We start from the raw sequence: 72,089 nt of genomic DNA, 5'->3' as shown, positions 1-72,089 counted from the left end.
AATACAGTTTTATTGCATTTGGGACATTTTTGATGGAATTCTATGCAGTCAAAAAATTTCACAGCCAGCATCAAGGGCCATTAAGGGTAGTGCATCTTCGTCTGCAGCCATGGTGGTGGCTGTATAAGCAAACCATGTTCTTCCCATGACATGAAGAACATTTTCATACACACAATGTACCATTGAGGGAAATGACACCAAATGCATAAAAATATGATGATAAAATCACATCCACTTTTTAACCTCCCTTAAATTCATGTTAATGTACTCACTATCTGTGTATGCACATATCTGTCTGATCCTACTGTCCACATTACTAAGTGAAGCTCTAGGCTAGTTTGAATGCAGCAAAAGCAAAGACTATCATCACTAACATGTGCTTAAAACGCTTCTAAGAGCTACAAAACTGTCTACGTTTAAAAAGAAAACCAAGACATGGAACAAAAAAGGCATGCTATGTTGCAAAAATATATTACAATTTATATGGTGTTGATGCATACCACTATTTGCTTCACAGGATGATGCTTATTGACACATTTAGTTTTTTATGTAACTTCCTGTGTTAAGATGCACAAGCTGCTAGTGCTCTGTACTTGAACGTTGCTCACAGTATTTCCCCTGCAACCATTACATTAACTGTACTGATTGCCTTTTGGAAATAAAGATCACTGAATAAAGTGCTGTTTCCGAGTGTGGAGAAGTACATTTGCAGGTCTCAAAGGTGGCTCTGAGTCTCATGTGCCTCTTTCACAGCAACTATCAGGGGCTTTCATCAGGGCAGTAAGAGGAGGATAGATCACTTTCACAGACTGGGACCTCTGGTCACTGACATTATCCCTGGATTTCCTGATATTATTTTCTATGCCTCTAAATACTCATGGGAAGATGTGTACAACCTTGCCTACAGACACACTATTTGATTATGTGTGGTATTCAAATTCCCCATTGGCTGAAGAGAGTCAACACAACATAAGCTGAGCATTGTGTTCCATGGGGAAAACACAATTTTATTTCTACGAGGTTTATGCTACTGTAGTTCTTCTACATGCACCATAATAATACATTTGGGGAATATTGACGTGGAGCAATTTTATTTGTCCAGCCCATATTCACAAATAACAATTTGTGTCATAGGGCTTTAACAAGGTGTGACATCCTCTGCCCTTAACCCTCAACAAGAGTAAAGGAAAAACTACAAACTCAGAGAGAGCCACATGTGAGGGATCCCTCTCCCAGGACAGACAGAAGGGCAATAGATGTCACGTGTAATGGAGAACATCAGAAAGATAAGGGTATTTGTAGCATTGATTAGAATAGACACTCTGTATCATAATGGAAGGTAAATGAATTGATGGATTATTGTCAGTAATAGGAGAGTATTTGAGTAGACATATTGTATATCAAGCAGTCTTGTTGTAATCATAGTCCATGGTCAGCAGCCACCACGATCATGATCCACCATCAAGATCGGATCCCAACACGATACAGGATCTGCCACAAGTCACACTAATTTCCTCTGCACGTCTCGTAACTCACAGGCATTAACATTATATTTTAACAACTAAAAAGTGTGCATTCATTTTGTTTCCGGAATCATTGTGAATCTGGTTGGGTATTTTATAATCCTGTTTCCCAGTAGAAACATCAGGCCGAAAAATGAACTTAGTATCTGCAAGAGTTTATATTTCCACTCCTCTCAGAATGTGTAATGTAAATCGTAATGTCTGTGTACAGCCACAGCTTGGATGACTCCTCTGATCCTTTTATTTCCAGTAGTCTGAAACTGAAGTAAGTTTACATTCCTGATATGTAAACAGTGGTGTGGGAATCACATTAGGTCATACAAGGTCTTCTTCTCACCAAATCCTTTAACTGAGCCTGAGAAAAGATCAGATAAAATACAAACAGATGTTGCGAGGTCATGATGACAATTCTGCTGGTTTCTTTAACATTTCCTCATTGTGCTGTTCCTCATCATAATGTCGCAGACACAGGGACTGAGAACAGCTTGTGCTAAAGGAGCCTGAATGACAAAACTGTGAACAACTATTTTTGGTGAATTTGTGACTTTACTGGAGTAGAACAGCTGGATGAGCAGCAGTGGTAAAGTGGTGGTACTTTGCAGCTTCAGCTTCTGTTGGATCAGTGTGTGAGGTTGCAAATGAGGAAGCATCAGCAGTTAGTTTTGCTAGAAAAGAAACAACTGATTAGAAAATACGTTTGTTGCTAATTTGACACCACTGAAGATCTTGAAGACATAGGAACTTGTCTCCTGTAGAGCCCAGAGCTGTAAATATGATCAATATGTTGTCATGTTCTTCTGTCTGCTGAATATGTAAATAGGCAACTGGGTGAACAGGATAACATCAACAATGTTACAGCATCAGCAGTTACCAGGGGTGGAGTTGTGCCTGGAGAGGTGGGTGTATTCTGCATATGTATGCCTTTCCTGCAAAGGATAAACATGTTTTATGAATAGTGAAATCTAAGTCTACTCTTTCAATATTAGTTCATCCAATACTGGGCCAATAGTATTAACACATTTTCATTTAATTTGTGATGCAGATGGAGATTTTGTATCAATACTGGCCCACATACATAGGGTGAGACAACTATTCCAGTTTATCCACTCTCATCTGACATGTAGTGTGTTACTTTTGTAAACTGTCACTTTGAACAGTTGATAGTGTAGACCAGCATGTGCCATCATAATAAAATTAATATTAATTTGCAAATAATAATGATCCTGAACAGGCCTAATGCATGAATTGCATATTCAAACATTTTGGTTCGTAATGACATAGCCTTTTCTCTAACTATTATGGTGCCATCTCATTACAGCAATGTAAAAAAAAAAAGGAATAAATATTGAACAATGGCAAGAAAGTCATATTGAACAATGCCACAGAGCATCTAAGAGGCTTATATTTACTACTGTCTGTAGCGGCCACTTGGCATGAAGAAGTAAGATGCAGCTTTTGGATTATTTCAATTGTCTTGCTATGAAAGCCCATTTCCACCACTATGCTGAAATTTTTTTTTTTTTAATCAGAAACTATCTCATCATTATAACTTTATAACATAATTATGAGATGCTTACTCATAATAACGACATAGTTCATTGCGAGATGCTTAGTCATAATTATGAGTAATTATCTCATAGTTATGAGATAGTTAGTCATTATTATGAAATGCTTAGTCATAATTATGAGATGCTTTGTCATAATTATGAGATTCTAAGTCATAAATATGAGATAGTTCCCCATTATAATGACTTATAGGATTTAAAATTTTTCCATCACAGTGGAAGAAATAGGCTTCCATGTCTTTCCGATGAGCACCGCAAAAACTATTGAGGACAAGAGGTGACTGATATGCTCTGCTTGTGCTCTGTAGGTCATATTGCCTACAGGAAGGGAATGAAACAAAAACACTCACGCTTGGGAGAAAAATGCAAAACGACTTCAAATCCACTGTGCAGCTTACAGTAAGCTAAAGAGAAAAGTAGTTAGCATAAATCTGCATCCTCACATCCATGTTACATTACAGCCATGTGTGATGACTAAAAATGCTTCTACGCTGTAAAACTCTGCCGCTGTGATTGAATCATTAAAGAAACCCAGGTCTAACCATCATCACATATGATTTACTAGGAGTAGAGAACAAAACTTTTATTTGGATGATTTTGTTACCACTGGGGACCTTGAATTATGATATTTAACCGTTACATGGTCCAGAGCAGCTACTTTATCTCAAAAAAGCTAACCTAGGGCAATTGTTCTTGAAGAAGGCCTTGCCAAAATAAGTGTCACCATATATTTGTTCAAAATGTAGCTAGCTTGGAGGTAATTGTATTTAAATTGAACTCACTCCAGTTCTCTGTATTGTTAAAAGTTTCTTAATAAATGTTCAGAATTCTTGGTCTCTGTGGTTCTTAAATTTCACATTGGCAAGCCCCCAAACCCAGTTTTTATGTGTCATACTATTTTTTGCCAATTTCTTCTAATACAAATGACCAGTTAAAGGCCTTCAATAAATTGTTCTTCTCGACACTGGACATTGTTGTTCCTGTGTAAAGGAGATTCATAGCCTGCACATATTAGAAAGCTGAACACAGACGAACATCCCGCAACTTGTAGGTCCATTTTTCACTGTTGAAAGAAATACTTACTTTAAACCACTGCAAGGTAAAGGAAAAAAAGGACCTGTATTTATCAGGCTAATCTCCACAGTTTAAAACAGATTGTAAACTTCCCTTAATTAACTGCCGCCAATGGTCATTTTTATCTCACCTTCTTCATAGAAAAGATTGAACCTATCAGCTGGTTTCGGCGTCAGGGGGTAACCCACATAGAGACACTTAAATATTAACACAGACACTTCACATTTCATCTCACTTGCAACCTCCACCTTGCCTGTGTGATCCTTTCTGCAGAAAGCTTTTACGAATAAACCTACAAAGAAAACTTGTCTCAGAACCTCGTTTGTTGACCAAATTTCCACCACACACCTCTGGAGTGGTAGATCCTTTTTGGAACTGCTTGTGTTAGGCTGCTGCTGAAGGAACTGGGTCCCTTCCGTCCACCAAAAAACTGTCCTTCATATGAGAAATATTACATACAAACACACCAAAACACTTCAATTGACTCTGCACTCTCCGAAGTCCTCAGAAACACATGGTCCTTAGGGTGGATGGGATGAGTTGTTCAGAAAATCAGAGAGTCAGACACACAGATAAACAGAGATTTCTGTATTTATTAGCAACAAAACCTGTGCGTAATGACCCAACTAGATAAACAGAAGAGACACTCCAAATAGCTGCCTAAGTAACATGACCTCACACTCCAACATCATCTAGAGAGCTTCCTGGTGTCTGCTGTCTGAGATGTGGCAACATCGGCTCTGTTTGGTTTTTCGCCTTTCTTCAGTTCACTTCACCCACCCTTAGACAGAGAATATGCTACAGGCCTAAGAACCCTTGTGCAACTCGTCCATGTCCACTATTGTCCTCATTTTCCTGTTTCTGGAGCTGTAATGCATGGCCTCCTCCCACGTGTTTCGACTTATGTGGTTTCTGCAGCTTCTTCCAAATAATTTTCAGAGCAGATGGGCGGAGGATGATGAAAACCCATGGGTTAATGATGGAGTGGAATGAGAGCAAACGGAGAGCTCCCAAATCACCTGTGCGAGGCTCATCCGGGTTGCCTATTAGGTACACTCTGAGCTGGGGAGGTGTGTGTGTGTGTGTGTGTGTGTGTGTGTGTGTGTGTGTGTGTGTGTGTGTGTGTGTGTGTGTGTGTGTGTGTGTGTGTGTGTGTGTGTGTGTGTGTGTGTGTGTGTGTGTGTGTGTGTGTGAGTGAGTGTTGGGAATGGGAAAGAAAAGTAAATACATAATTACAACATAATATAATCATTAGGCCTAACACTGCATCACGATAGCAGCCATGTACAAGTGTAGACTGTGCAACAATGCATAACAACAAGGCTTTACCGTAAGGACAGTATACTGTGTACTCAGAGCCTATAATGTTTAAAATGCAGTTCCCCTCAGCTGTTATAGAAATGTATCTCTGCAATCCAGCAAACAGAGCAAACAGAGCAACGCAGTATACGCAGTATACTGTATACGCAGTATACGCAGTATACAGTATACTGTGTACTCAGAGCCTATAATGTTTAAAATGCAGTTCCCCTCAGCTGTTATAGAAATGTATCTCTGCAATCCAGCAAACAGAGCAACGCACATTCGTGCAGAGTGCAGTGTTAAATTCTGAAGGATACTGTATTATAATATAATTTCAATTTTATGTGCAGTATTAGGCAGTATTGTCATGTTGTAGCTGGTAGAGGTGGAGGGGCACTTTTGATATTGTGACGTAGGTTCATCTCATTTGTTAAAGTGAATGAATCAGTTTGCCAAACGATTTGCCCAATCGGCAAAAAACAATAATTATATCAGCAAAATATTTGTTTTAGCTAAGAGCACAACATTTATCTGTGAGCTAGATTGATGAAGCATAAATGGCTAATACAGCCACATATCAACCTGGAAAAGATTGAAACAGAGATGTCTGTGTTTCTTTTGTTTTGTTTCCTATAGCAATATACTCTGATACTCTATACCAGAAAAAACAGTCTGTGTTTTAATGATTTCTTGTTGATACCTCAGTATGAACCACACTGTTGTAAAATTGTAACCATTAGAGCTCTTACCACTAAAGGGAAGGTGCAGCAGATGAAGACAACAGTGATGAAAGCTAGTGGCAGGAGATGAGCCACCTCCTCCGTCATGGACCTGTGGTGCCGGAAGAGCCGGCGGACCTTACCCCTCCTGTGCATCATTACCAAGTGATAAATGACAGATATGTTGCACACTACTGTCATAGAGCTCATGATGAGGATGAGAGAAGCGTAAAAAACGGGGTAAACTCGATCGTTTCTCTCCATCTGCAGAAAGCACCAGGTCCCCGGGCAGTACTGCACGTAGTCACCAAAACCCATGAAAGGAGTGACACAGAAAAAGAAGCTCCCCATGTAGACGAGCGTAATGATAATGTAAGCACAGCGTGTGCTTGAGTGCTTCTCGTACACGTAAGGATGGCCAATGGAGAGGTATCGCTCGAGCGCTATTACGCATAGGATGCCCAGTGTTGATAGGCTCAGGAAGGTCATACTGAAGCCAAAGTAGGAACACACCTCTTTGTTCGAACTCATCGCCACCAGTGTTTTGTTGTGAAAATAAGCGGCCAGCACAACAGGGCTGACAGACAGGGAGCCAAGCAGGTCCGTCAGGAGAAGCACAGTGACCAGGACTTGGTAAAGGGACCGGTTGGCTGGGTTGGTCCTCCCGCGGCGGACTTTTAACAGGAGCAGTGCCACGATATTGCCCAACACACCGGCCGAGAACATCACCGCCGAAGTATAGGGCTGTCCAGACGTCACGAAGTCATCATCATGGCACAGGTTTTGCCCCGTAGAGATATTTCCCACAGACATTTAGAGTAAAGCGAGTGTTCAGTGGTAGTGTGCTGAAAGTCAGCGCAAATGTAGCAACTAAGTTTGCGCCCCGCCCCTCATCCGATCTCACACACGCGCATCACTCACAGACATAATCTGAACCAAAAGCAATGGGACTTTAAACTGTATTAGTTTCTCTTATTGTTCATGGTTTCCTCTTTTAATTTTGTCAAATTGATAGCGTTGAAAGCACACTGAAGAGCCTTTACTGTAACTGAACTGTGTATTCTAGGCTGCTACTAGGGGACAATATAGTCAGAAGTATATTTTATTGGTCAACAGGCAGTTTTGTTTCATCTATCTGCACATTTGAATGCAATGGACATTGCCTTGAAAGGAGAAATTATCAATGCAGGGTAAGAACTGACTGGAATGGAAAACGCAGAGGAAAGCTGTCAGGCTCCTCTCCTTTGGAACCAGTTTCCAGTTTGGCTTCAGGTGATAGACTCACTCTCTTAGGTTAGGCTTAAAACATGAATCTCCCAATCAAGGTAATGGTGGAGGCTGGCTCAGTTGATTCCAGAAGCATCCCTTAGATATGTTGCAATAGGCCAAGATTGTTGGGGGAAACTCCCATCATGCCCTGAGCACTTCTTTGCAGACCTGACCCTGCAGCTGTAACTGCACGAGCTGGGTCATTTCCAATCTCACATTAGTGAAACAGTGTGTCTTGGCTTCAACAACTCTGCTAGTTCGATACCTTCGATAAGTTGCTAAAAAACCTCTGCAAAAAATCCTGTGTGCTGATATCCAAGTATATGGAAAAGGCTACTATTCACTGTGATGTCTGACGATGTCAGTTCTGTCTGTTCGTGTCAGTTTTGTATATGAGCTGCATTTTAATTTGCAGGGGGGAAATGTGATTGCTTGGTTTGTTTGTTGCAGACTATGTCCTTTGGATGGCGCCATTGACCAAGAATTTTGCATCACCCAATGCAGTATAAATACGTTTGTGTTGCAAGCTAAAAAGTTGAACTAAGTCTGGTAGTTAATGACGCATATGTAAATCACATACAGTGCTGCTGAATGACTTTCACTGATGATAATTAAAGGCTCCTGAGGATACTGACACAAGCATGATACAATAAATAAAGTTTTATTTTTTGTGCATTAAAAATAAAATGTTTAATCAAAAAAGGGGAAAGATTTTCTTTCTAAAATGGAAAGTTTTGTCACCCAGTAAATCAAAACCGGAATCTATGACAGATGTATACCACTACAGATAAATCATATTTGGACTGAATCGAATTTTTGCAAATTATATTTTTTTGCTGGAATTTAATGATATTGGTTTTGTAATTGCAAAAAATATAACCCTATAGACACCATTATTGTTTTTTATACTTGCTCCTCTTGTTTCCTTTCATTTCATCATGCTATTTGTGCAATCAATTTAATTATTTTAAAAGATTTTCCCTTTGGGCATGTCATGGAGTTCTAACAGGTGTATCTATAATTTTCAGCTTTGCGCAAAAAATTACACAAGACACAAAAATGTATATATTTCACCAAACACTGGCTTGCAGCAAATTGTGCACCAGAGCTCGTTCTGATCTGATGATTCTGTTTTCTAAACAGCCCTCAAGTGTCAGTGCTGAAGGCTTCGGGACGTGACCTCTTTCAGCCTTTACTCTCAGTGTATAATCTCCATCACTGACAAGACATTCCCCTTTAATGCAGCAACTTACTACATACACCACTGTGTTTATTTTCTTCTGTTCTGCCATCCAGAAAACAGAAGCCATGTTATTTCACAGCAATGAAAGAGCCACAGCATTCAGAGAGGGGAGGGAGGAATTTTGTTAATGGGACAACACACTCAGGCATTCAAAACTTCTGACTCTGTCTCTCAGCAGCCAGTGAACAGTCACTAAAAGACTAAGCTGTGAAATAGATTGTGAAAAGGTGAACACACGCCCTGTGCAGATGACACTAGAATTATATCAGCTGCTGTTATTATATTGAGTATGCATGATGATCAGGTGGGGGCTGTGGTTGCCGGCTTTATATTCCTTACATGGCTATAAAAAAACAGATGCACATACAAATACACATTTTGTTGTATCTACAGAAGTTGAACAAGTAAAGTATATATAGGCAACTGCTCCTGCTTGTCTTTCTTGAAGACATTTCACCTCTCATCCAAGAGGCTTCTTCATATGGGAGGTTTCAGGTATTTAACCTGTGTGGGTTTGTACCGATGTTGGGGTCCTCTGAGTCAAGGTGTGAATGTCTGTTGATACCTGTAAGTTGTAGACCCAGCCTTGCCATTGTGTGATTCATTAGTGTCATTGGGGTTGGGGTATGGTTGGGTGTTGAGCTGTCTGGAGAGAGAACTTAGGACAGCATTGAAGGTGGCTGAAAGTTGGTGTCTTAAACCACCTACTCTGTTGATTGGTGGGAGTTTTTCTGCTCAAAACATGCTTACATCAGCCTGTGCCTCATTTCCTGTATCGTGCTGGCTGATCGTGATGGGGATGGCGGATCCTGTATCATGTTGTCAGCTGATCGTGGATAGTGGTGGTGGACCATGATCGAATTTTGATTTACTTGTATAGTAACTCATTCAGAACATTTACTTTTTAACTAACTAACTATACATTTAACTAACGCACTGGACATTTTAGTCTGGTCTTAGTGAAAGGAAATAATAAAAAAAAATGTTTAAGTCCAGAGCAGTCAACAAATGAGCATTTGAGTCAAACTTCTGCAAACTGCTTTCAAATTAGATGGAACTTGAGAAGATGCAACAACATTACCAGTTCCAAGAAAGTAACCAGAAAAAGTGAGTCTCCACAAACAAACTCAACTTTGTACAACAACACTAGTATATAACTTGAAGTAATGCTCAGTTCTGTCAGTACTGTAGCAGAAAGCTGTTGATTCTATTAAGTAATTCTGTAGCTTGTAGCGGTTGACTATCATTCAAATACATTTTTAAATAATGTATGCACTGGTCTATGCTCTATGTTATTGAATTGAAATGAAAAAACTTAATAGTTGTGATGTTTGTTATTGTGATAAACTCTCCCAGATGCTCTGTAAATCAGTGGGTTGGTTTGGTGGATACTTTGTTTTGACTCACACCGTCACTTGCATGGCCAAGTACTGTATCAGTCACATGTAGTTTGTTGTTCTGGTCATACACCTCATAGTATTTTGGGACCAATAAAGACTAATCTTCTTATCTTATCTTATCTAAGTTGTGCGCCATATCAACCTCATAATGCCACAGGTGGGAGTCTGTCACCTGTGTGCTTCATCTACCAATGTGTTGCACTTTTTTAATACGGCCTATGATTGCACTTTGTTAGCATCATATAGCACAATACGTAAGGTGTGTATCTTTATGCAAGGAGAAGGAAGATGTTTTTATTTGAAAGTGTATTTCTGAAATGTTCCTCTGAAGCCCTGATCAGACTCTGCACCAGGTGCGTCCAGCAGGGGCGCTGTGTGCCACAGGCTGCACAGTTGGCCCGCCCACACCGCAGCCATGGCCGCTGCCTGCTGAAAACGAAGTGCGCAGCAGAACGACGCGGCAGAAGGGGGCTCTTCACGGAGCAGTAAACAACAACTACCGAAGTGAAACAGCAGCTCTTATCCTTCACAAGCCAACATGACAGCAACTGTTATATCTCCTTTCCTGGAATACGGAGAAGTCGCCAATAAGGTAAATGACGCCTCCGCAGGAGTCGGCCGACTGACGGTCTTTTCTGCTCAAAACATGCTAACATTAGCCTAGACACTTTTCATGCTGCAATTTGAAGTTTGACTTGAAGTTTTCCAGGCTCGTAACTCGCGTCACCTGCTCGGTTGTCGACTCCCCATGGTATACGCCATTCATCTACTCAGAGGTTTTATAGTATGCCTTTGGAATGTAATCTTTGCACTGGTGGTTAACAGGCGAGTGTTTGTTAGCGTCATATGGGAGGTGATGTGAGCGTGGCGCACACTGAGAAGTCACCGATTAAAAAGTTAGACGGGTCTCCATGACTTGTAACGTGATTCGAACTTTGTACCTAACAGTGTCAAATAAGTTTGTAACTACAGATCCCCTTAGCTGTTTCTAGTTAACTTGTGTTGGCTCCTCTGTGTCTGGCTGGATGTACACTCAGTTAAAACTGTGTCACCGGAGGTAAAAAGTTGCAGCACATGGCTTTGTTTGTCCCAAGTTTGTTCAAAGCGAATTAGCTGCGAATCCTCTGCAGCGGTGAGACTTTTCCCATGAGCTGTTGCAACTTTTATGTGATAGTGTAAAACGGACAGGGAGGACCAGCTATCTGTGTTATCAGCCAAAACAACAGCAGAGGGAAGTTTAGCTGCTGCTCAGAGACGGTGCCATGACGGAGGTGCATGGAATGAGAGCAGATGACACGGCAGAACCCATCTCTGCATAATAATGAGGGATGCACGATATGGATTTTTCTGGCCGATATGATAACCTATAATTGGCTGATACCATTACATTACCAATACATATTTCATGTTTCTTAATAAGAAGTTCATAGCCTTTAACTTATGTTCACCTGATGGTGAAATTGCAAAATACATTAAGGAAATATGGATGAATTAATATGCCATTGTTAACACGACACAAACAATTCTGAGTTAGTTCTGAGAGTCCGTTTCCTTTGAACAACTTCAGGTGGAGGAGGAAAATTTCTCCCTCAAAAGAATTTCAATTAAATATTTTGACATCTCAAATAAGACATGTCAATGTATTAAAATAGTTATTGAGATAAAATAATGAGCTGCAAAGCTAGTCGCCAGCAGCTTTAAGTTTAAGAGTTTGTAAATTCACCTGGTTACTTTAATAAAGATGCTGAAAAGCACCAGTAGGGCATAGTATATTGCCACACTGCCAAACTGCAGGCAGCGGAGAGCAGACTGTGGCACGCTCCTGCCGCACAGCGCTAAAGCCGGCAACTAGCCATCAGTGTAACATTAATCTAATAGTGACACAATGGTCACGCTAGTGTTACCTACAAGTAATATTATTAGATTATAACTAGATGGCTACAAGTCAAAGTGTGGGTCAGATTGAATACTGATATAAATATTTGGACCACAACATCGATTGTGCAATACCATCCACCGTGATAAATCAATAGCCTCATTTTATTAAAAAGTAAGACATAATAGCAGTATTGAAGCAAAATCCAATACAAATTAAGTAATTGGTGACCAAAAAAACACATAAAATGCCTCCATACTGTTCCAGAGGTGTCATCCAAGTGACTGAATGCCATTCAAATTCGACTTGAAGACGTAATTTAAACCATGTTTTTAGCCTAAATGTCTGCAGTTGTCTATCTCGTAATTACCCCTGCAGTCATTGCAGCTATCGCGAGTTCTCGCAATACTCACCAGTGTTCTCGCAAGAACTTGCAGTAGCTGCAGTTACCCCTCCATCGGCAGAGGGGTTAGTAGATAATGGGTGAATTCTAATTTATGAGTGAACTATCCCTTTAAAAAGATGAGGAGTGTTTGAACCAAACGGGTACACAGGGGCAGTCACACGAGAGGAAACTTTGTCAACTAGGCTCTAAATCACAGGCGGGGCTACTGCTGCAAATTTAATACGGCCGGTTTCAGGATCAGGGCAGAAGCACCCGGTCCCGGTCGCAATTTACCATGCCAGAGTATCCTGTTGAATTGTCCTAACTCCGCCCTGGCCTACACTACCTTTTTTTCGAAGTAAAGACCAACACTTATCAGATGTTATTAAGACCTGTACAGTACTGGAAGTCATTACTTTGTGTCTGTTTGATTCAATCTTGAGGAACGCATTTTAAACACATTAGAGAAGAAGAATGATGCACACACCTTCACCTCCACATGCAACACGAGACACAAACAGCCAGGACATCAGTGTTAAAGTGACCGAAACGATTCTTGATTTGGCCCCATCGATTAATAACTAAATAAATGTGTCATCTGTTTGAATAGAGTGACAGAGACAAACACACACACACAACCCCAGGCTGTAGACAGGAGGGAAGTTTTTCTGGCAGATTATGTTATAAAGTGTTCCTTTTAACTTAAATGTGGCAGAAGTAGCGTTTAAACTAACAATAATATTGATTCACAAGATTATTTTAAAGATCAGCTCTACGTGTGAATTGAAAAGATATGGACCTATGCTCTGAACAACAGAAAAATGGGCCACTTTGAGATTGACTGTTACTGTGTATCCATTATAGGGCTTTACCCAACCAAAAACTTTGCCAGTCAAATCAGAGTTGGCTGTTCATTAAGACTATTCAAGTCACACTAAAATAGGGGCGGGAATTGGCAAAAAATGTGACGATTCGATAGTATTGCGATATTTGGGCCACGATTCAATATTATAGCGATTCTTAACATATTGCGATACAGCAAGTATTGCATTTCGATTCTGCGCTTCATGTCCCCCAAATTATTCAAAGGCATTACAAAAAATGAGGAAAATAAGACTGCTTAACTCACTTCAAATGTCACATTTAATTCTGTGAACAACATTGTCTTCTACACATTAACTGAAGTGCAAAAACTAAGAAAGGGTCGTGCAAAAACTTCACGGACACAAAACCTTAAAGGAATCATGATGTTAATGTGTTTCTTTTAATGATTTTGAACTGTACATTGGATTTCTGACCGGCGCTGACAGGCTATTCTGTGATGCTCAGACGTCATGTGTTTGTCCAGTTTGTCCCTTCTGTAGGACTGGCAGGGAGACTCTATAAATGGCCGGGTCTGGTTTCCTCTCACAACTGCCTGTCTATGCTGTCTACATGTTCGACAGAACATTCCTAAGACCAAAAAGAAAACTGAAATAATCCCCTATTCATTCTCTATGAACTGTCTTTTATCTATCTATCTATCTATCTGGCTATTTATTTACTTATTTATTTATGCATGTATGCATGTATGAATGTAATGTATGCATTTACTGACTTCCATACGTAACCTGGATTGCCGGAATCCAGAATTTTTTTTGGATCCGGTACTTATGTTTATCGCGTCTACACAAAGCCCTGTCACGAAAACACGGAAGCGCTGGAGCGGAGTGGAACTCTAGAGCGACTCAAACAAACCCACAGTAAACATCAGTACTGTTTGTGTCCTAATTAGGGCTGCAACTAACGACTATTCTGATAGTCGATTAGTCACCGATTATTGAAACGATTAATCGACTCATCGGATTATGAATGACAGAAATTCTCAATTGCTATTATTTAGCAAGCAGCTTTTAAATTTAGCTTGAGGTTGTTCGAGGCATGTGATGACTGAAAATAAAGACAATAAAGTTTGATACTTCATTAAAAAAAAGTATTTTATTAAACTTTGCTGCATATAAGGGTACTGTTGACACAACAGCAAAGAAAAATCAAGTTTTTGTCCGTTTAAAACCAAGGACAGGCAAAGTGCTAATAAAAAAAAATAATTTAAATTTAAGTTTCCCTTTTTACTGTGAACCAAGAACAGGCCAAGTGCTGTTACTAAAAATGAATTAAAAATCAAGTATCCATTTTTCGTGTTAACAAAAAAGGACAGGGAAAATAACATTAATAAAAACATCAACAAACGAAACTACAGTCTTCTTCGGACTAAATAATTGTGATTTAAAAAAAGACGTTTGTCAGGCATAATATAACATTTCGCTTTTAAACTCGTTAAAAAAAAGTTTAAACCATATTGTTGTAATGGATTCTAGAATCCTGTGCACAGGTATATAGCAAGCTAGCTAACAGGCTATCTGACAGAGGCGAGTCCGCATCGTCTCCGTTCCGATGTTACACGTGCCTCCTCACACGCGCGTGTCCTGCTTCCATGGAGAGCAGGTCCGCTGTACAGATACTGCAGGTAGTTTTTCTCGGGCCATGTCAAGAGAGAAGATCTCCCGAACTTTTTACTTCCTGGTGCGCGAGGCAGCGACGCTGCCATTGGTCCATGTTTCGTCGCTATTGCACATGCACGACTTTCAGAGATACGAAGGGAGCGAGATGGCTCACTCCACCTACGGTAAAACGACCTTTAGTTCCGCTGCGGGGCTCGAAAAACACGCGCTATGACGTCACCAACGATTCTTCGACGAGTAAATTCGTCGGCAACTATTTGTCATCGATTTTTGTCGACGACGTCGACTAATCGTTGCACCCCTAGTCCTAATAACTTGTGATCAGCAAAGGTGTTTATTGTTCGTGTAAAGTGAACACAGGTTAGACGGGGAGTGAAGCAGACTTTGACCCATAAAGGACCACCAGACCTTTTAATGTGCGACTGTCCTGATTTTGAAGCAGTGCTGGTTAAGATAATATTTCAGCGGTATGTTTGTCATAACATGGATGGGTTGAGTTCTATAGACCATATCTTATATTTCTATCAAGGATAATTATCTTTGGTGTTTCATCACCCTTTTCATTCTGGGCGAGGCAAAATACATAATTTTGGGAAAAAAAGATTGTATTATGTTCACGTGAAGTGTAAAACGGGTTCCCAGTATCTCAAAGAGATAAAACACCTACTAAACATGAAAGAGTTATACATTTTTGTAGAAACATCAACCTATAAGTCTCACAACTGTAACTTGAAGTGCTTAAAACTCTGATATTAACTCTGAAACTGCCAGATTCTCTATAAGAAGTTAGCCTCATGTATAATATACATTTTCTGTGTATTTTTGGAGTAATAATCATATAATAATAAGTATCTACTAGAGGACAAATTTCAGTTTATTCATCTGATTTTATTGTGGTATTAAATCTTAAATCATGTAACATGACCCGTCTAACTTTTTTAATCTGTGACTGCTCAGTGTGCGTCACGCTCACATCAGCTCCCAGATGACATCTATTCAAATTTCTTCCATGAGTAGTTTATTAAGGCCGGAGCATGCTTCTGCGTTGTCAGGGGCCCGCAAGCACGCAGCTGTAACGCAGGACTCGCTGTCATTCATGGTTTTCCAACCGTTGAGCGTGTTGCCATGCAATTCCCCGCCAGAACACTAGGCGGAGTAATGTTTTTTGTCGAAGTCGGCTCTTCTTCGTGTGTGGCACACAGAAGAGCGATTTATTTATATCGCCACGGTGGCTCCTCAGAGCCTTTTTTTGGCTGGTAAATCCGCCGGTCAGTGACGGGTTATACTAGTGGTCATAGTTTCGGATCTCTTCTGCCAAGTGCTCTTCTATTTGGTCCATATTCGTTCTTCTAAATCTTCCGTGGTTTCCGGGCATGAACCGGAAATGCGACTCCGGAAATGATGTAGTTAGCAGACCAATCATAGCCCTTGCGGGCGGGTGACGCTTGCGGGGCTTTGCCGTCTAGTTAGAAAAATTGTCCGACGCACGTAAGAAGGGCTATGATAGCACGTAGGGAGCCCGGCAGGGCTCTTGCGCTTCCGGGCCCGTGAAAATGCAGAAGCATGCCTTTAGTCTAATACTATTCCACTTATGGCTTCTTTACCTACTTGTACAAATACTTAATGAATTAGTTTAATTTATATTATTTTTAACAGTCTTTTTTTAATAAAATATCGATTGTGTATCGCCAATCAGCATAACTAGATAGGATTTTTGGTGCTTGTTGCCAAGCTATTATCAGTATTTAAAATGTAAAGCTCTATGGTCCCAAACCTGCTTGTGAGAACGTTGACTACTTTCTGATTGCTTTACCCAGAGGGTCTGTTCAAAATGGATGCACTTATCAGAAAGGTTTCATAAACGCATCACACACTACTTATACACGACTATATTACCATGGTGGAAACTATTAATATTACCATGCACTTACTTAACTTTCTTCTCTTTACAGGACAATGAGATGTTCAAATACAGCAACAACAATAGTCTTGGTGGAACTCGGCTGACGCCTGCCACATGCTCCAGTGCCAACCATTCCTGCAACCCCATTGAGTCTCCGCTGGACAGGAAGGTGGTGGAGGCCCCCTCTCCAGTAGACCTTTTCCAGCGCCGTCACTCAGTCAGCCTCCCCAGTACGAAGTTCATTCAGGATCAGTTTGTCAACAGCCTTAAAATGGATCCCTCAGTGTTGCCCGGTAACAGCTGCAGTGGCAACAACAAGGAGAACTATTTTCGTGAGCGCTCTTACTCAGAGCTAGGGGACAGGCTACGGCCAGGTAATCAAGTGTGTGTGGGGGTAAGTAGCCAAGTCAACCCTAGCCGTTATAAAACCGAGTTGTGCAGACCCTTTGAGGAGAACGGCTCCTGCAAGTACGGAGATAAGTGCCAATTTGCCCATGGCTTGCATGAGCTGCGCAGCCTCAGCCGTCACCCAAAGTATAAGACTGAGCTGTGCCGCACCTTCCACACAATTGGTTTCTGCCCATACGGCCCTCGCTGCCATTTTATTCACAATGCAGAGGAGCGACGTGGGCCCCCTCCCCTCTCTGTCTTTAACAAGATGGTGCGCCCTCGGCTGCAACACAGCTTCAGCTTCGCTGGCTTCCCCAGCTCAGGCGGCCTGGATGATAACCCCACCTCAGTCACTCCTCCAACAGTGTTCTCCACTGAAGACCTGACGGTGTTGCAGAGCAACCCCTTCACCTACTCAAGCCAGGAGCTTACCAGCCTCTTTGGCCAAAGCTTGGATCACCCACTTCCATGCAAGCCTCAAGGTCTGGTCCCCTCTTCCCCAACCACTCCTTGCTGTTTTCAACCCACATCAGAGAGCCCCCCCATTCCCCCAGACTCTCTGTCTGACCAAGAGGGGTACCAGAGCAGCATGGGCAGCCAGAGTGGCTCTGAGTCCCCCCTCCTGGATGCCTCTCGTCGTCTCCCCATCTTCAGCAGGCTTTCAATCTCTGATGATTGAGGTGGACCCCGGCATTGTTTGACCTGAGGGAGAGCAGGAGGGAAAGAGACGATTGAGACCACCAACTTCAATAACTCCCTCCTCCTCCTCTCTGTGTTGTTTACAGGAGTAGGAGAACACCGGATGCCTTCTCATTTGAGGATTGTCTCGCCCTTAAGGACCCCACCAAACACCGATCAAGTCTCCTCACCGTGATGAACAGTTGGTACACCAGAAACATCTTAACGTACAGGCCCTGCATTGGAGGCCATGATGAAGTAAATGTAAATGATTTTGAGAAGAAGCTCAGATGTCACACTATAAAGAAGTTTAATGACTTGTTGGTGCAGACAGAGTGGCATTGGGGTCAGTTTGTGTGTTCATTGTCCAGTGGAGGGTAATGACCTGTGCTGGAATCTTTACACCTCCGGGCTTATCATAGCTCAGTGTTCAACTTTTAAATGATAGTTACCACAAAGTGAACCGGAGAACGTTTCTAAATTAGACTTCTCTTCTAGTCGTGTCCAGCTTCCTGTTCCTTGCCATGTAATTGTTTATTTTGTGAGGATGACTTGGATTATTATGTGCCTTGTTTCACTGAGCTGGTGGTCAGTTATCTTTCTCTAGGGGTTTGGAGTGCAGAAAGTTTTTGAACAGGATTCAATAGAAATTCTGAAGTCAAAGCTTGAATTAAAGGGGAGTTTCACTCAAATTACAAGAAATATTCTTACACTTCCCTTTTATTAACTTGTATAGTCAAGCTTTTCCTTTTCCAGTCTCTTAAGATTTCAGCCTCCGTCCCAAAACATTGACCGTGGGTGGAATTTAGTTTATGTTCAAAGAGTCAAAATAGATTTGCTTTAGATCAACATCAGCATCTCTGAACTAGTATCTCTGGATCACCCACAGAAAACACTCGGTGCTGTTTTCTAAGTCTTTTTGTAAAAGAAAAAATGTCTATTGACTGCAGTTGTCACTGAAGTCTGTCTTGAAAAAGACAACACTTTAGCAAGAGAGGATGTAAGAAAGATAATGTCTTTTCTTTGGTAGTTTGGGTGACCTCTTAGCCATTGTTAGGTTCCTGCTATTAATTTGCCACCTCAGAGTCTTTAAAGTTAAAACTCTGCTGCAAAGTTAATATCATTAAACCCTAAATAGTTCAGCTGTTTAGCCTTTTCAATCCCATCCCTTTCCAACCCCCCTCAGATCAATTCTGTCTCTGAGGTGATATGTTAGACAGCTGTCTGAAATCAGTTGAACCTGAACTCTTCTGTTGATTCCACCATATTCAATTATTATTATTATGGTCATGTTATTTTCTAGTTTGTTTCTCAGAGTCTTTAGTGTTGGGGCTCTGGTCATCACTGCTTATTTATCAAAATGTATTTATTGCTGATCTTAAGCATTTTTTTTATTTTGTATTTATCTGGTTAATTAAACTATAGAATATATATTTTTTCTTTTATGTTAAATTATGATCTTCCGTATTAATCACAGAATGACTGTTTATTTTTACTCGCAGTTAATATATTATTCTGCAATGACGTTTTTTGTAACACTTGATTTATTTTGAAAGTGAATTTTTATTTTGAACACAAAGGTTTAGTATTTGTATTTATTTTGAGTTCCTTCCACGTGCACCATCAGTTCAAGGTTCTTTGTGGCAATCTGAAGGCCCGGATGCATTGGAAGTGGCAAAGTTAATGCCCCGCTGCAAGCTGTATGCCTAACTACAAACTTTATCTATTCATTATAGGGATAGAAATCTTTTGCTGCCATTATCAGTTTTAAAGTGAAGAGAGAAGCCAACACAGTAATTACCAACTAATTGGATAACAAGGGTAGAGTCATAGTTTCTGATGGTCTGGACTAAGTATGAATGCACTTAGGGTGCGGTTGGTGTTGGTTTTACAGGGTTTTTCCAGCCAACATTTACAATATGTGCCTCTATCACAGCTGCCAGATACCGTGTGTGTAAAAGATGGGGCAAAAAAAATGAAGACCTTACTTTCTGACACGCTGTTAATAGGTTGTGTGAGAGTTAATACCTTAGGTGTAGTTATAGGGGCTGGAGAATGCATTATCTCAGTGAGCGTCTGAACAGCTAATGTGAGTGTGTGTGTTGTTCCACTCGCTCTTAGTCTGATACCTGCACTCTGGATTAGGATTTGTGTTCAGTGAGGTAACTTCAGGTTTGACCCTTGGTAAATCGTCGAACAGCTACTTTGAGATAACAGATCAGAATTTATATAAGCGTAGCATGACCAATCAGTTCTCTTGGAAAATTGAGTCACTACACATAGTGTATTCCAATAAATTATTTATTTATTTGACACGTGGGACTGCAGCTGAAAGTATAAGACTAAAAACCGTGAAACACATCCTGTGAATAGATCTAAGCAAACACATTAACTTAATGGAATACAAAAATGTACTAAGACAGATCTGCTGGTGCTGTAGTGATGAACAATATTAACGTACACAGTGACAGTCTTTTTTTCTTCTTGCTACTGCTGTTTTCCCCCTTCACTGTCTTAACACACAGGGTATATATTTGTCAGTAACTAATGGCTCTGAGGTATTAAATTCACTGTGACTGTATATACATTTATATTTATTAAAATGATTTTAAGGGCTTTCAGCCTCATTTGGAAATTGCACCAAGAAGTATGGGGATATAAGTTGTAAACAACATATTAAGTGGTTTTACCTCCCTCCTAAGATAAGTATACCATTGGAAAACGATTTTCTAAGAATCGGCACAACCAATTTGAACATTAGGATATTCAGAAATTAAGGTATTCGTATTGATCTACTGAGATTGATTGAATTCACAGTGAGTCATACACTTGGAATGTTGGAACAGAACTAGTGTGTACATATCCCTTTACCATCTTCTCTCTGCACTCAGCAAATTTCCTAATGTCAAGATGGGAGTGTTGACCACAGTTTACAATTAATCCAGGCCTCTTATCGCTCACCCTGCAGCAGTCCTGGGTAGAACTAGCATATCTACCCTTTAGACTGGTTCTGGAATAGTCTCGTCTTCATACTATGGTGAATTCTCATTTGATTATCAGCCACTTATACTGACAAAACATTTTTAGGTTGTTTTGAAAGGCTGAGCAAGCACGTCTGTTCCACGGTATCACACATAGGTCATGATGATCAGGATTATGTAAAGCTTATTTTTGACCACTTTTTCAATGAAGTGCCTATAAACACATTCCAGGTTCCCCAAATCTTGTGCCTTCATATGTTTCTCTATAAGATGTATTATTGTCATTAAACAGGACTTACACGTGAAATGCAACTGTTGAATGTATTCTACAGCAGATTTTGCTGTCACCATAGTAATTGCTCAGTTTATGGTTTATTTTGTAATGACAGATTGCAGTTACGACCAATAAAGTCTTTATACTGAATATGTGAGTTGATTTTTGAAGCTGTTGAAATGATACATTTTACCATTATACCACACTATATTATCTCACACACACTTAGCTATAAACTTCACACACACACATCTCTTCACTGCATCTGCATAGAAAGTTCACGCCTGCAACTGTTTCTTTGTCATTCCCTCTCCAGAATGCTCTTCGCATGCTGTATGATTGTCTGACCTTCCTTGCAAGGAATAAAGTTTACTTAAAAGACTATGATTCTCGTATCTCTTTATTTCAGAAGTCTCACCTGGTCAAATTTCCATCACTGTCATTCATTTTTTTTTTTATTCCGCTTGCTGTTGTGCATTGTCTCTTGTCACATACAGACACTTGGTCAGGATCCTTTGGCTTCCGTTTTTACACTGGCTACCCTACATATAAGGTAGTCTGATAGACTTCTATTGTTCTCTGCAGTGTTCAAAGTCGATACAGGATTCATTATATACTTGTTGTATACTGACATACCAATGGTGAGTAGGTATTCTGGTTTTGAAGTCGGTATACGTTTCAGTATCAAACCATACCACACTCTAATTTAGTGTTATGAGAGTCAAAACATACAAAACCTTCTGTTGCTTAAACCTAACCACAGACAGGAGTTCTGGATTGGAACCCAGGTCTTTGGTATGAAGGTAAGGGTCCTAAACAAGAGTCTGTGTGGTCAGGTTGGAGTGAGTGTTCTCTGACCCACTAATCGTTGGGTTGGGTTGAGAACAGTTCTACAGTTCATAGTGTAAGTGTAATAACTTCTCTGCCTTGCACATACAGGTTCATCTCAAAATATTAGAATATCATGGAATAGTTCATTTATTTCAACATTTCAATTCAAAAAGTGAAAGTCATTACATAGATTAATTACACGCAGAGTGAAATATTTAAATTGTTTATTTCTTTTTAATTTTGATGATTATGGCTTACGGCTAATGAAACCTTCAAATTCAGTATTTCAGAAAATTTGAATATTAAATAAGACCAATAAAACAAGATTTTAATACAGAAATGTTAGCCCACTGAAAAGTATATTCATATATATAAGCACTCAATACTGCATCAATGTGGCGTGGCATGGGGGCGATCAGACTGTTGCCCTGCTGAGGTGTTATGGAAGCCCAGGTTGCTTTGATAGTGGCCTTCAGCTTGTCTGCATTGTTGGGTCTGGTGTAGCTCATCTTCCTCTTGACAATACCCCATAGATTATGTATTCAGGTCAGGCGAGTTTGCTGGCCAATCAAGCACAGTGCTATATACCATGGTCATTAAACCAGGTATTGGTACTTTTGGAAGCTCGGGCAGGTGCCAAGTCCTGCTGGAAAATGAAATCAGCACCTGCATGCTCTAAAATGTCCTAGTAGACGGCTGCGTTGACTTTGGACTTGATAAAATATATAAAACTATAAAAATACAAATCCATTTAAAACAGTGGCTCTTGATGCACTGACTCCAGCCTCAGTCCACTCCTTGTGAATCTCCCCCAAATTCTTGAATGGCCGTGGTTTCACAATTCTCAAGGCCGCAGTTATCCCAGCCTTAGAGACCTCCACACGACCTTAGAGAGTTAATTACCTTATTAGAGTGGGACATCGTGAGTCTACAATATTGAACTTTTTCACAATATTCAATTTTTCTGAGATTCTGAATTTTGGGTTTTCATTTGCTGTAAGCCATTATCATCAAAATTAAAATAAATAAACGCTTGAAATATTTCAGTCTGTGTGTAATGAATCAATATAATATATGAGTTTCACTTTTTGAATTTAATTATCAAAATAAAAAAACCTTTCCATGATATTATAATTTATTGAGATGAACCTGTATATTCTTTTTATGTTTGACAATGCTACACTCCCTCCATTTATGTAGTGTTGATCTAAATGAATCAGCAACATATAAATCAGTCTGCAAAGTGCAGTTTGCTCATTTTCATCTGAGCAAACTTCTGCTCAATACCAGGGGCGTTTCTAGGTTTCTGAAAGATCAAAACGTAACTGCGCATGCAATTTTTGAAAATAAGAACAAATAACAAAATAAACAATGTATGCAGTTTATTAATACCAATGGTAAAAATATAGATTTTCACAAACTTCCCTTTGTCTTAACAAAAAAGTGCCTCATTCATAAGCACCAACATTAAACATTTCGATAATAAATGAGTCACATAGTCATATATGTATTCTTCACATATTTGTATTAGTTTCACAATAGTAAACAATGTCTGAAAAAGTATACAATGCAGAAATGCAGAAAGATAAGATGTTTAAAAGGCAAGAGCCTTTTTTAAACATCTTATCTTTCTGTAGTCATGCGTTTGTCTTTGTTCATTTATTTTCTTCTACAGTATATCTGTCTTTACTTTACACTTTCCATATTGTGTATACTTGTACATTTGTCTGTGTATTATTAACTGTTACTCTACATGTATTGTCTTTCTTTGTTCATTTCTTGTTTGTAGTGAACTTTTTATTTTCACTCGTTTCTTGCTCCTTTCTTTGGACCTTTGTCCTTTGAGCACAAGTGGGTATCTCCTCGGTTTGACTTGGGCAAACCGGTCAATGACTTCACCATGGTCTAAGCCACAAAGCGCATCCTTCTCCACTGCCATAATAGCCAAATGATGTAGCCTCTCCTGGCCCATGGTTCTCCTCAGCCAGGTGTGGACAGTCTGGTCCATCACACTACTAGTCATTAACGTTAGCTAGCTAGAGCATTCTAGCTGCAGACAAAGTACATGATATACATTTGCATTCAATTATAACATTATATACATTTACCATAAGTAAGGTTTTCAAAACGTTTACAGACATTTTAATTACTGACATATAATAAAAACATTGTGAAATCTAGGGCTTGTGCTCACTACTCACCTGTTGTAAACAGTGAGAGACTGGCTGCTGAAGTGTACTGACGCACTTGTTGCTCTGTTCTCGTGCGGTAAATGAGGGGCGTTCAAGGACCGTCGGAAAGTCGATTTTTTTTCGATTTTTTTTTTTTTTTTTTTTTTTTACCAAAAAATTAGATTCGGGGCTAATCAAATTAGATCCGGGGCTTTAGCCCCGAATAAAACAGCCTAGTGACGCCACTGCTCAATACTATAAACTCAGTTTCAAGTCGTTACACTTCACCTAATCTGTAGCCATCAGTGACTGAGTGAGGACGGCACTAATATGGGATTTGTCCGTAAAGGCAGACAAAAACAAGTCAATATGTTAGTATAAAGGCTACTTTCTTTAACATTGAATTTTTTGATGTTTTTGCCAGTTTCACAGGGAATAAGTCATGAATCTTGATGAAACAAAATGTCACATTTAGGAGACATGACAGGTAATTTCATATCATCTTTTCACAGCTTAAATACAGCAGCTGCAACATACATCAGTGAATAAAGCCTCCACAATGAATCCTACTCTTATTTCCTCAGAGGAATGTAGAAAATTGGGTGCTTAGCCCCCATGTATACATTAAGTCAGAAGGGAGTTTCTGTTTCCCCTTCCTCTTCTGGCTGGTCGCATGCTGGTGGGGAAAGGAATAATCTGAAGAAAGACTGGTTAGTGTGATTTACTGTGACAAATATAGATCATTGCTGTCGAATACCATAATGTTTTCTCTTGACCTGTGGTGAGGCTCCGGAGCTACTTCAGAATGATTCCTTGTCATTAGTGAGTCTTTCTCAAACAGTTATATACTATTGGTCACTTTTTTATTTATTTTTGAGTGCTAGACGTTGGGTGTAGAGCTTTTTGTTGCAGACTGAAGTTATAAAACGTTTTTCCTACTCATCCTAGTCAATGTTTTTCATTTTTACAATTACTTTGTACAACAAATTTTTATTAATATTGAATGTATTACATATCCAAATTGCACCAAACTCAACGCTGCACTTTCTCAGACAATGCACAATTTACATGCCAAGTTTGAAGTCGATTAAATGAACAGTTCCACTAACAGAATTACAGACAGACGTTGGTGGATTTATTAGGGAGATTATGTGATTGTAATTGTAACTGTCAGCAAAACCGGCCAGTTTATGCAGACTGTTTTATTCTTTTATTTTAGGGTTGGGCTATATATTGTTCTTATGTTCAACTACGGTTTGGGTTATTTTCGTTGTCTTTTACACGTAGCGACTCCCCTCGCATAGTTACCTGCAGCAAAGGAGCGGACGGTTTTATTCGACACACCTGATCCCTCGTTTCCGCCCCAGTGCAATAAAATACCTGCCGTCAGCCCGGCACAGATAGGAAACCAAACCGGACGCCAGCTTTGCGGCATTTCTCGGACCGAAAGAACCATCCAAACAACTTTAGCTTAACACCCCTCGCCAAGCGGAACGAGGTAAGGAAGCTGGTCCCATTTACTTTGCTGCGGGTAGTGCGGAAGGGAGTCGCTGTCACGTTAACGAGTCAGATGTCTCACGTGGCGATTTGTTTGTTCATTGTATTTTAACGTTCGTGTTTGGTTTTAATGATTAAAATCTTTGTAACTTGTAACTGTCATTACAGTTTTACGGTGTCACTACGGCAAACCAGATGTGAGAATAAAGAGCCGTGTAACATCAGTTCAAGAGACTCAGCGTTTGTGTGGAGAAGCGGGGGGCCATTACAGTAAAACTCGAGGCTACAACGAAACGTCTTCCTGACTCGTGTCGTCACCTGAAGACACAAAACTTACAAATCGACCGTCAGACAAGACCGGACAACGCATCAAAGGCGCACGCACGAGAGACTATATGCAAATTTAATGAAGCATTTACAAAAATGTATATATGCATATGTAAATACAAAAATGTTGTGAACTTTCCTGCTTTCTTGAAGTCAAACCTGATCACTAAATAATGATGATGATTTTAACGACCAATGGTAATTGTGTGTGTCATGTTGCAACTAACATTATTTATTGTTGTCTATGAGCGTAAACACTGTTTAAATTGCCTAGTATAATTTTCTAAGCATACTTACAGCGCATCCTCTTTTGTTTGTGCCCATCTTACTTAGGATATTTAGGTTGCATCTGTTTTTGTGCTAAAACTCTGAGTATTCAACTGTTTTGCAAATGTCTGGTATAAGAAATAGCAGTTACTAAATTAAAGCGACTACTTGCAGAGGTTCTATTCAGGCACACTGCATATCACACCTAAAGATTAAGGTCCGAAGGTCAAATTAACAACACAAGTAAAATAAAATGTCACTTAAAGCAGCAGCAACAAGTAAATCAGTTCCCATGCATCAAGACAGACCAGGCTCGCGGCAAAGAATAATTCCTGAGAACATCCGAGAGCTGCATAAAAATACTTTCTATTCGGCCTATGAGTCCTGGAAATTGTCAGCAAGAGAAGTTCGGACTGAAATGAAAAACTACTGCTCTCCAGATGACCTCGATAAAATCCAACGAAAAATTTGCACAAACCATGATGTGGTGAGCCATCATTATGAGGCACTTGTATGCAGCCAAACCACCACCCCAGATATCGTTGGTAAAATGGACACCTGCTCTGCTCTGACTGAAGAAATTCTTGCTCTTGTGAGTAAACGCAGAGACATCATCGATGGCAACTATAATGAACGAGTCGAGAAGGAGAGAGTGAGAATAGTGCTGAGTAAGGAAGATCATGGCTCCATATTTGGAATTACAAATACTGAAACCGCATTTTCAGAAACATCACGGAACTCAGACCAATCAAATGCAATTTCAACAAGCTCTAGTAAACGACAAGACGCAGAAGCAGAGCTCGCAGCCAAGCAAGCGGAGGAAAAGGCAACAAAAGACATTCTATCCCAGGAATCCAAGCTCAGAAGACTGGAAGATGAATGGAAACTTGAAGAGGCCATGTTGACCGAATTGGAGCGGAAAAGGACAGAGAGACAATCAAAGCTAGAAGAGGAAAGGAGGAACCTGCAGCAGCTTAAGGCAGAGAAGGAAGTCCAGGTAGCAGCTGCTAGAGTAGGAGCATATAACAGTTTCGAAGATGTCCGCCAAGATGGGATGAACCATGAATCAGTCGCTGCTCACCAGGAGACCAGATATGAAGCTCGGCTAAATTCAAATGGTTCACCATCTCAACCTCGACTAGCACCTTTGCGAGCAACAACATCTGAAGATACAGTCTCTCTGGCCCAAGCAATAGCAAGTGCACTAAGCATAAATCGCTTGCCTGTACCGGAGCCAGAAACGTTTAATGGCGATCCTTTGAAGTTCACTGATTGGAAGATGTCTTTTACAACCCTTATCGATCAGAAACCTCTCTCACCAAGCGAGAAGATGTATTATCTAAAGATCTACCTCGTCGGAGAAGCCCGCAGAGCAGTGGAAGGGTTCTTCTATAGGAACTCTGAGGACGCATATACAGGTGCCTGGAAAGTCCTACATGAGAGATACGGAAACCCATTCCTTGTTCAAAAGGCCTTCAGAGACAAGCTCGCCAGATGGCCCAAAATCAGTGCGACTGATCCGTTAGCACTGAGAGATTTTACAGACTTTCTCCAAGGTTGCGCAGAGGCAATCCCACACGTTAAAGGTTTGACCATCTTGAATGATTGCGAAGAAAACCACAAGCTACTTCAAAAACTACCTGATTGGATTGTACAAAAGTGGGGCCGAATCATCGACGATAACCTGTATAAAGCGGGGGATTACCCTGATTTCAAAAGTTTCACAGCGTTCCTGAACAAAGAGGCCCGGATATCTTGCAACCCTATCACCTCCCCACATTGGATGAACTTTAATCCCACAGTCGAGAAGGAAGCCAGATCCCTCAATACAACTGCCCAATTAAAGTACGCCACCCGAGATGCACCTGAAACGGCCAATTATAGGGGAAGACCCCCATGTGTGCTCTGCCAAGATGAAACGCATGGCATCGTCAGGTGCCCTTCTTTCGCTGCGAAATCTTTGGAAGATAAAAGGGCATTCATCCACGAAAACCGCCTCTGTTTTGGTTGCCTAAGGAAGGGACACATCAATAAAGACTGTAGAGGGCGACATACATGTAATACCTGTGGTCGTAGGCATCCCACTTGCCTGCATGAGGAGTAGTTAAAAGGACATAACACTCCTAGATATTTAGCTGAAAGGGCCATTAAATGCTCTAGAAATCCTGTATAGCACAGTCGGTTAAAATGTTTATATCAGGATTTGGTGGGAGTGTAACTGTCAGCAAAACCGGCCAGTTTATGCACACTGTTTTATTCTTTTATTTTAGGGTTGGGCTATATATTGTTCTTATGTTCAACTACGGTTTGGGTTATTTTCATTGTCTTTTACACGTAGCGACTCCCCTCGCATAGTTACCTGCAGCAAAGGAGCGGACGGTTTTATTCGACACACCTGATCCCTCGTTTCCGCCCCAGTGCAATAAAATACCTGCCGTCAGCCCGGCACAGATAGGAAACCAAACCGGACGCCAGCTTTGCGGCAGCTTTGCGACAGAACCATCCAAACAACTTTAGCTTAACACCCCTCGCCAAGCGGAACGAGGTAAGGAAGCTGGTCCCATTTACTTTGCTGCGGGTAGTGCGGAAGGGAGTCGCTGTCACGTTAACGAGTCAGATGTCTCACGTGGCGATTTGTTTGTTCATTGTATTTTAACGTTCGTGTTTGGTTTTAATGATTAAAATCTTTGTAACTTGTAACTGTCATTACAGTTTTACGGTGTCACTACGGCAAACCAGATGTGAGAATAAAGAGCCGTGTAACATCAGTTCAAGAGACTCAGCGTTTGTGTGGAGAAGCGGGGGGCCGTTACAGTAATAATCAGTTGTTCTGTTGGTCAACAAAACTATGAAAAGCCATTTTAACCACTTATTACCTGTGCTAATGGACACTTTAAGCGCCTTAAGAGTGCTGGTTCTGTAATTATTATATCCCAATTATAAACCAAACCATGGTTATTGGTGAATTCGAAAAAAACATGAAGTTAGCGACACCAGCAACCACTGTAAAATGTATTCCTGGGGCCAGATACACAAAGTTAAAACTGCTGGCTAATGGTTAGCATAGATACAATATTATTGTTATTCGCACCGGCAGTCACGACATCCGACTACGTCAGTCAGAGGTCACAAGAAATAACATTAGTTCAGTGTGCAAAGACAATGTCGGAAACTGTAGGTTTCTCTGGGCCCCTGCTTATATGACCAGTGATGACATGTACAGCCGCATGTCATGCTTTCACCACTGGCTGTCAAGGTGTTGTTCAGGTGGGCATCGTAGATAATTGGTTATGCTATTGGGGAAAACCTGGTCTGATTAGGAGACAGCATTCATTCCACTTTGGATGAAGCAGCTCTCATATATATGACAACGTTTATTAGACAGGCAAAACCAGCAGTCACCCCCCACTGCCCTAAAGAAACTGTCTGCCCCCCAACCAGCTAAGTTTATAAAATCTGAGAAAATAGGAGAGGAGTAGTACATTCAAATCTAATACAAGTTAATACAACTACTTTATTAGAACCCCAAAACAGAATAATAAAATTGGGTCTATTGAATCTCAGGCATTTTATTTACTGACTGATCATCTATTTAATTTGTCCTGTGTGACTGAAACCCAATCGTACAATTTAAAGTGCCTTGAGATAATGTATGTTATGATTTAGGGCCACAAACGTGAAATATGAATTGAATTATACAGGTTGTTGTAAGATGACTTAGAGAAACAACAACTTTTAAAACCTCCTTTACATTACAATTAAACTTCTCCTTGTGACCACTAGCAGAGCTGTTATGTCCAGAGCAGCATACTCACTACTTAAAGATGACTAAAGCGTGAATGATGAAGATAAACAAATTGTCAATTTAGTATGATTATCAGGCTTCGCCAAACAGGATCTCAATGCAAAAGTTCTGCATTACTTCATCAGCAAATCCACTGACTATGACGATTCCAGTATTTCTGATTGAAGTTTGTTTTTTACTCTAGACTTATGCAAGAATGCTGGTGGTGGTTTTCCCTCAGTTAGAGAAACAACTCATGATGTCCACTGATATATTATTAGACCAAATTTATCTTAACAAAGCAGATCTGTGTGCTGTATTGCACGTTTGTTGAATTTAAACCACAGCCAAACGAGTTCCAGAGCACAGCATGAAGAGCCGTCGCACTGTGTGAAGAAGCCCAACGTCTTTCTGCCTTAGGCCCTGATGCGGCCCAGAGATAATTAAAGGATCTGAGATGAGTAGCTAGGTCCAATCTGGGAGGGAGCAAACAACTGAGACACGCCATCAGGTGACCTGTGGGAACGTGAGCTCAATGGGAGTTTTTGCTGTGTGTGTGTGTGTGTGTGTGTGTGTGTGTGTGTGTGTGTGTGTGTGTGTGTGTGTGTGTGTGTGTGTGTGTGTGTGTGTGTGTGTGTGTGTGTGTGTGTGTGTGTGTGTGTGTGTGTGTGTGTGTGTGTGTGTGTGTGTGTGTGTGTGTGTGACGATGAAGTTTGATTTACAGTGCCTCACTTAACTGTAAGGAGACCAAAGTTCATGTTTGATGAGAAGCTCAAATCTGAGCTTAATAAAAGGGATAAAAACACCTGCGCCAAATTCAAAAGACAAGAGTAACTTCCCATCTCTCTAATGAGCGTATATGACAAGTAGGAAAACAGAAAGTAAATACGTTGTTTTATTAAGACCAAGCTTGCCACACACACACACACACACACACACACACACTCACTCACTCACTCACTCACTCACTCACTCACTCACTCACTCACTCACTCACTCACTCACTCACACACTCACACACTCACACACTCACACACTCACACACTCACACACTCACACACTCACACTCACACACACACACACCAGTGGTTTCATGCTCCTGCAGCTGAACAGGCTGTGTGTGTTGTTTGGTCAGAGTAACCAGCAGGAAACACCAGAAATAACACTATTGTTCTCTTGAGTTGCCAAACTTCCCCCGGAGGCTCTTGGCCATGGGAACAGAAGTCATGGGAACGGGTGCCATGGTAACAGTCTGTCAGAGCTGGTTAATGACCTGCAGAACTGATGGGTCATGTTCCATCCAGAGCATTAGCAGCTTATTAAGGCTGCTGTGTGCTGAAGCAGATGATCTGTAGAGGTGTAAACAGACCCAGCCACCTTCCTCTGGCCTCACTACCCCACCGCCTGGAAACCCCACTGCAGTGTGTACACTAACGTAGGACTGACGGGACCCATCTGTGCAGCACAACAGCCAAATGAAGAAGCTTTCCATTTGATAAAAGTGGAACACAGTCAGCACATGCAGACAGCTGAAGGTCAAGGTGGTTCAATTCTGATCTTTCCACTGATCTTCAATTGATTTAGATTTAATGAAAGGTGTTAGAAAACTATGTGTTTCCACAGAAAGTAAAAATTTACATTGAAGAACCAAGTAAACCTAGTGAAACATAGATAGTGCGTAGGATTCATACTAAAAGTGTACGTACGCACAAAAGCCGGAAATGGCGTACACCAAAGAAAACTCAGATTTATAAAACTGTGTGCATGCACCCCTGAAAGAAATGTTCACTTTATAAATCAAAGTCCACATGGAAATGTTCGTACGTGGATCTGCCTCCAAATCCGCCCTGCACACGCCCACTTTTAACCATTAATGGTCAATGCAAAGCACGGCATGAATATTAAATGATGCTGCTGACCAATGGGTTTCCACCGTAAGTCCTGACGGAGTCACGGCATCAAGCGATGTGAGGGGGAAGCGAAACTTTCTGACACTGACATCGAGGTGTTTGTCATTGAGGTGGAGGTGAAGAGCCACTTTATGGGACAGCAGTGATGTCACTAATAAAGAAAATACACTGATACTCTGCCGCTGCTGCTGTGGATAACACAATGTGTGACAGTGAAGACGTTAGAAACGGAGCCTGAAGTAAAAAAAAGATCAAAGATCATTGTTGAGATATATTCATTATGTACTCAGATGTAATGCTGTATTGTAATATGTATATATGGTTACGCCACAAGATGGCGCCAAGGTACAGGCTATAAGAGCCAACTTGCTATATGTTAGTGCGTCAGTTAAAAGTAGCTCTGACCGTGAGACTGATGTGTCAGCAGCCTGTTAATAAATACGCCAACGACGGCTAAAGATAACGCCATAATTTATTCTTTCCTCCGGATGCAACGGTAGCTGTAGCAATAGTGCAACACAACTCAACAGGTTATGGGCCCAGGAGTCGTTCGAAGACAAGTTTAACAGTTAGAAAGTCGCAAACCGCGTGCTAACGGGCAGCTAGCTACGGAGAAGAGCAAGCTTGCATGATGGAACACCGAGGGACGAGCAGGTTGCCTCGACCGACATTCGACGGAGATGAGACCAAATATGAGATTTGGGAAACCAAAATGCTGGGATATCTCCATTTGAATGGACTAAAGGACACTGTTCTGAGAGAACCGACGTCAGAACGAGACATAGCAGCAGATGCAGGTAAAAATGCTGATGCATATGCAGAGCTAATTTTACTGTTGGATGATAAAAGCCTCTCACTAGTTATGAGGGATGCACCTAATGAAGGAAGAAAAGCTCTGAAAATATTGAGAGAGTATTATGCAGGGAGGGGAAAGCCCCGTATAATCAACTTGTACACCACGTTAACATCGCTTCAGAAGGCAAACCATGAAAGCATAATGGACTATATCATCAGAGCAGAAACCGCCATCACAGCGCTGAGGAACGCGGGTGAAACGTTAGGAGACGGACTGCTAGTGGCTATGGTTTTAAAAGGACTGCCTGAGAGTTTTAAGCCATTTGCAATACATGTGGCCCACACGGACGATAACATCACGTTTGCAGAATTCAAGACTAAACTACGAAGTTTTGAAGAAACAGAGAAGATGAACGCAGCTGAGTCGAGCGACAGCGTGATGAAGACTCAAGGGAAAAGAGGAAGGCGTCCAGCCGAAACAGTCGCCCGCGGCTGGATCAAAGAAGACACAGAAATGTTATGTTTCAAGTGTGGCATCAAAGGCCACAGAGCGAGAGCGTGTCGACAGAAGACATGGTGTAGTTTTTGCAGAAGTGACACCCACAAAGATGCAACGTGCAGGCGTAAGGACAAACAAGATGGTGTGAGTAAAGTCTCAGAAGATGCCGACGAGGACTACGCGTTCACCGTGAGAGACGGAGGAACCAGAACCCAGCAGCAGCCGGCACGCAGCATCCAGGATAGAGGTCTGATGGTGGACACTGGAGCTACCTCTCATGTCATCACTGACATAACAGTTTTCAAGAGTTTCGACAGCGCGTTCAGGCCAGAAACGCACATTGTCGAGCTGGCAGACGGCACCCGGTGCAGCGGGATAGCTCAGCGGAGGGGGAATGCTGAGGTTTCCCTCATCGACAGCACGGGGCAGCGACGAAAGGCGACACTGAGAGACGCTTTGTTCCGTCATATCCCCAGAGCATCTTCTCGGTGAAGGCAGCTACTACGAGTGGAGCTACGGTTGTCTTCAAAGAAGATAAAGATGTCCTTATAACCAGAGGAGGTACCAGATTTAACATTCATGTGTATGGAAAGCTGTATTATTTACATACTGAATCTGAATCTAATGATAAGTGTAATGCCTGTCACGACATACAGACATGGCATGAAATATTAGGCCACTGTAACTATGACGATGTTCTTAAGTTGCAAAATGTTGTTGTAGGTATGCAGATCAAAGGCAAAACGAGTAGGCCGGAACAAGAGTGTGAGGTGTGTATTCAGGGAAAGTTTGCTCAAACCAGAAATAGGGACCCTGATACCAGAGCAAAGGCTCCCTTACAGATGGTACACACAGATCTTGCAGGTCCCGTAGCCACTGAGTCGAGAGATGGTTACAAATATGTGCAATCATTTACTGATGACTACTCAAGTGCAGTATTTGTTTATTTTCTAAAGAAGAAAAGTGACACAGTACAGGCTACAGCAAAGTTCCTAGCAGATATATCCCCTTATGGGAAGGTGAGGTGCATCAGATCCGACAATGGAACAGAGTTTACATGTAGTGATTTCCAAGCACTGTTGATGAAGAATAAGATCAGACATGAAACGTCAGCTCCTTATTCCCCACACCAGAACGGAACAGCAGAGAGGGGTTGGCGTACTCTTTTTGAGATGGGTAGGTGCATGATAGTTGAAAGTGCACTACCAAAGCAGCTATGGCCCTACGCTGTACAAACAGCAGCAATGGTACGGAACAGATGTTTTAACAGACGTACAGGGCAGACTCCTTATGAGCTGCTAACAGACAAAAAGCCCAATGTATCCAAAATGCAAAAGTTTGGGTCTGTATGTTACACGTACAAACAGAGCAAAGGGAAGCTTGATTCCAGATGTGATCAGGGGCATTTTGTAGGTCACGACAAGAACAGCCCAGCGTATTTGGTGTATCATCCAGATACAAACAAAGTACAAAAACACAGACTAGTAAAGTTTGTGAGCAAGTCAGCTGTGGAAAAACAAACACAGACAGGTGAGCCAGATCCAAGTGATAGCTATGATGACACTGTGAGACCCAGGACTAGTGGAACCACGCAGGAGGTCAGTAGGAGTACAGAAAATGCTCCAGAGTCAAGTGTGACAAGTGGTGAACCAGAGAGTAGAAGGTATCCAACTAGAGAAAGAAGGACGCCGAGTCACTTAAATGACTTCATAACTGAAAACTGTGTTAGTGATGCGGTTCATATCACAGTAGACTACTGCTGTAGAGCGGTGTGTGGCATTCCACAGACATTTGGGGAGGCAATGGAGTCAGATAACTCAAAAGAATGGGCAAAAGCCATGGATGAGGAAATCCAATCCTTAGACGAGAACAAGACCTTTACCCCGACAGCACTGCCAATAGGCAAGGAAACAGTGGGGGGTAGATGGGTTTACGCCATCAAGACTGATGTAGATGGGAGAGACAAATACAAAGCAAGGTTTGTGGCCAAGGGTTACAGCCAAAGAATGGGAGTAGACTATGGGGAGACGTTTTCACCCACGGCAGACATGACGAGTATAAGAGTGGTGCTACAAAAAGCTGCACAGGAGAATTTACTCCTCCACCAAATGGACGTGAAAACTGCGTACTTGCACGCGCCCATAGATTATGAGATCTACATCAATCCACCAGAGGGTTATGAAGAAAAAGAGGGTATAGTTTATAAGCTAGAGAAATCCCTTTACGGTCTTAAACAGTCCGGCCGAAATTGGAATAGGATTTTGCACAATTGCCTAACTGAGGATGGATTCACACAAAACCCAGCCGACCACTTATGCCAAAGAGTCAAATGAAGGGAAGGTGATCATAATCACCTGGGTCGATGACTTGATCATTGCAGCAAGCAATGAAGAGAGACTGAAAAAGGTGAAAGAGATGCTCGCAGAAAAGTTTAAGATGAAAGATTTAGGAAAACTCAAACATTTTCTGGGTATTGATTTCAGTCAATCAGATGGATGTGTAAAGATGTCACAGGAAAGATACACTAATAAGATACTACAGCGTTTTAATATGCAAGATTGTAGGACCAGAGAAACACCCTGTGAGCAGAAGCTAGAGTATACTGAAGATGCAGTGAAGATGGAAGTTGTCAGGATGTACAGGGAGGCTGTTGGTAGTCTTATATACTTGACTACTTGTACCAGACCGGATTTAAGTTTTGTGGTGAGCAGATTATCACAGTACTTTGCTGAGCCTACAGAGGAGCAGTGGGTCACTGTGAAGCATGTTTTAAGGTATCTCAAAGGCACTGCAGAGAAAGGGTTAAGCTTTAAGAGAAACGACAGTGAGGAGCTAGGTATACAAGCCTACAGTGATGCTGACTGGGCGGCTGATACCAGTGACAGACGCAGTACCACAGGATACTGTGTCAGTCTTAGTCAGAACAGCTCTCTAGTCTCGTGGAAGACTAGAAAACAACCCACAGTTGCGCTATCAACCTGCGAGGCAGAATACATGGCACTGGCTTCCACTATACAGGAGTGTCTATACCTGGAGCAGTTACTAGGGGGTATAGATAACTACAATTACACACAAACTATTGTACATGAGGACAATCAGGGGACAATAGCTCTTGCCAAAAACCCTGTACACAGACAGAGGTGTAAACACTTTGACATAAAGTACCACTTTATCAGGTCAACTGTGATTGAGGGAAGGGTGATTTTGATGTATTGTTCTACTGATGACATGGTTGCTGATGTAATGACCAAACCTGTAAATAAGTTGAAACTGAAGAAGTTTGCAAATGCTCTTTTTGGAGATTGATATGTGTATGACAGAGGTTCACATTCATTCTGTTTTACTGTGTTTCTTTTGCTTGAAGTATAGCAACCTGTGTACAAGTGGGGGTGTTGAGATATATTCATTATGTACTCAGATGTAATGCTGTATTGTAATATGTATATATGGTTACGCCACAAGATGGCGCCAAGGTACAGGCTATAAGAGCCAACTTGCTATATGTTAGTGCGTCAGTTAAAAGTAGCTCTGACCGTGAGACTGATGTGTCAGCAGCCTGTTAATAAATACGCCAACGACGGCTAAAGATAACGCCATCATTTATTCTTTCCTCCGGATGCAACGGTAGCTGTAGCAATAGTGCAACACAACTCAACAATCATAGATCAATAGAATCTATATCAGCTGATCAGACATTGCTTAACCCTCGTTTCCTCCTCATCCTTCCATTCGCATGCACACATCATGCGAAACCCTGCACCAGTGTCACGGCGGTATTTATTTATTTAGAGCATCGGACCGATTCCCTCACATCAGTAGATCCTCACCTCCACTCTGGGATATTATTTGGTAAGTTTCCTCATGTCTTGTAAGTGATCTCCAGTGCGCTCTGTGCGCTCTGTCCGCCTCATGGCACAGTCACGTTCACTGCAGTGATTTGATGATACACGCACAGTGTTAGAAGATATTATTAAAACCTGTTAATAACTGGACTCCGTAACTCCGCTGTTAAATGGAATCTAAATGTAATTTGCTGTAAGTTGTTTTATACATTTTTAATTCAAAAGGTTTGTGTGGAACAGATTTGTCACGCAAGCAAAACTAAGCTGTTGGTTTTAATGTAAATGATGAATTGGATCAATAATCTGCTTCAGCTCACCACCTCATGTCTGCGTCGCCACTTTCCCGTCTCCAAAACGTTCCCCATTTATAACCGTTGCGTACGCACAAAACGGGGGCCTGTAACGTGCGTAGGCAACTTCTCATGCAAACGTTGGGATTTATAAAAACAAACTTTTATATTTTCACGCAAATTCTGACCCATGCGTACAAACATTTTGGAGACGTTTTTGTTTTTGCTTCCCCTTATCATCGCCTGATGCTGTGACTCCGCCAGGACTCACGTGGAAACCCATTGGTCAGCAGCATAATTTAATATTCATTCCGTGCTTTGCATTGACCATATATGGTTGAAAGTGGGCGTGTGGAGGGTGGATTTGGAGGCAGATCTAAGTACGAATTTTTCAAGGTGGACAGTGATTTATAAAGCGAACATTGCGTTAAGATGTGCGTGCGCACGGTTTTATAAGTCGGCATTTTCTTTTGTGTATGCCATTTCCGGCTTTTGTGCGTACATACACTTTTAGTATGAATCCTATGCACTGTTTTATAGATGAGACCCCAGTTGACTGTGGAGAAAAGAAACTGCCTCATTCACTGAAAGAAACCTCCAACAGGATCGGGTGAGAGAAGAGAGAATTGAATAACTAATATTTAAGCTCCGTCAGACTGGTTGTAATGAAAATAATAAGAGTGAAGTTTATAAATGCAAATATGTTATTAATGATAGAAGCACAACAACAACAACACTTTGAATGCGGAGATGGTGTCTGCCTCCCAGAGACATGAGCTGTAGGATGCAAAGTGAGTTTCTCATCTTAAGTTATGAGCATGCTGATGTGTGGCCATTATAATGTTTACCATGTTCACTATTCATCCTAGTTGATTGTGTTAATTTGCATGTTGATGCTGATGGAGTAAATGGTCAAAATAATAAGGAGAAGCTTATTCTGAAGCTAATAACACACAAATATAATCGTTATCACAATGCTGGTGGAACACGATAGTGAACTTTTTAATCAAACACTTTCAGACACTTCCAACTTCATGGATCATGGGACCTGTTTCAGAAAACAGCATGTTCACAATGAGTGAAAGTGACAGAAAAAAACGAATTCATCATCAATAGAGCTCTAACTGTGATTCAACTCATCACAGAACTAGACTCTGCAGCTCCAGGGGCAGAGAGTGAGTAATAACGCTATAGTGGGCAGATGACAGGTGTATTCACAAAAAGCTTACAGCTGACAATGATGCACCTATATACAATACACTGTTACACAAGTACAGTTCTTTTTTTTAAATCCATTCTCACATTTCGTAATTCATACTTGGCCTCCAGAAAGTTGGTACATGTGCACAAGTGATAGGATTCCGAAGCTTTTTTCAAGACATAGCACACCTACACTTTGACAAGTGCATGTTTTATTAAAACTATTTCAGATAATTAAATGTCTACGGATGCATGTTGAAATGATTTAATTCTGTGCTTTGGGGTTTTAAGCTATATTATGATTAAGGTGTAAACAGAGAAGTTTGAGAAGGAAATTTTCTTCTTCTAATATTAATGGTTTATCTAAATTCTTCTAATAGACCTGTAGTTTATCTACTTGACGGTCACTATGTTCGAGGTAGGTCTTATAACATCTTATTTGTTTTGAATTTACAAGTATCCACCATCGCAACAACTGGGTACCCATCATCCATATGACTATGACATAAGTTTTCTCTATACAAAATGAATTACACTACATGTGTAATTCATTTTAATTTTCACCCTGACACAGTATGCTTGTTGCACACAGAGTACCAAAGGAGATGTGTTGATAGTAACATTTAAACCAGGATGCTGTGCTCTCAACGCATACTGCATGTGACTATATTCTCTCATTAGCAAAGCTCATTCAGGACAACAGCTGGAGTGCAGCTGTTTGGTCACAGCCATGGAAACCTAAGTAATGATTCTGATGTGTTATGCATTCTCGTTTCTCAGGTTACTGCTGCAGAAAGATGGCAATATAGTATGTTGGGCATGGACTGCCTGATATACCCCTGTAGTGTCCATGTTTAATTCATTTTCATGCCAGTGTTTTTTTTTTAAATGTTAAAAGTGTTTTTGGAAATACAGAAGGGACACTTGAATTTCAGGGACGCAGGTTGAGTAAAACTTAGTTTTACGTGGGGAGGACTCATTTATGTGGGTTTTGAATTATCTTGCATTAGCCCCAGTTCTTATATCCCTTTGTGTGTCTAACTGAACAGAGCTTTATTAGTAACTGAAAAGAGATAGAGTAACCTTCATGGTATGAGAGGAAAAATCAAGTAGTATGTCCTGCTGCTAGCGGTGAAAAAAAACTCCCTTCTTTTTTTTCTGTTCATGCTGAAATAAAGTGGATTCACTTGGTCTGACGTTTTTGATCACATCTTTATAAAACACCTCATTAGCTTCACACTACAAACCCTGTTGGGGGGAAATGTTTTTTGAGAGAGGATTCCAGATTTATTCACTAGACTGGCACTCAGTAGAGCTCGACTGAGCCGTACAGGTTCATTTCTGATCCATACAGCTTCCTTCTACCAAGTTTTGTGGTTATTGGTCCAGTAGTTTATTAGATGTTGACTGACAAATCAGAGGTGAAAACATAACCTCCTTAGCAGAGGTAATAAAACCTCCAGACATTTATCAAGGAAATGTCACCAACATTATTAATAATTAGAAACACAACAGCAAATTAAAAGTAGAATGAAATGTTTCTAGAATATCTAAATAGTTGACGGGTAATTTTCTGTTGGTCGACTTATCAATTAATTTATTAAAAGCTCATTTTCCCCTGCTACTTAATCTATAGGGTTTTTATATTGTGTTTTATTTACATTGTATATATTGGTTTATTTTTGTTGTGCACTGGTTGCTGGTTGTACATCAAATTGCCCTTGAAGGATAATAAAGATTTTCTTTTATGGACAGCTTTAGTTAATCAAAAGCTGCACAAACCAAGCAAGAGCAGCAGAGAAACCCAGCAGCCAGCAGGGGGCAGCCTCATGACATCACATTTAAACAAGCAGCAGCAGACTGGGATTCTTGTAAGGCGTCAGAAGACAAGTTTGGAAACTACTGGGTTATTCTCTAACAATAGGTTTTTAAAGCATGTTAAATCCTCCAGTATCTAAAATCCAGAAATATACAAGTAACTTTTAAGTAAGGTAGTAAAGTAGAAAATATTTTTTCTGAAGTGTGTATAAAAAGCAGCATAGAATGACACGGACACAAACACACGATTATTTGTCCATCTTCTTATCGTGCTTAGTTCCTCAAGGGAGTCGGCAGACGGTTTGGCCTGGTGGGTGGAGTGGTCATTCTTCAACACGAAGGCCACGGGTTCGATCCCCAATTTTTTTTATCTTCGTGCCGGCAATATACTGAACTCTTAAAATTGGCAGGATTTCAATCACCTATTAATTGCAAAATATATTACACTATGTAAATTTAAATTAATTAAATATAAAAAAAGAAAAAAAAAAAATTAAACTAAATTAAATGAATAAAAAAATAAAATAAAATAAACTGCGCGCGCAATTCCTACGCAATGGGCTTCTGCGATAGGATGTGCGCAATGGGCTTCTACGCATGATGTGCGCAATGGGCTTCTACGCATGATGTGCGCAATGGGCTTCTGCGCAGGATTTGTGCACGCATTTTTTTTTAAATATTTTTTTAATTTAATTAAATTTTTTTAATTTAATTCAATTTTTTTTTTTATATATTTAATTTGAAATGGTTATGGTTCATTTTTCATTTTTTCATGGGTACATTTATCAGTATTTTTAGTACACATGATGTGAAAATGATCGCTACCTATGTTATTATAGGGCGGTGTTGCCTAGGAGGTAGAGTGGTGCAAGATACTGAACCCATAAATGGCCCCTCATAGATGTTGAATGCACTAATTGTAAGTCGCTTTGGATAAAAGCGTCTGCCAAATGACATGCAATGTAATGTAATTATTGCATATTTTCCATTCACATAGGCCAGCTATATATGCAGAAACTATGGTTAAATCAACACATTACATCTTGTTTCTATATTTCTAATCTTGTATTACCATAGTTTATAAATACAAGATTCCTTGTATCTCACATTTTTTCAACCACTGTACCATAATTATCAGTACGATCACTGCCCCAAAGACGATTGAGTGCATTAAAGTCAGCACAACAACATACCTGTCCCAATATCTCCTTAAACACTGCTCCTGTTAAAGCCTTACATGAGTTATAGAAATTAACTATTTTGATAGAATCTTATGCTATTAATACCTCAACAAGTGTAAATTCATATCCACCCGAAGGATTTATTCTTCTGAATAGTAGATTGTCTTTAATGAATGTTATACCACCAGCCACTTCATTATTTGATATACTATCATGTCTGACTGAGCTATATCTTGCCATAACATCTATCAACCAACCATTGCATCAGGTTTGTCCTTTACATCCTTCTCTCTTAAATTTCTGTCTATTTGCTATGAGGCCTCTAGTATTCCACTGGGAGATAGTGAGTACCATAATAAAGTGATGGTAAGGGAAAGGGTTGATCATTTCTTGTAATGCTCCCTGACCATCACTAGAAGAAAAATGACTGAACCTATCAAAACAAACTGTAGAGGGCAGCATTTCGCCGGTGACATATCTAATCTTCCAATGAAGAAGAAGACGTCACTGTGCTTCTGTCCAATCAGAGAGCTACGTGTCACGCTGGAGGTTCACAGGTCAGGGGTTGCTAAGGCGAAGGGAAGATGGCGGAAGGCGGAGAGAAGAGCTACCGCTGCTGAATCAGATTTAACAGGCAGGTAAAGAGATTTACCAGCACATTTGACCGCTGTCAAGTCAGTCTTCACCCTGAAGGAATAGAGACGCTGATGGCGCTGCTGTACGGCCTGTTATGGCGGTTCTTGCTGGTGCTGGTCCACGTCAACAGAGCCCTCGTCTCCTGGATCCGTGTCCGGCTTCGGAGCTGGAAGGGCCGACTGTGGGAGCGGGCTATGACCGCGCTACTGCTGCCGGTAGCCCTGGCTGGCTTCCCGGACCACCAGAAGAAGTTAAATCGCAACCCCGGTGCTAACGCTAACCCGGTAACTGGAAACTACGCTGTCAGTCGCCGGTCCCGGTGTCTGTCCGATGGCAGGTCCTTGGAGAAGCTGCCGGTCCACATCGGCCTGTTGGTAGCCGAAGAGGAGCCCAGCTACACGGACATAGCTAACCTGGTGGTGTGGTGTATGGCCGTTGGTATTTCTAATGTCAGCGTCTATGACAATCACGGTAAATAAAGTGACTCAGGTTTACTGAATTCGTATCTTGTAATTGCTGCTAACTACTCAACACATTTAATCTAGTGGGGAGATTCCACCGCTGTGTTTATGTTGTACTGATTCAAACTAATTTGCTGCTCACTGTCCTCAGGTCCTAGTCTCCTTTGCCTATTTGCAGTTCTATGCACCTGCACAGTAATCTTCCAACAAGACGATCTAATCCACACTGTTGTTGTCTTATCACATTACTTTCTAGCACCTATTTGTGTTGCATTAGTTTGATGAGATGAATTAGTTTGACTTCCACAGTTTGTCCCAGCTAATCTGACCGTGAATGATACAAGTTGAAAAAGATCCTCCCTCCCACTAGAGAGATGATTCAACCACTTCCCTCCCGCTGGTTTATTTCAGTAATGGCATGTGACTTTATAGGTCAGATTATATGCCTCAGTTTAACACTAACACAGAGGTTATGGTCATGTTCTATGTATACTTTTGACAATATAGGACTAGACTATATTGGTAGGTAGTTGAAAATCTACACATGTACATGACCTCAGTTCAGGACACAACTCTTGTTTACATTAGGGCTCATACGGGCACTGGTTTATTCCAACAGCAACTTCATCGCACCTGATACAACTGCCCTTTGTTATCTGACTGACATTACATGGTTGCATTGCTATAGTTGTAGATTCTGATTACATTGGATCGGGAAAAAAACTATTAAAGTAGACTGATATTCTCGCAGCAAGCTCTGAGTGCTGTTTTGCTGATTGTATGTAATCATTCCAAGAAACAGACTTCAATCTGTTATGGTTTATCTTTAGCTTGTGGCCTTTTCTGCTTTCTTCTCTATTTTTCTGGATTTTCAGTTGAATGAAATGCTCATCATCCTCGCTGATGTATCCCTTAGGTATTCTTCAAAAGAATAATTCTCGTCTGCTGGAGGAGATAGTGAGGAAGCAGCAGGATTTTCTGGGTGGAGATGGATCCAAATACAATGTGGAGTTCCTGAGCAATGGTACTGACAAACACCAACATCATGGTGAGGACTTACTGCTCTTTTGTTATTTCAGTCAGTTTGTTTACATGTACTTTGGCATACACAGCCTTCAGTCATCTTTCTTTAGTAACCTGATTTCTTAAATGGCATGTAAAGGACAAACCTGGTTTCTGTAGTAGGGGTAGGGGATTGAGTAAACCTGATTATCCCAGCTCTTCCTCTTCTGCTGAATGTAAATTCTTCTTTGGCAAACACCTAACCCACTTCTTATCAGCTATTTTCCATACTGCCGTGTGAGATGTATGTCTCAGGCATGTGTCACATGTGTGAGCTGCACTGCTCTTCTAGAGCAGTGTTTCTCAACCTTTTTTCCGTGATGTACCCCCTTTGAAATATTTTTTTCAGCCGAGTACCCCCTTACCAGTGCAAAGCAGTTTTGATTTGAAGAAAGATGTAATACACAGTGCTGTGCCGTTAGTGTCTGATTTATTAAACTTTGTAACTCGACACTTTCAAATATAAAATTCCATCAATGTGCATAACATTGTTCATTTGTAGTGGTCTCTCTTGAACTATTTGGATATAAAAAGATATAAAAATAACTAAAGACTTTTTAAAAAAGAAACAATTATCTAAATTATACATAAAGATTTGTGCACATAAAAATAATTATCAACTTAAAGTGCCCTCTTTCGGGATCCTAACAAAGATATATTCTCAAATTGAACTCATGAACTCAATTGAAGATAAACACTTCATCACGAAAAATAAATCATAAACTTAATTTTAAATAAAGATCTGCTCAAAATAAATTATAATAATATCTATCATCTTAAAATATCTTCTTTAACGATCAAAAAGAATACTGATCTTAAATTTACAAACTGTCAACACTGAAGATTGCATTGAACTGAGTGAGTGCTTTTGCATTTACATTTTAGTGAGAATCTTGTGCTTCACTGAGGATCTTTGTCAGTCTTGGTGGCAGGGAGGCAACTGCTGTGATCAAGCTCTTCTCCAGGCACAGTCTGTTTCGGTTTTTACCCTTTGCCTCACATAAATATGTGGAGGCAAAGCGTAGTAGTTGCTCCAAAGCTTTCTGTCCCAGGGCAGGGTGCTCCTGCTTCACACACACCCAAAACTGTGTCATTAAGGATGTGGCAAACTTCATCTCGAGGCCAGGGTCACTTATTTTCCTGATAAGTGACAGGTAGCTTGCTTCCGTTTGCTTCGGACAAGAGACATGGACTTCTCAACCAATCCAGCTGTGCAGATCCTCCATGTCAGGAAAGTAGGAATGATAACCTTGAAGTTGGTCAAATGTCCCACGATGACCGACTTGACTGGAGCTCTGTCCAAATCCTCACTAGAGAGCAATTCATCCACCTGAGTAAAGCAGGTGAAAACCCCCTGAGCAGAGGCCCTTCTCCACATCTCTGCTTTCTTCAGGAAGCCACCCACCTTGTCATACAGGTTTAATATGCTGGTGTCCTTGCCCTGCATAGACATTCAGTAATCAGAGCCAGCGCACTTCTTTGTGCAGCAGCAGTTGTGTGTGTTCAGGTCCCATGTTTTCACAGAGGCGGTGAAACAGGCGTGCATTACATGGCCTTGACTCTTTGAAGATGATCACTTTGATGCTGTCGTTCAAAACGTAATGTAACACAGGGCTCATTTTCTTAGACGCCAATGCGTTGTTTTCCCCTCCAAAGTTTTGCAGAATAATATGTGCTCATAAATGTCATCAGTATCGATGTATCTCACAAAAGCAACAAGTTGTGCATTTCCACTGACATCTGTGGATTCATCCAGCTGGAGTGAAAAAGGGTTGTTAAGTTTTCCCACAACCTGCTCGACAATATCTGTTCCCATTTTATCTACCCAGCGGCACAGAGAGTCATTTGACAAAGGCACAGTCTTTAATTTCTCCGCTGCGTTTGTGTCCAGCATGGTCTCAGCCTTCTCTTCGCCTTCTTTGGCACTTGTCCCTCCGTGTTTTCAGCGGCATTGCTGCTACGCCTCAACCACGACTCCATTGTTTGGGTTGTCAAGGCGGCAGTGATGATAGGTGATGACAGGTGGCGTGACAAATGATAAGGTCTTAAGGCTTAAATGTAAATTTGATGGTTCTTGATTAGCCGTCCCCTGGAAACCTGTAGAACAGAAACCTGAAACCCCCACTGGAAATTGATTTTTAACTAAGAAAGGAAAAAGTGAAACAGGATATCTGTGTAAAAACACTTTTTATTAATTGTAATTGATCAAATGATTCTTAACCCTTCCTCTGTCAAAACAGAATGTAGATTACATTTATAACGACAGCATATAAAAACATGTATTATTTATGGCCATTTGAGAAGGCAAACCCTACATAGCACTGGCAGCCGCAGCTCCACAGCAGACACACTTCCAGTGTGAGCAGCTGTCTGACTCCGTTGTACTATGGACATCAAAGTCATGCATTTTCTCCATGATTGTAGCAAGTACTTGAAGAACAGTGCAGCTTCCTCTTGTAGCAACCTTCACTTGGATAATGAGCTTCCGTCTGAGTCTGTCCATCTGATATTTATATGCATCAACCTTATACACTGATTGATCTTTTGTTCGCTTCTCGTCTCATAAACCCATCAATTGGATCTTAGTTTCTATGTTGGTTATGACTTGTACTGAGGAAGCTGTGGAGCAGGTGTAGCAAGTTTGCTCACTGCTGGTTTTGGCAGTATGTCGATCTTTGCAGTGTCTGTGACTATAGGCATATGTCGACTTTCCTCGACATAGAATTTCTCTGTGTGGGACAGTCCCACCAAATCCAGAGGGCTGTGTAGAAATGAGGTTTAATGTTTGACAGGATATCAATCAATCAAATTTTAGGAGAATGGTGCACTTCGTTTTATTTTGGTGTTCTGGAGCTGATCCCACCTGACAGGGTATACCTATGTTAACAATGTGCTGGCAATGAAGACCTGATGACCAGGTTATGTATGATATATATTGCTGTTTGAGAATCTAAAGTAAGGATCTTATTTCTCAGACATTATCTAGCTGATGGTGTGTGCTACTTTCGAGTTGAAGGGCACATTTCTTACAGATATTTATTTAAAATCATACTAGAAAGTAGAATATGCTCCGTTAAAAGTCTTGAGTTAAAATCAACGAAAGTTCTTCAAGTTCTTCAAATGAATTTGCTGCAAAGTAATATTTGCAGGCAGTGCATTTAAGGCCGATGGAAAAATTGTCCCCCACACTGACCTACTATAAAACCGTCTTCAAACTTAAGTACTGAGACACTGCCAGTTTTATGTTTCTAATCACAAAACAGAGAATTATTTCAGCGCCCACCATAATAAAAGTTGTTGATTGGGAAAGGAGCGTCAGTGTTTCCTAACTTATCTCCTTTAGCATAGGAACATCGGACCACACTTTATAAAAGGAAAGGAGAAAATATATAATCCCACAATTCCTTTCGGAAACAACATTTAAGCAACACAACCTCCGAGTTGCATCTGGACACACCCATGTAAATACAAAGAACAGAACAGATGTTTTATTCTCATGACATGATCCAGACAGAGTAGAATGATATAAGTATGGACAAGCATTTACCCTAACCCCGAAATAATCTCTTATTTCTGATAGGAAGCAAAAAACTTTTCATTTTGAATTTAAAAAGTAAAATTAGTGTGGACATAGCCCCACTTTAAACATGCAGAGCCAGGAAATTTTATCCATCTCTCTTTGAAGATGCATCATGCTCAAGTGTTCAGTCATGGCCAGTTAAAGTTAATCGTGTGTTTTGCATGTGTGTGTGCCTCAGTGGTGTCCTGCAGGCCTACTGTGAAGGTGTTGTCGCCAGAGGATGGGAAGCAGAGGATCGTCAAAGTAGCGCAGCAGCTCTGTCGCTCTGTGGAGAACAAAGAGAGGAGCTCCAGAGACATCAGCGTCAGCATGCTGGACATGATGCTCAGAGGTAACACTTACTTACTCTACTTATTGGTGCTGGGAAAACTTGTTCTTACGGGATCATCTTTTTTTTATATTATTCTTTGCACACAAAAAAATCTTTGTGGATCAATATAATTTATTGAAAGATGCTGCATTTCCGTCCTATTCCTCAAAGTAGAAAGAAGTTACCCCTTTGATTCAGCAGATGTCAGTGTTGCACCAGGCATTTAACGAAAAAGATGCCTCGGGATCTGAAGGGAGCTTACTCGGATTTCCCTGCAGGCAGCTTTACCCTTGCGATGCACTTTGGTCGTCCACTTCTCATGTCAATCAATCAAATTGTATTTGGATAGCCCATATTCACAAATCACAATTGGTCTCATAGGTTTTTAACAAGGTGTGACATCCTCTGCCCTTAACCCTCAACAAGAGTAAGGAAAAACTACTAAAAAAACCTTTAACAGGATAAAAAGAACGAGAAACCTCAGAGAGAGCCACATGTTAGGGATCCCTCTCTCTTGACTGACAGAAGCGCAACAGATGTTAAGTTATAAATTATAACTTTTTAGATCTCCAACCTAATATTTTGCACTGCACTTGCTGTTGCTCTGCACCACGGGCTTACTTCCACTCTTTTTACAAACACAGAATTGATCAAACTTTGCCCCATTGTCTAGGATTAAAAGGCATACGAAAAAGGTAATTTATCTTTATACTGAATCACAACACTTAACAATCACAATATGTATCAAATCGTGTTAGTATCAAATCAGGAGTCCCAGCCCTTCTGCATGTGTCGTTAAACAGCAGACATTTCAAAAAGCAAGAAATTAAGTTAGATCACAGCACTGACCTATACAGACAAACAACGATTCACCTACAGGCACTTTTAAGTAGCTGGTTAAGCTACATGTTTTCGGACTGATTGTGGAAACCTGCACAGGCAGAACATTCAAACTCCACACAGAAAGGCCCCCAGTGGAAGCCTCTTAGTGTGAGGCCACAGTGCTAACCACTGCATCTTAAAGTTGTCAACCACTTCAATGGAACGTCTATTATAAAGCTGGTTTGTCCTGTTCAGAGAATGATTTCATGACTGTGCTGATGACAAACTGCCTGTCTGTGCTTCTTTCAGAGTCAAAGAATATTCCAGAACCTGAGCTGGTGGTGAAGTTTGGTCCAGTGGAGAGCACACTGGGCTTCCTCCCCTGGCACATCAGACTCACTGAATTCATGTGAGTAACTGTCTGTTTCAATGTCAACATGAACAGTAGATGGCACTGTTAAACTAGCAGTGCAGGTGTGTTTTTTTTCCTGAATGTTTTTTTTGTGTTTGACGTGTGTGTCCTTCTCTGTGTCCTCAGCTCCCTGCCCTCTCACAGAAATGTGTCCTATGAGGACTTGTTGGGTGCCCTGCAGCGGTACTGCGATTGTCAGCAGCGGCTCGGCCAGTGACACTCAGGTCAGGAAGTGTGGGGTGCACACAGTCAGGGGAGGGTGTGGTAAATCTTCCACTCACTGTGTCCCTCACTGCTCCTCTCCCACAATCTGTGTGTCTCTTGGATCTCTAACAGACTAAGATGGCTCTAAAACGAGGAAGTTGGGAGAGCCAGCCAGCTCACTTCCTGCCACCAGCTCTTGTCATATAATAAACTTACATCCACAGGACTTGTGGAACATGTTCCCCAAACTGACATAAGAGTGACATTGACATTAGAAGAATATCTGCACAGACTCTGTGTTCCACAAACCCTGTTCTGTCCTCTGGCTCACTGTTTCACTGTTCAGTGTCCAGCTGCTGTTTACTGCTGAAGACCCAGAACATGACTTGCCTTCACTCAGCAGACAACAAAGAAGAAACTAGGCTATGTGTCAGTCCTTGTGAGGCATCCTGGGGAATACAGCTGCATTTTTAGGAAGAGGCTCAACTGCTAACACCATGTGAGCTGAGCAGCAGAAGCTGACCTTAGGGACAAATCTGTAAATATGAAAAATTATGCGGCTCTGTGTTATTCCCTGTGGCCTCCAGCTTACAATTGTGTGATCATGTGCAGTGTTGCTTGAGACACATCCAGAGGTTTGCTCGACTGACCAAGCTCTGAAATAAAGAAAAACACTGTCTGACTGTGAATGCGTCTGCCGACAGTTCCTACTTTTAAAGGACAGTTTCATGACAATATAATTTTCAGCTCCCGCTAATAGTTACTAATCCCCACGCATCTGCCTTTACTGAATTGTCACTTATCACATTTGACAACTTGATTATCTCCATCTGCAATACAGTCCATGAGAAGATGTCCTATGAATAATGACATCACAAAAAACAAGTAAGTTGAATTTAAGTCAAGATTATTTTGTCAAACTTTTGTCTTGAGCAAGCTTCCATACTCTGTATGGGTCGTACTGTAACTCTGAAAAACATTTTAATGTTTTATTGTAAGTTATAATAACTTGTTATTCACCACACTTAAACGACTGAGAATATATATATATAACACTGCCCTTTTGGGCAAATATAAATGACAGAAAATTCCATTGGTCTCGGCTAATAAAAATTTTGGAAACTGCTTGTTGCAAGGCCACACTGACAAATCTGTTCTACATATACTGTATCAGTTTCCTCAGTCATAGTCCTTCATACAATCACCATTACTCTCAATAAAACAAATGGGTTCTCCTTGGAGTAATATCAGGTCACATCACAGTCAGGTGACAACATCAATGCGAAATTAAAAGATGTCAAGTAGTCAGAGAAATGAAAAGTGACTGAGTTTGATTGTTAAAGAATGTTTCTCTGAGATCAATCTCATGTGCATTCTCTTTTCTCCAGACACGAGTTTGGTCAAGTGTTGTTCTGATCTGTAGAATGGAAGTACTGTGGTTCCACTCTTGAGCCACATTAAAACAGCTGAGCCATCTCCAAAAATTGGGTTTTATTTATGCTTGTGCTCAGTGTTCTGAAAGTTAACCCAATCATTTTCTTTGTGGGGCAGCCTGTTTGTTCTGTGCTGTGTGAAGACTTGAGTGTTTAATTTGCTTTTGGGGCTCAGGTCTTTAAAATTAATTAGAAAGGTCCCACAAATTTTGGATGTCTAAGAAAATGTGATGGTGGAGATGATGTAAAGATCATAACATACCTAAGAGAATACATTTAAAGGTGCCATAGGTAAGTTTTTGTTATTGCTACAAGCCCACATTATCATTCACAACTCTTACTTACCAATCTACCTTAAATAATTTACTGCAGCAGTAGAAAACAACACTAATGGTAACTTTTTATTTTCTATTTTATAACTAGCCCTGTCCCATCACTGCTTCTGAGAGGATGCAATTTAACCTCTTATCTAAATAAACAACCTTCAAACCCATTTGCTACCGACAAGACACTGTGTTAGGCAGCAAACACAGTTTTAGTTTTTTTTGTAAGAAAAAAGCAAACCAAAATTAAAAAGCCACAAAAACTGATTCAAGGGTTGAAGCATTTTGTGTACTACTGTACGCCGCTGTGTTTTTTTCTTTGCAGTTTTCAAAAATAACAGTTTGGTGCTTCAGTTTAAGCAAAAACGGATTCAAACCCTTGGTTTGAGCAGTGTATGGCAGGTTGTCTGGATTAGAACAGTACACCCTGATGATGATGAATTCACCCTGGACATGGAACTGTTTGGTGGATCAGTGTCAAATAAATGTTTTAATATCACATGACACACTAGCGACTGGTGCAAACTCTTTTGTTTTGTCACAACAGAGGTTCTCAACCTGCGGATCAGAACTCCCTGAGGTGTGCACCAAAATAGATATAAAGCAAGATGATTAAAGAAATAAAATAAAAAAATTGGCAAAGCATTTTTGCTACACACGATTCTGTTACTTTCCTTAACCTTTCCCTTACTTTTGTCAGTTTTTCTTCCTCCTTTGTTGTAAAGCAGTGGATTATCCATCCTTTTCTCTTCTCAGTCAGTGGATCCTTGCTGTGAGACGACAGTCACTCACTGCTGACATCCTTCACTTCATACGAATTAGCATGAACACTTTTAACAATAAATGGTTCCTGCTGGTTCTTTTAGTTTTTTCTGTTTTTCTTAAGATTGATTCTGTTTGAGATTGGCTTAAACTAACAAATTTGTACTTAGTATCAGGAGCAGTGTCTGTCCTTGGTTTCTTCTCTACAGTCAGCGCTACACCAGCTGCAATTTGTATGGGCATGTCACCACAACAACCATGCAGATACAAACTGCTACACTGTGAGACAAATTCAATCAGCATCCCTTAAATAGAAACCTGTTGGGAGTCTTCACTCCTACACTCTCCTACACATCATCTGCCCTTAACCCTCAACAAGAGTAAGTAAAAACTTAACAGTAAAAGGGTAAAAAGAAGGCAGAAACCTCAGAGAGAGCCACATGTGAGGGATCCCTCTCCCAGGACGGACAGAAGTGCAATAAATGTCAAGTGTAAAGGAGAACATCAGAAAGATAAAGGTATTTGCAGAATTGTCAGTATCCACTCTGTACTAAATGTATCCAGACTAAGTAAAAACATTCCATTCAAAACTACATAATTACATTTAATGGGTCAGGCATGGTAGGAAAACTGTGACCCTGTTCAAAACCAAATGAACCACACAATAAGTCCAAGTAGTTCAGGACTGAGGTGTACTGGTCTCTTTCTACAGTCTAGTGTGTATGGCGCTCTGAGGAAGACTGCGGTGCATGTTCACTCATCCTTATGTGTTACGTCTTCGTCCCATGAGGGTGTCTGGTTGTTGTGGCGCCACCTTGTGGTTACTTTGGCTTCTCCATATCAGACACAGAACCTGGTTGTGAATCCCGTAGTTTGTCACCAGGGAAGAGCGGCAGTAGCAGCAGCAGCAGCCCTGCTCCATCTGCGCACCGCTGCCTGCAGCACGGACACCGGCTCGGTCCGCATCCGCCTCTCCACCGCTGAGGTGAGGCTGCACCCTGTCACCTCCTCCTCCTCCTCCGGTCCTTCTGGGAGCACAATGCGCTGATCTCTGTGGCAGGATGATTTCTGTTGTTTCCACGGTGGAGAGCGTTCCCAGAGGTACAGGCACCCCGGCGCCCAGTCTCTACCAGCGGATCAGGAATGTCTTAACCAGGTAAGACGAGCATCCCTTCACATTCGCTCCACGCTCAGTTAGCATCACTGACTGCGGGCAGGGGGCGGGGAGGGGCTCGCTCCTCATCGGTTTCATGCACAACCTGTAACATCAAGCCGTCAAATTCAGTCAGCCGCTGCAGGAGGTGTTGTGCAACAGATGTCAACAGCTGCAAACAGCAGCGTCCGTTTGCGTGCGTCACATCGCGCGATTCCTCATGTGCTCTGGCACATACTCTTGGACAAGAAAACTCACACACATACACCTAGTCCCTTTCCTGACATCTGCTGTTCTGTGATCCCTGGCTTCTGTTACTCATCCCTGGGCCATTGGACTGTCTATCTGGCTGCAAGCTGAATTTGAGACCAGCATATGAGGCCCATGCCAGTGTGTGTATGTGTGTGAGTATGAGTGTGTATGTGTGTGTGTGTGTGAGAGAGGGAGAGAGAGGGTGGTGTTATCTACAGGGGGATGTGACTGAAATAAAACCTTTATTTGAGTGGTTAGTGGTCAGACGGACAACAAAGCAAGCTCACATACAGGCAAATGGAGCCACATGATATATTGATATATAAACCGATACCAACATGTTGCCTGATATTCATCCTCCCTGTTATGTAATGTAATTGGGATCCCTTCATCTGGTTCTTAAAAAGTACTAAGATACGGTATGTACAGAGGTATATGTATGTCCCATTCTCATTAATGCAAATCAGTGTCCATTTTGTTGAATATGTGTCTTTGTCAGACACGAGCAGTGCAGTGAGAGGATAGAAGGAAACCACATGTGCTCCAACAAGAGCTAAGTTACCACAGCACCTTTAGGTGAATGGGAGAGTGGCAGCATGAAGGTAAGCAGCAAATCAGCAGATGCTACATAGTCAAGCAAGCAATGCTTCAACTAGCAGATTCATATATTTAAAGAGCTCAGGTTATACAGTAGTTAAGCTGTTGAAATAAGAAAGATGTACTTAACGAAGTGGCGACTGTCTGACAAATGTCAGGTTGTTTTCTAATTTCTCATTACCTAGCTGACATATATATATATATCTGTCAAAAGATATTGGCAATCTACAGTGTCCATCAGTTTCTGAATAATGTCTCAATGCTGACCTTAAATGGGCACTGTGCTGATTTTAAACCTGCTTTGCATTGTTGCAATATTGATAGTATATCACAGTGAAAAATATTTGATTTCCCACCATGTTGCCTCCATGAAGATATATCCGATGTTTGTGTGCCAAAAGTCGACCAAATGACAATCTTAACGTCACTGGTGACTTTTGTCAGGTCCTTGGTTGTTTGCTAGAGCAACAGCATGCACTTCCACATCTTTGTGTGCCTTCGGATCAAGGGGGGTTAGAACGAGCTAGAATGACAACTAGAAGACAATTACCCAATAGATACACTATTGGAACTGTATTCAATGAGCCTGAATACACTGTGGAGGGATAACGGCATATGGAGGAGTAGGAGGCCTCTGCTGAGAGTAAGAGGTGCAGAGCTGCCTTACTGGGGACACTTGGTGGTGCTGCTGTGGAAAATATGCACCAATGGAAATAAAAGAGGACTCACTATCTTGTGTATTTCCAACTCCAGCATGTTTAACTTTACACAAAAGTTTCGGGCCTATATGAACAAAGGAGTACTGGAGACGTAGTTCAGGATCCCGAAAAGAAACATGAGGAAACAACCAAGCATTTGGAAAATCAGATGTCTGAGCTCAGAGTGAGCTCAACACCATCTTTGTTACCGACATGGCAACATTGTGAAAATATACACGTTTTTATATTCCCATGCAAGACTAGCTTAGCACATACACTGCTTATGTTTGTGTATTTGTGACCCAGTGGTGCTTAAAGAGTTTAGCCTAAATTGATTAGCTCTGACCAGTTCTTTGCCGTAGTAGCAGCGGTAAAAGTAAGCCGGTACTGACGGTGCTCCATACCACTAAAATATTTAATAGTCAGCACCAGGAATAGGGGACAACAACTGGCTGCTAAAACCCACAAACAACTACCCCAACAGCTTCTTAATAGCATCTAAATAGCTCCATTGTGTCTGTGCTCACATCAAACCTGTGCTATGGGTTTTTAATCTGTGCTGAAGTGAACTCCACTGCCTTTTCTGTTCAGTTCATAGTCCATAGTCCATAGTCCATAGTCAATAGTCCATAGTCCATAGTCCATAGTCCGAATACAATGCGTGCGTGCGTGCGTGCGTGCGTTAATTTGCAACATGACAGAGACATATATATGAAGCTGAGTGATGCTGATGTGGTACTGGCTAATATTATTCTATTTCCTTGTGTTAATGATGTCAAATAAAACACTGATGAGTTTTGCCCATGTCCCTTGTCCTCTGCAGAGACCTCCTGGTGACCCTGGCTATGGGCCAGGTCTTGTCCTTGTTAATCTGTGCTATTAGTCTGACCAGCAAGTACCTGGCTGATGACTTCCACGCTAACACACCAGTGTTCCAGAGCTTTCTCAACTACATCCTGCTGTTTTTGGTCTACACCACAACACTGGCAGTCCGGCAAGGTACACACAGAAAATACTTGGGGAATTGTTTGTGTGTCTGTGTCTGTGCATGTGTGCATTTCACTCCACCCTGTTATGCATCTTAACACACAAGACATTTTCAAATAGTAAGTTATAGACAAACTAACAAATGTGCAAACATTCAAACAATAGCAGCATAGCATCAAAAAGTATAGCAATCACCAAATTAATATGTATGTATTCATAACATGATGCAACTGTGTGGAGAAGGATCCATTTCCTTGGTATCAGCCCTGTTCACACATGGCCCACCTCTAGCTCTAACACGTCGTTTACATATCATACTGTGCTGCATACTTCAATATGTGTCACAGTTTAACTTTCATTACTATGGTGTTTGGTTCATAGAGAATCATAGTTACAGGTTCAAGTTCAGAGAATTACTGTTAATTCTTTGAAACTGGGAACTGAACTGTATTAGCTGCCTCCATCATGAAGGGTATGTTTTCACCTCTGTCCATTTGTTAGTTGTTTTTTTAGATTGTAAGCAAGATTACACAAAAAGTACATACGGATTACCACGGAACTTGATGGAAGGATGCGGAATGAGTCATTTTCATTATCTTTGATTTCTCAGAGATTATTAGTCCAAGAATCTTGATGAAAAAAATTTTAGGAGACTGATATCTATGAACTGTACAATTTGGTGCAGATCGCAAATATAAATCTGGATCTAGTGAATTTAACTGTGTTTCATGAGGAAAACATGGGGCCTTTGTTGCAGGTAGGGACCCTACAGAGTTCCTTTCTAGTTATACAGAGAATATACGTAGCTCATTAATTAACAAGAAACTAAATAATAATTAGCATACTGTACATGATAGGAGGAAAAAAGCTTGTGTTGGCTGAATGAAAACATGCACATCTACCTGAAGCCTCACCAATAGAAACCAGTCTGAGAGTTTATGGATCTTTAGTGTCTGAATGAAGGTTTGCATTCAAAATGGAGTCAGTGTCTCTTGTAAGCAAAATTCAAGGTAGGTGTTTTTCAAAACAACTGGCACATGAGGGTGGGCAAACAGGGGAGTTGTGGAGGGTAGTGGGGTGTACTGCTTCCATTCTTCCAAGTCCTTGGGCATCATGCTGAGCTGGACTGGGTCCTCTCCACTGCTCGATGTCGCAGTTCACATCCCCTCTCTGGCTGTATTTATATATATATATATCGCTTTTCTAGTCTTGATGACCACTCAAAGTGCTTTCACAGTACAGGTTACTGACGTTTCCCTTTCACACACATATTAAAACAGTGCATCTATGAGGGACATTCTACGTTCAGTACTTTGCCCAAGGACACTTCGCCACCTAGCCCCTCAGCCACAGCCGCTGTGCAGCTGATGCAGCAGTTGTGGGTGAAAATGATCACAGACTCAGATGATTCTTGACCCAAACTAGGAAGCAGGGAAGGATTTTTCGTACTGTAAAGGGAAATCAGAATGTTCGAAGAAGTCCGGCAGTGTAAACAGTGTTTCTGTTCTGTTCCGTGGATTTAACCTTTATAAAACACTTTTTCCATTGTATTTGCTGTGTGCCACACCAGGTGAAGGCAACTTGCTGGCCATTCTGAAGCAACGCTGGTGGAAATACATGATTCTGGGTTTGGTAGACATCGAGGCCAACTATCTGGTCCTGAAGGCTTACCAGTACACTACACTCTCCAGTGTACAGGTTCGTGGTGTGTGTGTGTGTGTGTGTGTGTGTGTGTGTGTGTGTGTGTGTGTGTGTGTGTGTGTGTGTGTGTGTGTGTGTGTGTGTGTTTGTGTGTGTGCGTGTGCGTGTGCGTGCGTGTGTGTGCGTGTGTGTGTGCGTGTCATTTTGTTCAAAACTTTAAAGGAATGAACTTTGTGACACTGCAGTTCACACAGATGAAAAGGTCCTGGTCATGTTCCGCTCTGCTCAGCCTGTGGTATAATGTCTTTTATGGCTCATGTGGGAGCTTTGTCTGAGAAAGTAACTCTGGTGATCTGCATTACAAATGCTTGGTAATGCTAAAGAAACAATAATGCTCCTGGCTTGCATTGTTGTAAATGTAGGATTCTCTGTTTTTGGAACAAACCCCATACCAACAAGTGAAAGTCAAGATATCTCTGTTATTGTCAGTACAGTATAATAAATAGTGTTTTTATTATTGGATGGATCACATTACATTTTTTACAGACATTCAAGGTCCCAAAGAATGAATCTAATGACTATATTTTAACCACCTGAGCTTATGGTCCAAATCTACTTTTACAGGAGAGTAAAGGGTTGCTGCACCAGATGCATGCTTGATTCTGTGTGATTCTATTAATTAATCAGGGATGTGTTTTTGGCGTAACATGAAACAACCAGACAGTGTCCCATCTTCCATTCCCTTCAAAACCAAGGTACATTTGTATTTTGGCGGATTATAATGGGGGATGTTCGAAGTTGTAACAGAGAAACCTTTTATGTGGAAATCAGTCAGATGAGTCATCCTTTACCATATTCTCTAGAAATCTTCTTGTTTGAGGTATTCCAAGAAAATGGTACAGGCCTAAATGCTCTACCCCAACTGTGGGTGGATCTGGTGGCTCTGTCAAGCTGCGGGGGCATTTTACTGACATGATTTGGGTCCACTTTTCTTTTTAAAGGGTGTCTCTGCAAATCGAATCAAAGCTTATCTGATTGATCACCTTCATCCTACGATGAACATTTTTATCTGAAACATGATGGTTACACAACTGTTACCTCGTCTCGCTCCCCCTCTCCTCCCTCTCCCCTATCTCTCTGTCTCTTCTCTTCCCTCTTGCACCCACCTGTCTTCTCCCCATTTTTTCTCTGCTCACCACAACTGGTCGAGGCAGATGGCTGCCCAAATTGAGTCTGGTTCTGCTGGAGGTTTCTTCCTGTTAATGAGGGACTTTTTTCACTGCAAAGTTGCCCAAGTGCATCCTCATGTGGGAGCTGTTTGGTTTCTGTAAAATATTCAAGGTCTCGACCTTACTATGTTAAGTGCCTTGCGATAATGTATATTGTGATACGGCGCTATACAAATAAAATGTAATTGAGTTGAATTGAATGGTAAATTAGTGGCAGTTCATATAAAATGTATAACTTTATAGACAGCGCTCTCCCGCATTATACAGTGAACAGTTTCTTTCAATTGAAATCTGTCATTGTAACCTGTACTGATTACAGAGTTTTCTGTTTGTCTAATATTTGCTGAGCTTATAGTGTTATGCACACTACTGTAGTAGCATGAAAACTGGGACATGTTTCGTTGGGATTCTCCATGTTGACATGTTGACTGATTTGGGTGTATAGAGAGAAATACATTATATTTTCATCAGTCTGCGGTTTTGTGTAGTGTTTGGTGAATTTATAGTTTATTTGCACTTTCTCTGTGTACTTCACTTACAGTACTCTAATCACTGAGAAGTAGAATTGCTAAAAGTGTTTTAGGTTAGCAACAGCAGTGTGTAACTGGTGTGTAACATGGTTTTGATAAATTAGTGTATAGTTTTAGTTTTAGTTTCATTTTGCAAAAGATCTGAGGTGTTTGCTTATTGGTGTGCGGTTGTGCAAATTGTGTGTAGTGTTTTGAAAAAGCGGGCCTTGTTTTCAAAATTGTGCTTAACCATCAAGAAAAACTGTATACATATCACACACATATATCTATGGCTAATTAACCCAGAGTGGTGAGTATTTCTGTTTGTACTGGAATGGTTCGGTTCTGTCAATACGATCATTGTAATAGTTCATTTATGTTTTGTGAGTGGTATCCAGTGTGCTCTGTGTGCGTGACAGCACAGTCATATTCATTGCAGCGATTTTACACACACACACACACACACACACACACACACACACACACACACACACACACACACACACACACACACACTATATGAAAACTAAAGTTGTTCTTGGTGATACATGCATAGTGGTATAATATTATCAAAAACTGTTAATCTCTTGTTTCTGCAACTCTGATATTTTATGGTATCAGAGAGTAAGTTGTTTTATATCCTTTACAATGAAGGTTCTTATGGAACATATGTTTGTCTAACCACAAATCACACTGCTGATCTTACAGTTTTCTGGATTGCTTAAGCACGATTTTTAAAACAGGGCCCGGTGTTTCAAACACTACACACAATTAGCACAACCACACACCCAATGAGCAGAAAAAAATATACACTTATTTATCAAAACCATATTTTGTAACCATATGATATAACCTAAAACACTTTTAGTAATTCTACTTCTCAGTGGTTAGAGTACTATAAGTGAAGTACACAGAGAAAGTGCAAATATATAATAAATTCACCAAACATGACACAAGACCAATACTGCAGACTGATGAAAATATAATTTATTTCTCTCCATATACCAAAATCAGTCAACATTGAGAATCAAAACAAAACATGTCCCAGTTTTCATGCTACATCAGTAGTGTGCATAACACTGTAAGCTCAGCACATGTGTATCAAGTACAGGTTTCAATGAGGGGTACCTGAGCCTGGGGCCGGAGATCATAAACCCTTTACCGCCATGCATTGAAAAACTCTTTGATTGGGTTTAGAAACAGAGAGTATGGTGGAAGGTAAACTGGGGATGGTGTTGAAACCAGTTCTGGACCGGAGCAGAGCGGTGGAATGACACATTGTCCCAGATGACAGTGTATTGCATCTGGAGCATGTCGTTTACTGCTGTGACGATGTTGTGCAATCGGTCCAAAAATGTGAGAATGTGAGGTGTGTTGTAAGAGCACATATTGGAGGAGGAACCCATTCTGTGTAATGGCAGCACAAAGGGTGATGTTACCCCCACGTTGCCCTGGGATATTAATTATAGCCCCATGGCCGATGATATTTCTGCCTCTCCTTGCTTTTGTCAGGTTGAACCCTGCCTCATCTATGTATATGAATTCATGCAGGATTTCCTCATCATCCATCTGTAAAACTCTCCGAAATACAGTGAAAGACAAGATTGTGTAGTTCAGCATAGGTCTGGTATACAGTACATTTACATGTTAAAGGTTACGTGTGAATGTGCAACATCACAGTGCTAAGAGAACAATGCACACCTCAACATACTCATGCCGCAGCCTTCTCCTCCTCCGTGGATTCCCCCTTTCACCCTCACTCTTCTTCTTCTGACTCCTTCCATTTTGGTTGAGGACAGGTGAACTCACCTGCTGCATTTTGAAAGTGCTTAAACCTGATTGGTGTGTCTACAATTAAGCAATCCTGTGTTTGCACACCCAATGGCTGTGTTGAACCAATTGGCTCATAGGGGGAGTCATTTGACAGTCAGTGCTTAGGAATTGCAAGGAAGTGACATCTTGATATACTTCTGTGTCTAATGTATACAAGTGTGTTTAGTGTTTTGCAGATCACTGTGTGTATTGTTTTGCAAAAAGTGTGAAGCTGACATTGTGCAGATCTGGGCCCATGTTTTGCTCCTTGAGTGTAAGGTTTCGATAATTGTGTAATACTTTTGATTTTAGTGTTTATGCAATCGAAAGAAACTATAATGTTTATGATAAGTAGATTCATTATCTGTTTTCAATTCACTATCTGACGTATGCATCAACACGTTCCTGTCTTCAAAATCTTCAAACGTTTGGGTCACAATGTCAACTTTGTTTTTATAGATCCTAACTTTTGTGTGAGAAGTGGCGTACTGATCTTTTGGACACAGTTTTGTGTGTTTGCAACAGTCTGAAGCATAAAGCAAAGAGTTCATTAATTGTGTGTGTGTTTGTTTCTCTTTGTCCTTCCTCTCAGTTGTTAGACGGTTTTGTCATCCCGGTGGTCCTGCTGCTGTCCTGTTTTTTTCTCTTGGTGAGGTACAAGGCAGCCCACTTTGTTGGGGCAGGGCTGTGCCTCTTGGGTATCGGCTGCATGGTCGGAGCTGATATCCTACTTGGTCGGCAGCAAGGCCTCGGTGAGCACCACCTCCAGACACATGCACACAAACATAGTGAGAGTGCACAGCACCATACATTTACAATGAATTATGTTAGCCCCCTTTGACTTTGACAGGCATAGCTTTCCTGACCTCAATGTGACGAGTGCAAATACTTGTGGATGGTGCCAGTTTGTTTGGGACGCAGTCAGCCTCCTGCCTGCAGTAGGATTTTTCACTTTTAATCTCTTACCCACTTCTTTTTTGTTCTCCCTCATTTGTCCAGGCGAACAGAAGCTATTTGGGGATCTTTTGGTTCTGGGAGGAGCAACACTGTATGGGATCTCCAACATCTGTGAGGAATTCATTGTGAAGAACCTGAGCCGTGTGGAGTTCCTCGGGATGATGGGACTCTTCGGATCCTTCTTTAGCGGCATCCAACTGTGAGTTTGTGTAAAATACTCAAGTAAATACACTCGAAAAACAAATGTCTAAGCTCAAAAAATAAAATTAACACAACAGTTTGCATCGATCTTTTTTGAGTCATGGCAACTTATTATGAAATTACCTTCAACCAAAACCAACATTGAGTTAGGTCAATTAGCTTTTCCTCTGCAATGAAAGTTATTTTTAATAACTACTAACTTAAGAATTGCTACAATAAACACAAACGTTTAGGTTGAATACTGTTTAAAATTAAGTTGTTCCAAATGTTTTGTTCTTAATTTTAATAATTAATTTTTAATAATTATGTTGGCAACTATCTAAAAATTGTATTTGCTACAATTAGATAGTTTGAGTAGTTTTTAGCTTTTCAAAAAAAACGGTACAATTGAAAGTCTGGAAAAGTTTCAAACGTAATAAAACAACAGAAAAAAACACAACATTCCTCCATACTGCTCGTGTGGTGTCATCCAAGTTTCAAGCCAAGACATTCATATTTGACTCGAAACGGCATCATTTACACCATATCTCAAGACAAACGTAACGCTTTCAGTGGTCATCAAGACTAGAAAATGCAGACCATTTACTTTGCTTTGTAATGTGATAGGGGGTGCTGTTTACCCATTTAGCCACTAAACGTTGGCATATCAATTTCTTCAGGCTGGGAGTCTTATCAAGCATATCAGGTTCGGGCATATCTGTGAAAAAATACAAATACAACACCTATGACTTCCTCTTGCAATAAGGCTGTGGTCACAAGAGGCTATTTTGTACATCTTGGCCATAATATGTTCATGCGTTTCCTTGGACGTTTAGCACTATAGGCCTATGGAGCATAACTAGGCGATGGTTCATGACTCACCTGATCTACCCCAACTATAGGCTTTATCATCAACGAACTTAAGACACCATCTCTACATATAAGTCTAACCTTATATGTAGAGATGGTGTCTGCCTCCAGAACCCAGAGGGGGAGCTGGTTCCACAGGAGAGAAGCCTGGTAGCTGAGGCTCTACCTCCAGTCTACTCTTACAGAGTCTAGGAACCACAACCACAATTATAAATTAAACAAATGACAACATTGGCATTCTACACAATCAATCAACATTACATTACAGCTAAATTAATCCCTAATTATAATCCAAATATCCAATAATAACAATATACAACATATAAATATTCATAACAATAGTAATATTCAAGTGACCAGTCCTCAAAGGTGTTTTTCAGGTACCTCTACCCAAGGTAGAACAAAACACAACCATATCATATTTTTTTCATTAATTTATGTCATGGAATAGATGGTTCGAGTAAACATGTTTTATACAGAACTGGAAAGAAAATTATCAATTTATTGACTGATCTCATTAATGAAAAAGTGCTGAAAAAACCCACTGGAGGAATGCACCAGTAGTGCCCTGTGTCAGAAAACTCTACTTATTGTCTACAAGGATCAGCCATGTTGCTCCCACAGTTTCCTTTAATAACCTGTAATTGACAAAAATTAAATAAGTGATAATAACTCTAGGCCCTGAATACCTGTGAAAGAATAATCTTGGGATTTTCTCAAATTCAAAGATGGAGTATTAGATTTGTGTAGCTAATAACAACAATACTTTTCCTCAAGTGAAACACAAGACAAATAAACTTTCTTAGATTCGGACCAAATACTCAATGTCCAAACAAGCCTATGGAAATCAGCATATCATCCACTGCTGTATCAAACAACAGTAACAAACAGCAACCATAACGACTTAAGCAAGTGTTATTGTGATGAATGATTACTAGTGTATTTCATAAAGGGATTATACAGGAGAAAAATGTATTTCTGGATTTTTTTTCTGTACAGAGAAAGGAAAATGGTTTGAGCCATTCTCTACAGTTAAGACCCACAACCATGGTACTGGTAGGCAGGATGTTGTATTTCCATGCTGGCATGAGTCAGTCTGTTACTCTGTGACTGTTATTCTTGACTTTGACTCCTGACAGGCAAGGATAACTTTTTTTACCCTGGCAGGGAATTCTTTTCACACTGTGTGTGCACAAAATAAATTAGCAAAGCATGGATAGATTTTCACCAATCTTAATGGCAATCTTGCTTGGGAGGGTATCTCCAGATTACCTTTTTAACTCAAAACATTTACCAAGTTATCTCTGCAAGTTGAGAAGTTTACGAAGTCTAAAGCCTACAATAGGCTCCTAGCTAGTTGGCCTCAACCCATGAGGCTTGGTTCTACACCTCAGGCTGGTAAGGCCTTTCAGTATTGTAGCTGTTCAGACCCAGGTTTTGGCAGCTAACTTTACCAGACTGGGCCCCAGCGCTGCCGGTAATTTAGAAAGTTGTTTACTGCTCTCTCTACCTTAGGTCATCCTGTCAGAAAGTCTTGAAACCAGTTGGAGATGGAGATTCAGCTCCAGGTCCCTGAGGGAACAATGCTGTTCTCTAATCTCTGTATATGTATTCTCTTGCAGGGCGATCATGGAACACAAGGAGTTGCTGAAGGTATCCTGGGACTGGCAGATAGGTGTGAATAGACACACAAACACACACACACACAATCACAAACACACACACACACACACTCTCACACACACAACCTGAATACCTTCACATAATCTATAAGTAATACAGAAGTAGTTTTAAAAAGCAGTGTCAATGCAATGCAAAATCAGCTGCCCTCTCTGTGTTTTTTCAGGTCTTCTCTACGTTGGTTTCAGTGGCTTCATGTTTGGCCTGTACAGCTTCATGCCAGTGGTGATAAAGAGGACGAGTGCCACCTCAGTCAATCTCTCTCTGCTCACATCTGACCTATACAGCCTCTTTTGTGGTATCTTCCTCTTTCACTACAAGGTACTATCAAAGAGCCATGCCACATTGGTGATGATTTGATAATGTTTAGGTTACAATATGTGCCAGAGATCTAGCATCATACACCTAGACCAGCAGAACACACTTACCGAACCGTCAGTCCTGATGTAGGAACTTTGTTTTACAATTATAAAGCAGAACATGCGGAATAAAACAACAATGTGATTGTATTGCATGGATTTTGATCATTGGTTTAAAACTGTCCAACTTGACTCAGATGGTATTGAGATGATACATCTGTGGAGGACCTATGTCCATCCAGATGAGTGTGTCAGGAATATTTGCCTTGACTGCATCTGTGACAGACAAACCTATTCCTTGTTATCTTAAGACAGGAAACGGACTGGCAGTTCCTGTAACGCTAACGTATCATAAGCTCAACAACTATTGCAAAGTCTGTTACAAGTATTTTGATCATAAATACAAGATGGGACCCCAACCCAAATTATGTCTGGCCATACTCTTCCGCTGTCTATCCTCCTGGTCAGTAAGAGCTTGTACCTATTTGTACTCAGTTTTGTACTCGGTTTTGGCTGCCTTTCATTGGTCACCCCCTTGGCATGCCGTGAGTTTGTCTGCTTTGTTTGAAGGTGACGATTTTGTTTGTCACATGAAGGACATAATCACAAGCACTTAATTGAATTGGAAGAAGGCCAGTGAGAATGGAGAGAGATATGAGAAGGACTAGATCTGTGATTTAAAGGCCCTATCTTATCATCACTTCCCTGTCAACTGGCTGTTTACCTACCTCTCTTAAAGGACCCATATATTGCAGATTTCTGGGACTTAATTCTAGGTATTGGTTCCCCTTAGATGATATATCAGTGGTTTAAAGTCGAAAAAACTGCTGCAATGTGTATTTAAGAGGCTGTTTTCGCCTGCCTCTTGAGCCCTTCCTCTGATTGGGTGACTGCACTTTGAGTGACATGCGACCAGGCCTATCACCGGTCTCATTCTGCCGCATTTGATGATCTCTGGCTTTAAACACAGTCACGTTGTTATGTTTGCAGCTATAGAAGACCAGCCACATACTTACAGTTGTTTACAACAGGATGCTTCTGAACGGTAAGTTACACTGTCCTCATGTTTGTTCAAGTTTTAGCAGGACAGTTGGCCAATGTAGAAGTAACCCGAACCTCGAGTTACAATACGGAGTTTCAGTCCCGAGTAACAAGTAATGTCTAGGTTACCTCTCACTGAGCACAGCGACAGGGCACGTCAGAAGAAATAAAGCGTAACCGCTGCTCTCGAACAGTAACGTTCTTGGGAGGAATGTGCACAGACTCACATTCTCTTCCTTGCATCCCTCTACACTGCAGTGCTTCTTCAGTGTTGTTTGTTATGGTTAGCCTTTGGTAGTTAACAAGCTGCTAGCTCAGTGGTGGTGGGGAGCAGGGGTGGTGGGTTCTGGACTGGTACTGGCTGGGTGTGGCTGAGAGACGAGTGCGAACCCATATGATTCATACGGGGGAGGAAGTACGAAACGAGACGTTTCAATAACTTACTTCTTAGAATGGACTGAGTGAAAAAGTCAGCAGAGTGACTGTTTTCATACTTTGAGGGTCCCTCCTGACCCCCTTCAAGTCATCACGGAAAAGCCCAGAAGAAACAGTATTTTACACAATATGGGCCCTTTAAAAGTAGACCCTATGCAAAGACAGTTCGAGGAAATGTGTAAGACCATTGAAAGCATGGCTGCAACTCAGTAGCTACCACATTTGGAGTTGCCATGCAAGGCTACTCCATATATGCCTCCACATCCTGCTGCTGTGTCCCTGCCAATTCTAGCTTTGGCTCCTCTGGGCAGGTTGATATTTATGATAAGGGAGATGAGTTTTGTGCTGACTCCCATGTGAGCATGGGCCCAACACTAATGCACTTCTGCTGGTGTAAGCCCAGCTGACCTCCTGCCAGAAATGGTGAAGATCGTGATCCAGATGGCTGTCAGGCCAAGGTTCAGGGTGACTCCATGGCACAGCTGACCAAGCTGCTATCTTGGAGACTGCAAACTCCTGGTGTAGTGTTTGGACCTACAGTGAAGGCTTCAGTGGATGAGACCCAGAAGGTCAGACTGTGAAAATAGTATATCCATCAGTCTAATCAGTCAATAGTCGTGGCTTGGGGCCCATTGGAGGGGCGTGGCAGTTGTTCAGCTACAATGTTTTGTAGAACAGAATTCCTCCCAAATTCATAGTTTGTGCTTTTCCTCCCTCTCTCTACAGGTATCTGCACTCTACAGCTGCTAGATCCAGTCTTGACACAACTATTATTCGTAGTAGTAGTTTCAGTAGTAGTATTAACTAACTCTGCTATAAATTCTTACTTGTTGTGGGAACATCTCAACCTTTTTTGTAAAGTGCCTTGAGATCATTAATATTGTTCGATAAAAATGAAATTGGATTGAATTGAATATGGCCTCTTCCTGTTAAAGAAAGACAGAGGTTTTATTCCAGCTACTTCCTCGTCCCCAAGTAAACCAGGGACTTGGAGTGGAGACGGCTAAATTCAATGTATCTAAAGTTGCTTTCCTTTTGTATGCTCAGGTTTGGGGCATTGTTTCAGGCTGTAAGGACAGGTGATTGGTTCACGAACGTGGACCATTGATTTGGCTACTTACACATTCCCATCAGTCCAGATTACAGGGGGTTCCTCAGGTGGTTCCCACTGAAGGCAACTTGTGACGTTGCACCCACTGGTGTGATTATAATGGTATAACACTCCTGAACCAAGGGTCACATGGTTAAAGGTTTACTTTCATTCATATACAGTATATGTATTAAGAAAACATTTTTTAAACTGGTTTACACCAGGTGGTTTAGTTTCAAACACCGTCACAAAGTCAGATTACACACTTAGCAGGATCACATTAAATTTGAGTGACTGTTGTTATTGTTTGAAACAGAACGGTGATAAAAAGTTTGAAACCACCTCATTATCGATACATATATTGAAGAAGAGCTGGCCTGTAATAGCTCACTGACCACTGATCTATATTTACAGGATAGGGTTTGAACCACTGTAAAGCAGCATACTGTCTGTCTCTGTGTTGCAGTTCTCTGGCCTCTACCTGTTGTCATTTTTCGTCATTATCTTGGGCTTGGTCTTTTACGCCTCCTCATCTACCTATGTGGTCCAGGATCCACGAGTCTACAAGCAGTTCAGGAACACAGGCAGCCAGTTGGCCAACGACCCACCCCAACTTAGGCCTGGAGTACCAGAACCTTCTGTCACCTACACCAGCCTGGGCCCCGAGCAGGGTGATGAGCTTCCTGTACGTGTAGCCTAAGTTGATCTGAGAGATCTGGGAGCGTTTACTCTGTCAGTATGGAGCATCAGTGTGTCAGCTGCAGCGTCTAGGTTACATAGAGAGAAGAAGTGCTGGCTGTACCCAGAATGCTGAGTAGGGTAGCTGCACAATCACCCAGGTAGGTCCAGGTTTTCATTTTATGGCCTGTACTGAATGATGGAGTCTTCACCTGCTCAGTTATATATGAATATGTTGATTTCACTGCAATCAAAGAATGAGTAGACGGTATTGACTGTAAATTATCATTCATGTAAATAGATGGTATTGTCATTTGAATGGTTCTTCTCCTTTCTTTTTATATCTGTCAAGAATGTTTTTGAGTATTCCCTTTGTATTTGCTGAAACTGTGTTCATCATATTGAAGTCTACAGTGTTTCTGAATCCACCTGCTCCAATTCAATGGCAGATTTGGTATTTTCAGTTTGTTTAACACACTGGAGTAACTTGTGTTCATAGTATTGGCAGACAGCTCCTCGTGGTTCATCGAACAACTTTGTCACAAAGGTACTACATTTTGCTGTGTATTTTGAACATGGATATAATGTAGGCTGGTATAAATATATTTGTCATATATTTAAGTTTGAATACTTATAACACCAAAAAAAGCTTTCAATATTTCCATCCAGATGGTCATAGAGAAGTAGAATTTACAGAAAATAATTCAAACAACTGATGAAAAATTTAAGAATAAAGTTCATGACATCAGCATTTCTACAATTCTGGTTATTGTCCTGAATTAGATATTTTTTCTTTTCTGTTAGTATTAAATAGATGTCAAATTACAATCAAAGCACGGTGCCCAGCGTTTGTGATGAGATAGGTTTGTTACTGTGGTGTGTTAGTCTTCTCTCTAAGACAAATGTGAATCTATTTTACATAACGTTATAGAGTCTGCCTTCATTACAAATACAGCTTCCATTGCTGTAATCCCCAGATTTCGGAACATGAAAATTTTAATTTTTATCACATGTTCCGGCCTCTCGTCTAGAGCTACATGAAAAAGCTTGTTTTCAGAAACCAAACATCATTCCTAACCACTGTCATTGCCTGAGATGCGCTGGCTGCATCACATCGTTTTTGGAGGATGTTGCCGTATCTTGCGCCATGTTAATCGTAATATATCAGTGAAACCAAAGTGTTTCGGCAGTGTCTGAGCTGCAGTGAGGGGAAGGGACACATTGAAGACATTTCATAATAGAAATTCAGTAACTAGAAAAAATCCACTAAGTTTTGCTCCAGTGTCATATTAGCCTCAGATAAACTGTGCTTCTGTACAGCCGTGGCCAAAAGTTTTGAGAATGGCACAAGTATTGGTTTTCACAAAGTGTGCTGCTTCAGTGTTTTTAGATCTTTTTGTCAGATGTTACTATGGTATACTGAGGTATAATTACAAGCATTTCATAAGTGTCAAAGGATTTTGTTGACAATTACATTAAGTTTCTGCAAAGAGTCAATATTTGCAGTGTTGACCCTTCTTTTTCAAGACCTCTGTAATCCACTCTGGCATGCTTTCAATTAACTTCTGGGACACATCCTGACTGATGGCAGCTCATTCTTGCATAATCAATGCTTGGACTTTGTCAGAATTTGTGGGTTTTTGTTTGTTCTCCCGCCTCTTGAGGATTGAACACAAATTCTGAATGGGATTAAGGTCTGGGGAATTTCCTGGTCATGGACCCAAAATTTCGATGTTTTGTTCCCCGAGCCACTTGGTTATCACTTTTGCCTTATGGCAAGGTGCTCCATCATGTTGGAAAAGGCACTGTTCGTCACCAAACTGTTCTTGGATGGTTGGGAGAAGTGGCTCTCGGAGGATGTTTTGGTACCATTCTTAATTCATGGATGTGTTCTTTGGCAAAATTGTTAGTGAGCCCACTCCCTTGGCTGAGAAGCAACCCCACACATTAATGTTCTCAGGATGCTTTACTGTTGGCACGACACAGGACTGATGGTAGCGCTCACCTTTTCTTCTCCGGAAAAGCTTTTTTCCAGATGCCCTAAACAATCGGTAAGGGGATTCATCAGAAAAAAGGACTTTACCCCAGTCCTCAGCAGTCCAATCCCTGTACCTTTGACAGAATATCAGTCTGTCCCTGATGTTTTTCCTGGAGATAAATGGATTCTTTGCTGCCCTTCTTGACACCAGGCCATCTTCCAAACGTCTTCACCTCACTGAGCGTGCAGATGCACTCACACCTGCCTGCTGCCATTCCTGACCAACCTCTGCACTAGTGGTGCCCCAATCCTGCAGCTGAATCAACTTTAGGAGACGGTCCTGTCGCTTGCCGGACTTTGGGCGCCCTGAAGCCTTCTTGCAACAATTGCACCTCTCTCCTTGAACTTCTTGATGATCAGATAAATGGTACATTTGGGTGCAATTTTACTGGCAGCAATATCCTGGCTTCTGAAGCCCTTTTTGTGCAAAACAATGATGACTGCACGTGTTTCCTTGCAGGTAACCATGGTTAACAGAGGAAGAACAATGATTTCAAGCACCCCTCTCCTTTTAAAGCTTCCAGTCTGCTATTTTGTCTGAATCAGGATGACAGAGTGATCTCCAGCCTTTTCCTAGTAGACACTCTCCTCCCGTGTTTACAAGAGAAGCACTGTCATGATGTCAGTTGGTGCTTCTTTGGCAGGGCTGAAACGCAGTGGAAATGGTTTTTGGGGTATTAAGTTCATTTTCGTGGCAAAGAGGGACTTTGCAATTAATTGTAATTCATCTGATCACTCTTCATAACATTCTGGAGTATATGCAAATTGCCTTCCTAAAAACTGAGGCAGCAGACTTTGTGAAAATGAATATTTGTGCCATTCTCAAAACTTTTGGCCACGGCTGTACATCAGAAGCACATAAAGGAATCTCTTAAGATTGAACAAAACCTGTCCTTAAATTTGGAGTGAGCTGTAGATGTGTGGTAAGAGGCCAAGGCCTTGCATTTACATAAAGTAAAAGAATCGACTGCTTCTCACATTTTATTGTTATGTATTGTTTAGTATATTGTTGGATGTATTGTGTCCTTTTGAAGCCAGAGAGATCCTTGTTTGGATTTGACGGGTAAGGAGCTCTTGCATTCTGTGTGTGTAATTTGATTTTTTTCTATGTAAAAATAATTTAAAAAAAGTTGATTGCAAAAGAAAATAAACTGAAAAAAGCAGATTCGTAAAATGTTTTTGGGCTTATGATTTATTTTCATTTGTAAGAGAAAGATTGTGTTACCTTGTCTTCCTCCATAGCTGAATTCACTAGATTTTCACAACTAAGGGGGAAGTTGTTCCTGCGGACTTATTTGACTATATTGAGCTCAATTATTGTTCCAGTAATAACAAGCACGCTTGAAATTGAAAGTGGTTAAACACTAAATGACAGTTGCTTCCTCTTTACAGTGACCTCAAACCAATTGATGCGATGGACTATATCCAAATATCGATCCTTACTTACAACAGCTGATACCAAACATTACACAGAAAATAACTTCCTAAATGTCCACTTTCTAAAAAATGCTCCATCTCCTCTTAAAATCATAAATTCTTCACCAAGGCTGGTGTAAAATACAAAAGCCTCAATACCTTTAGACAACTAGGGTTCTTGCTGTGATGATTCTGTTGGTTGTTTTGTTGTTTCTCTCTCCCCCTCCCCTTTCTGTTCTTCCTTTGCAGGTTGTGTGTGTGTGGCAGGGGGTGTGGCTGGCTTCCCCGCTGCAGCTGACAAGGCACACCTGCTCTCATTCATCCAATCTTCACTCTACTATGCTGTCAGATTATTCCGTCTTGTTCGGTAGAGCACGCTCACATGATTCTCTCGGCCCTCGTGTTCTTTGCTTTGAGAATTACTAATCTGTGTATTTTTCCTCCATGTACCCAGACTTCCTGTGTGCATTGCCGCTCGTCATCATCTTCGTATTTCCGTGGATATCTGAGCAAGCCAGCACCCTGCCGCCACAGCCTGCCTTTGTTTATTTGTTCAAATAAAACTCTCCTTTTGTTCAAATCTGACAATCAGTGTCTGCTTTGGGGTCCAACATAACAACAACCCTTAACACTTGCTTGTTCTTAGATGCGTTGATGAGATATGGTTGTCAGATTGGGAGAGTGGGAGAGAGTAAGACGTGAAGTGGCGTCAAAGTAAGGTTGGAGGTAGAGCAGTTTCTGGTGAAAATAAGATCAAGTTGGTTGCTAGAATTGTGAGTAAGAGAGGAGGAGTGAGAGAGAGCAAAGGAAGAAAGGTAAAGTAGTAAGTCAGATGACTCTTTTGTCTGGCTGTTGAAGTAGCCAAGAAGGACAAGTAGAGGGCCACTTACTGGGATGTTCGAGAGGAGGACGTCTAATTCCTCCAAGAATTCTCCCGATGGAACTATTGGACGGTATAAATCTACCA

The 72,089-nt window shown here is 41.0% G+C and overlaps 4 protein-coding genes across 5 annotated transcripts; 3 read left to right on the top strand and 1 right to left on the bottom strand.

Moving 5' to 3' along the window:
- Positions 1 to 4,960: 4,960 nt before the first annotated feature.
- On the bottom strand, positions 4,961 to 6,996 carry ptger2b (prostaglandin E receptor 2b (subtype EP2)). The gene is made up of 2 exons (XM_061091104.1): positions 6,214 to 6,996; positions 4,961 to 5,224 (listed from the first exon to the last, which is right to left on the bottom strand). Exons 1-2 carry the CDS (start codon positions 6,994 to 6,996, stop codon positions 4,961 to 4,963), a joined length of 1,047 nt encoding a protein of 348 aa, XP_060947087.1.
- Positions 6,997 to 10,502: 3,506 nt separating this feature from the next.
- On the top strand, positions 10,503 to 21,465 carry LOC133024433 (mRNA decay activator protein ZFP36L1-like). Its single transcript, XM_061091543.1, has 2 exons — positions 10,503 to 10,687; positions 16,810 to 21,465. The coding sequence occupies exons 1-2, from the start codon at positions 10,634 to 10,636 to the stop codon at positions 17,827 to 17,829; spliced, it is 1,074 nt and encodes a 357-aa protein (XP_060947526.1). The 5' UTR covers positions 10,503 to 10,633; the 3' UTR covers positions 17,830 to 21,465.
- Positions 21,466 to 42,062: 20,597 nt separating this feature from the next.
- nus1 (NUS1 dehydrodolichyl diphosphate synthase subunit) lies at positions 42,063 to 49,671 on the top strand. Its single transcript, XM_061091214.1, has 5 exons — positions 42,063 to 42,602; positions 43,509 to 43,640; positions 47,413 to 47,565; positions 48,676 to 48,775; positions 48,905 to 49,671. The coding sequence occupies exons 1-5, from the start codon at positions 42,203 to 42,205 to the stop codon at positions 48,993 to 48,995; spliced, it is 876 nt and encodes a 291-aa protein (XP_060947197.1). The 5' UTR covers positions 42,063 to 42,202; the 3' UTR covers positions 48,996 to 49,671.
- Positions 49,672 to 52,386: 2,715 nt separating this feature from the next.
- Positions 52,387 to 68,416, top strand: slc35f1 (solute carrier family 35 member F1). 2 transcript variants are annotated; one of them, XM_061092114.1, is made up of 8 exons: positions 52,387 to 52,656; positions 55,024 to 55,199; positions 56,758 to 56,885; positions 60,971 to 61,130; positions 61,378 to 61,534; positions 64,008 to 64,060; positions 64,232 to 64,386; positions 67,457 to 68,416. In XM_061092114.1, exons 1-8 carry the CDS (start codon positions 52,562 to 52,564, stop codon positions 67,688 to 67,690), a joined length of 1,158 nt encoding a protein of 385 aa, XP_060948097.1. In that variant the 5' UTR covers positions 52,387 to 52,561; the 3' UTR covers positions 67,691 to 68,416. The 2 variants fall into 2 exon arrangements, with proteins under 2 accessions (XP_060948097.1, XP_060948098.1); XM_061092115.1 differs by lacking the exon at positions 64,232 to 64,386 and having other exon boundaries at positions 64,008 to 64,038.
- Positions 68,417 to 72,089: the final 3,673 nt, after the last annotated feature.

Source organism: Limanda limanda, chromosome 18 (assembly GCF_963576545.1).
Source record: "Limanda limanda chromosome 18, fLimLim1.1, whole genome shotgun sequence".
In the NCBI taxonomy this organism is placed as follows: domain Eukaryota; kingdom Metazoa; phylum Chordata; class Actinopteri; order Pleuronectiformes; family Pleuronectidae; genus Limanda; species Limanda limanda.
This window is presented reverse-complemented; position numbering and strand designations above follow the sequence as displayed.

What these genes read in the sequence shown, in the direction of transcription:
- LOC133024433 (XM_061091543.1), top strand. Translation starts at nt 10,634, where the DNA reads ATGACAGCAACTGTTATATCTCCTTTCCTGGAATACGGAGAAGTCGCC. An exon ending in ACGGAGAAGTCGCCAATAAG is followed by an intron (nt 10,688 to 16,809) that starts GTAAATGACGCC and finishes TTCTCTTTACAG; the next exon opens with GACAATGAGATGTTCAAATA.
- nus1 (XM_061091214.1), top strand. Translation starts at nt 42,203, where the DNA reads ATGGCGCTGCTGTACGGCCTGTTATGGCGGTTCTTGCTGGTGCTGGTC. An exon ending in GCTGGACATGATGCTCAGAG is followed by an intron (nt 47,566 to 48,675) that starts GTAACACTTACT and finishes TGCTTCTTTCAG; the next exon opens with AGTCAAAGAATATTCCAGAA. An exon ending in ATCAGACTCACTGAATTCAT is followed by an intron (nt 48,776 to 48,904) that starts GTGAGTAACTGT and finishes CTGTGTCCTCAG; the next exon opens with CTCCCTGCCCTCTCACAGAA.
- slc35f1 (XM_061092114.1), top strand. Translation starts at nt 52,562, where the DNA reads ATGATTTCTGTTGTTTCCACGGTGGAGAGCGTTCCCAGAGGTACAGGC. An exon ending in AACACTGGCAGTCCGGCAAG is followed by an intron (nt 55,200 to 56,757) that starts GTACACACAGAA and finishes GTGCCACACCAG; the next exon opens with GTGAAGGCAACTTGCTGGCC. An exon ending in ATCCTGGGACTGGCAGATAG is followed by an intron (nt 64,061 to 64,231) that starts GTGTGAATAGAC and finishes GTGTTTTTTCAG; the next exon opens with GTCTTCTCTACGTTGGTTTC.
- ptger2b (XM_061091104.1), bottom strand. Translation starts at nt 6,996, where the DNA reads ATGTCTGTGGGAAATATCTCTACGGGGCAAAACCTGTGCCATGATGAT. An exon ending in GCTGCACCTTCCCTTTAGTG is followed by an intron (nt 5,225 to 6,213) that starts GTAAGAGCTCTA and finishes ACACCTCCCCAG; the next exon opens with CTCAGAGTGTACCTAATAGG.